General features: G+C 50.7%; 4 protein-coding genes and 5 non-coding genes across 12 annotated transcripts; 4 read left to right on the top strand and 5 right to left on the bottom strand.

The window, feature by feature from the left end:
- Positions 1-1,295: 1,295 nt before the first annotated feature.
- Positions 1,296-5,117, bottom strand: VAMP2 (vesicle associated membrane protein 2). Its single transcript, XM_028125129.2, has 5 exons — positions 5,010-5,117; positions 4,392-4,512; positions 3,765-3,923; positions 3,609-3,660; positions 1,296-3,018 (listed from the first exon to the last, which is right to left on the bottom strand). Coding segments are annotated over exons 1-5 (351 nt in total). The 5' UTR covers positions 5,012-5,117; the 3' UTR covers positions 1,296-3,001.
- A 12,128-nt stretch (positions 5,118-17,245) lies between these two features.
- Positions 17,246-20,078, bottom strand: TMEM107 (transmembrane protein 107). Its single transcript, XM_028125090.2, has 5 exons — positions 19,842-20,078; positions 19,591-19,658; positions 19,385-19,485; positions 18,548-18,644; positions 17,246-18,294 (listed from the first exon to the last, which is right to left on the bottom strand). Exons 1-5 carry the CDS (start codon positions 19,926-19,928, stop codon positions 18,225-18,227), a joined length of 423 nt encoding a protein of 140 aa, XP_027980891.1. The 5' UTR covers positions 19,929-20,078; the 3' UTR covers positions 17,246-18,224.
- On the bottom strand, positions 17,251-17,386 carry LOC114225467 (U8 small nucleolar RNA). The gene has a single exon (XR_003612562.1). It is a non-coding gene; the product is annotated as a U8 small nucleolar RNA (small nucleolar RNA).
- Positions 20,079-27,501: 7,423 nt separating the features above from the next.
- Positions 27,502-27,573, top strand: TRNAW-CCA (transfer RNA tryptophan (anticodon CCA)). The gene has a single exon. It is a non-coding gene; the product is annotated as a tRNA-Trp (tRNA).
- A 404-nt stretch (positions 27,574-27,977) lies between these two features.
- Positions 27,978-28,059, top strand: TRNAS-GCU (transfer RNA serine (anticodon GCU)). Its single transcript has one exon. It is a non-coding gene; the product is annotated as a tRNA-Ser (tRNA).
- A 256-nt stretch (positions 28,060-28,315) lies between these two features.
- Positions 28,316-28,389, top strand: TRNAT-AGU (transfer RNA threonine (anticodon AGU)). The gene has a single exon. It is a non-coding gene; the product is annotated as a tRNA-Thr (tRNA).
- A 380-nt stretch (positions 28,390-28,769) lies between these two features.
- On the top strand, positions 28,770-28,843 carry TRNAI-AAU (transfer RNA isoleucine (anticodon AAU)). The gene has a single exon. It is a non-coding gene; the product is annotated as a tRNA-Ile (tRNA).
- A 702-nt stretch (positions 28,844-29,545) lies between these two features.
- BORCS6 (BLOC-1 related complex subunit 6) lies at positions 29,546-31,388 on the bottom strand. Its single transcript, XM_028124824.2, has one exon. It carries the CDS (start codon positions 31,318-31,320, stop codon positions 30,253-30,255), a length of 1,068 nt encoding a protein of 355 aa, XP_027980625.1. The 5' UTR covers positions 31,321-31,388; the 3' UTR covers positions 29,546-30,252.
- A 9,749-nt stretch (positions 31,389-41,137) lies between these two features.
- On the bottom strand, positions 41,138-46,656 carry AURKB (aurora kinase B). Of its 4 annotated transcripts, none has more exons than XM_028124800.2 (9): positions 46,588-46,656; positions 46,192-46,264; positions 44,497-44,664; positions 44,326-44,380; positions 43,894-44,085; positions 43,467-43,605; positions 43,208-43,356; positions 42,258-42,432; positions 41,138-42,133 (listed from the first exon to the last, which is right to left on the bottom strand). In XM_028124800.2, the coding sequence occupies exons 3-9, from the start codon at positions 44,522-44,524 to the stop codon at positions 41,960-41,962; spliced, it is 912 nt and encodes a 303-aa protein (XP_027980601.1). In that variant the 5' UTR covers positions 44,525-44,664; positions 46,192-46,264; positions 46,588-46,656; the 3' UTR covers positions 41,138-41,959. The 4 variants fall into 4 exon arrangements, with proteins under 4 accessions (XP_027980601.1, XP_027980598.1, XP_027980600.1 ...); XM_028124797.2 differs by having other exon boundaries at positions 44,497-44,599; XM_028124799.2 differs by having other exon boundaries at positions 46,192-46,287; positions 46,588-46,653.
- Between the last annotated feature and the right edge of the window lie 6,751 nt (positions 46,657-53,407).

The following is a 53,407-nucleotide window of genomic DNA, read 5'->3' as shown; positions in this document are numbered from 1 at the left end:
CCGGCGGTCTCACGCGGCAACTTGTTTACCTGGAAGCTGGGGATTTTCCTTGACGACACTCTTACCAGAGACTGCGGAGTCTGCGCAGGCGCAGCGAGTGTGACCTGCACGCAGGCACAGATGTGAGCGGCGGTGGCGTTGGTTGGGGGAGTTTTGTGCCGAGACCCTGGCAAGCTGTCCTGGGCGTGACCAGAGCGCCCCCCGGACTGAGTCTCCGGCCCCGGTCCCTAAAGCCCCGCGAAGCTGGAAGGGGCCGGCATTAACGGCGGAGCGGTCTTCAGATCTCAGCGCCGCGCGAGGACGACGATGATCACGGTGATGATGGCTGCCTCCGGGTGGTTCTCTGTGGACCAAGCCAGGCGCTTCTCCCAAGCCCGGAGGCCGTCTCACTACTGCTCCGCCCCACAGAGGAGACTGGGCTCGAGAGAGGTTACATAATCTTGTCTGGATTAACACTCCAGTCAGTAATGGGGCCAAGATTTAAACCCAGGTCCCTGACACGATGATAAAGAGGGCGGGTCCGAGGGCGTTCGGGAACCTCAGTAGACGAAGCACGAGGCACGTAGTGAGCCCTCGGTAAATGGGGGACATTGTTGAGGACGGCGTACCCTTTTGTAAAAGCACCCTTGACAGTTTGGGAAACACTACGGAGGATTCACCTCATGCCGCAGCCCGGGAAGTCGGGCTTCCAGGGCTCATCCAGCACTCCACTCACGGCTGCAGCACCTGGGGTCGGGGGTGCTAGGGGTGCCACGTCGGGGTCGTCACCGGCCTGGAGGCCAAGGGAGTTCAGCGTGGGGTCGAGAGTCACCAGTCCTACAACAGGGTGCAGGCCTAGCAGGCCAGCCTATGGCCGGGTCTCCCTGAGCCCATCTGCTCTGTATTTATTAACCCCTTCGGGATGCTGGCACTGCGAGAGGAACCCAGGGGAAGAGACGTTTCGCACAAGTCGGCCATCTACTTCAGGCCTAGGAATAAATGACCACCGGAGCGACTGCAGAGCATCTGGGAATTAAATCAAGGGTTGGAGAGGGATCCAACAAAGAGCAGGAGCATGCCTCCAGGCCCAAGCCTCGAGGCTCACCAGGCTGACACAGGGATCAAGAACACTTCCTCTTATCAGCGCCGGGCGCCCACCCGTGGCCACTTTGGGAATCACACTTTGCTCTGCCCAAGGTCAGGCCCTCCGGCAAAGCTCAGTCCATTCCAAATGTACCTTCTCAACTTTCCCGTTTCACCTGCAGATCCTATACCCTTCCCACTGGTTAAGAAAAGGTCTTAGAACACACACCAGCTGGTTACTCATTACACATTTATTGTACATTTTCACAATCTGGATGCGTCACAGAATTGGGGGCATGGGGGGAGGGAAGGGGGGCAGGGGACACTGGGATAATATGGGGGGGTCTAGAACACAGCACCCCCACCCCCAGCATCTCTCCCTACCCTTTCACACCACAGCTTAGATCTCCCTGCTCCCCCTCCACACAGAAACCTTGAGTGTGGGGGGAAGAAAGAGTTCGGGGGGGTCCCCTCCAGCAGGTTAAGGGACTGCACCCTCAGACCCCTAAAATTGTGCCATTTAAAAAGACATTAGACCCTTCCTCTATCACTTCACCTAAGGAGGAGACAACTCTCTGGGCTCAACTGCCCTGGAGAGGGGCGAGAATCCCCATCTTCCAGCAAGTCCCATACACACATTGGCAGTGACTAGTACCCCCGCCCTGAATTCAGGGGGGCAGTCAAAAGGAGCTGGGCAGTGATGGGAGCAACACCCCCCCAAACCGGGAAGGGGAGTTTTAGGTCCAAACCCCAGCAAGGGTGGGGCCAGATTTCAGGCAGGAATTGGGGGGATTCTCTGCCCTGCCCCACTCCTCCCCAAGGCAGTGATGACCCCCCACACACTGGCAGCCATCTCTCCCAAAAGAGTCAGATTGTGGCCAACCCCCAAACTCTCCTGGTGGGAGGAGGAGGAGGAGGCAGATCAGGGGGATGGGAGGGAGGGAGACCCCATGGGAATGTCGGTTGAGTGCCCCACATGAAAACTGGGGAGCAGGAATGTGGGGAGAGACTCCAAGTGGCAAAACTATTGGTCCATCATGACACACTGAACTCCAAGACACTTACACACCAGCTGGGGGGAGGGGGAGGAGGGGGCCAGAGGTTTGGAAAATGGGGGTAGGAAGGCAAACCAGACTAGAGGGGCTAGGAGGGGGTGATTCTGGGGGCCAGAAGAGCCTGGCTCCCCAAAAGCCCAGGCTCCCACCACCTGCAAGTAATGTCATGCAAATGAAAGACTGATACAAGGACCATGGGGACTAACTCCTCAGTAAAAAAGAAACACGGGTTGAAAGAATGAAGAGCGATAGAACAAAAAAGGAGGAAACCAAAAGGGATGTCAGTATGTAAATAAATGCTAATTAACATGCTGGAAGCTCCCAGAAGACCTTGGGATTCTTAGGACCAAGTGGGGCCAGTCTCAGGGCCTCCCAAAGATGCAAAGAAGATGCACCGTGGGAGGCCTGGACAGTTGCTTTTTGTGGTTTTTTTTGTGGGTTTTTTGTTGTGTTTTTTTTTAATAGGGAATGGAGGTACAGGGAAGGCCAGGGTGGGAGGAAGGATCAGCTAAATCCAAGGGAAGGAAGAGAGGAAGAGGGACTATTGCATAGCAGATGCAAATGAAGGGGTTCGGGGCTGATTAGGAAGAGAGGAAAGGGGAAGGAGGGAAAGAGAAAAGAGATGGGAACCTCAGGAAGGGGTGTTAAGGACAACCGGAAAAATCTTCTAGTAATAAAACTACAAACAGACCAAATATATATAATATTATATATGTATAAATAACAGCTGGCTATTTACAGGAGGGCACACACACGGGGACACACACACACGGATCCAGGGGAGGGGGGCTGGAAGATATGGCTGAGAGGTGGAGGAGCGGCTGGGGATTGGGGGGGGAGGTGGGGAGAGGCCCTTCTCTGGGCAGGGCGGGCTCCTCGGGGGTTTAAGAGCTGAAGTAAACTGTAGAGAGGGAAAGAGAAGGACGAAGAGAGAGGGGGGAGAAAGAAAGAGAGAAAGCAGTGTGTCAGGCCTGGCCCTGCTCCCATCCTCCCCACTCCCCAGCCCTCTCAGCCTTAGGTTCTCCATCTGTAAAGCAAGGGGCTGGACTGGTAGGTTCCAAAGTCTCTACAACTCCACGGTATGGCCTTGGGGCCACAGACTCCTAATCCTCTGGGCTCTCTGGGCCCTCAAGTTCTCAAATAGCAGGGTGTTTGGCTTCCTAGCCATGTCTGAAGCCCCTGGGCCTTGCCTGGTCTCCCACTCCCCAATTCCAGGGTTCCCAGAGTAGGTTTAGGCCCAAAAAGGATCCTCAAGGGACCAGTGGGGATCCACCAGCTTTCCTGTTTCCAAAAATCTTAACAAGAGTTGCCCACAACCAGGCAAAGTGCAGGCTAAACAACAGCAAGATTTGGGGCTCCAGATGAATCAGAGCTGCATTGGCAGCCATATATGCTTTTTGCTGACTAGTAAAAACTAGGTTAACGACCTTCAAAACCTAGAAGGGGAAACCTCTCCAGAGAAAGGGCCCTAGCCACTCCTGCCCTACTCACCGATGATGATGATGAGGATGATGGCGCAAATCACTCCCAAGATGATCATCATCTGGGGGCGAGAGGGGGAGGGGGGTCAGTGACACAGACCATGACACTCCCGTTCACCCATCAGTTAGTTCTCACACCAGCCCGCTTGCGTGCCTCCACCCTTACCTTGAGGTTTTTCCACCAGTATTTGCGCTTGAGCTTGGCTGCACTTGTTTCAAACTGGGAGGCCCCTGCCTGGAGTGCATCTGCACGGTCGTCCAGCTCTGACAGCTTCTGGTCCCGCTCCAGGACCTTGTCCACGTTCACCCTCATGATGTCCACCACCTGGGGGAGGGGCCCACGAGGCAGGGGGTGTGCCAAGGCCGCCTCAATGAGGGCACTCCTCAATCATGCACCCACAGAGGGAACATGCACCCCGATGTTGCCAGGCTAACATGCCAAGGACACACAGAGAACATGCCTAACACACCTGGGGACATGCAAGGAGCACACATCAGAGGCATGCTGACCGTCAGACATCTCGGATGTCAGGGCAGCACGCTCTATGTACTGAGCCTCAAGCAGCCTGTCCATCACCCGACCACACCTGCCCGGACTGAACTGCCCCAGGCTATCAAGGCTGACTAACACCCCAGGGCCGTTCCAAACGCAAGCTGAACAGGGAAGGGGCAGGGTATGTCTTTGTCCGCAAACTCACAGACTCATCCCCTCCAACCCACGATGGGCCCCCCCACCGGTTTGCCAACCCTCAGGGTCCTTCCCACTGCCTCGGCCACCCCCCCCCCCACTCACCTCATCCACCTGGGCCTGGGTCTGCTGCAGTCTCCTGTTACTGGTGAGGTTTGGAGGGGGCGCGGGGGGGCCCCCCTCCCCAGCCGGGGCGGCAGGGGGGGCGGTGGCAGCGGTAGCCGACCTGAGGAGCAGGGTCGGATTAAGACCCGAGGCCTGGAGCCACCGGCCCCGCGGCCAGGGCTCCGCCCATCCTCCTGTCCATCCATCCGTCCCTCCCTTTCTCCTTCCCCGGAGGAAGGCCACCCGATGGGAGCCCTGGACTCCGTCCGGCCCCGCCGCCGCTTAGCTGCGTGACCTTGAGTCAGACCCCTCCCCCCTCCGGGCCTCAGTTTCCCCGCCCGTCAAAAAAGGGCGACCTCAAAGACAAGGTCCGGGGTCGACCCGAAATGACAGGCGGCGGCGAGACCAGGGGCGGCCGGACGCGGGGCCCGCTCCCTCCCGCGGCCACCGCCCGCGCGGCCAGCCCGGGGACGCGGCGCTCTCCAGCCGCCCGCGCGCAGTCACGGGCGCCGGCCTGGCCTCGGGGCGCCGACCGAACCCCGGGCGCTCCCCGGACCGGCTCCCAAGGGCGGCGGCCGGTGCAGGCAGGCCCGGTGCGAGCGCGGGCGGCCGACTCACATGGCGGGGGAGGCGGGCGGGCGACTCGGCAGCGGCGGCGGCGGCAACGGCGACGGCGGCGGCGGAGGCTCGCGCTGGCTCCGACTGGCGCTGGCTGCCCGGGACGGGAAGATGGCGGCCGCACGTCACCCACATCCGGGCACTGCGGGCGGGGGCGGGGCGCCGCGGGCGGCGCGGCGCGAGCGGGGCGGTGGGGGCGGGGCGCGGCCGGCCGGGCGCTGGACCTCGGGGGGCCCCGCGCCTGCCGCAGCTCCGTGAGCCCCGAGCCCCGGCGCTGCGGCTCCCCGCACCCTCCGCCGACCCGCCCGGTCGGGCCGCAGCCCTCACAGTCGCCCCACGCCTCTGCTCCTGGCCCTGACGGCGCCCCTGAGCCCCAGGCCACGTCCTCCCGCACCCGCGAAACCCGTAAACCAGTCCGCACCCCACATCCCCCGCCAAGGCCTCGGTCTGCGCGCGGGCCCCAAGGCCGGCGACCAGCTGCAGCGTTTGCAGTGGCCGGGGTGGGCGGGGGGGGGGGGGACACGGGAAGGGGCAAGTGCGGGTCGCCGGGGCAATGCGGGTAGCTGGGACCCAGCTGCCGAAGTGGACAGAGCGGCGGGAGCTGGTGCCCTCGATCCGCCCCGCGGGTGGGCGGCTCAGGGGAGGCCTGGGGCCCCTGGCCGCTGAGGAGCGGGGTGTGAAGGAAAGGAGAAGAGGCAGGCTCTTCCACCTCACCGCAAGCAAGTCACTACAAAGTGTGTAAGCTGCCGCTCCTCACAACTGGGGCTCAGACCAGGGGTGCTTGACTGACATGGGGCAAGGTTAAGGCCCAGGGAGGAGGGCCCGAGGCTGTCCCGTGGGGCTGCTTCCCGTGGTGGCCGCAGACCGGCCAAAACCCAGCTCTGCCCCAGAGTTGGGTCAGCTCCCAGGCAACAGAAGGAGGGCTCAGCCTCTCATCCCAGGCTTCGACGGAAAGGGGCTTTGGGGGCTTTCTGTTTGTTCGTTCTGTTTTTCTTTAGGGGAAAGACAGTAGGCAGGGGCTGCCCCTGCAGTACCCAGGTACAAGGTACTACTATACATGTGGATTAACCTCATAGGTGTGACCTTGGCCAGTTCCTGTCCTATTTCTGGGCCGCACATATATTACATTTGTAGGCACTACATACATGTTAAATGGCTTGATCTGGAACATGGTAGAAAGAGATTACCCACGTCCCCCTCCATCCCCGGCTCGTCTCTCTTAGATCCTCTAAACATCAGCTGCACACACTCAGTCCGCTCATCCCCATTAGGCCTGGCACTTCAGAGACAAGATGGGACCAGATGAGCTGCCTATCTTGTGGGGTGGGTCAAGGCAAGCCTCAAAAGTGAAGGAGGAGGTGTCTTAGGGGAGGGATCATGGTCCTGGGCCAGGGGTGCTCATTGCATCCCTGGAAGGGGAGCAGAGGGAGGCTGGTGGCCTTGGTATCTGAGACAAACAGGAGCCAGCTTCTTCCCTCCCCCACCCAGGCTTCCCAGGGTGTGAGAGCCTCCCCCATGCAGCGCCCCACCCCCTCCCAGCAGAAGCCTGGGGACTGGCTCTGCCACCAGAGGTGTCATTTCCCAGCTGTCTGGGGGAGGTGAGTGAACAGGGAGCATGTGTTGGGTGTGGGGACTCAGCAGATCTAAGATAAGATACTCTCAGCTCCCTCCCTCCTCAGAGGGACAGCCACGTCCCTGGTTCTTGTGCACAGGCACCAAATGTCTGGATGGCTCAGCCTATGTGAAAAGGGAGCTCTCATCTGGGGGCCCAGAAGGCACTGTCCGGTGCTAGCTTTTGCTTGTTGGCCCTGAGACTATTCTATTATCTAGCCAGAGAACAAAGATGCCAAATTCCAGGCTTTTAAGTTCAAAAGCTGCAGTGCCTGGGTCTAAGATGGGGAAGGAGGTACAAACAGGCAGAGCCCCCACGCCCACCGGCCCTGCTACCCCACACTAGCTGGAGAGAAGCTAGTGGAGGACCAGACGAGATGTTAGACATTGTTTTCTGAGTGATCTTCATTTTCCCCAATGGCCAAGTCCAGAGGACTTGGAAGGGACACAACCCAGAATACATTTGGGGAGTCAGGGCCACGGAGCGTGGCTTGGCAAGCTGGTACATGGCTATTGGGTCCTGGGGGCAGCAGCAGGAGGGTAGAAATGAGGGCATGTCTGATCCATGGAGGTGGGGACCCAGGAGGATTTATCTCAGAGAGAGGACTCTCCCTGCCAACCCCCCTATGCCAGGGACTAAGGGACTCCAAATTTAGATCAATGGTGGAGGGACTCCCCAAATTGAGATCAATGGTGGAGGCAAGAGAAGGGGATGGCGTGGGATGACAAGAGTTCACCTGGAAATGGATAAGGGAATGTTTTCTGCAAGCAATAGGATGAAGACGCAAAATAGAAGTTGAACTAAAGAAAAATAGAGTAATATCTTTGCAGACTGAGACGGTGGCTTCTGCATTTGCCTGCTTCGGGGTTCGGCGGCCAAATCTCTGGGCCCCACTGCTAAGGCTCATTCAAAAGATGTGGGAGGGGGCCTGGGTTCATTTCTAACAAGCACCCCTGGTGACTCTGATATAGGAGGCCCAGGAGAAAAACTTTAATAAATGTTTTCTCTTATGTTTTCCTCTTCAAACGACAACGGATTTAGACGTTGGGGTGGAACGGGGCCGGGTCATTCCCACACTGACTTATGAACTCGTTCCATCCATGAGTCAAACCTGACCACATAGTAATTAATTTCAGAAACCTTGTGTGTTCCTCAATGCTCGTAAGGACAAGGCCTTCTAATTAGGAGCAGAAGGGGCACGCCCTCGGGAATGCTGCCTGGAACAGGGACCCAGGGGCTCGCCCCACCTCTATCTCAAACAGCTATCAAGGCCTGTGACCTCTGTGATCTCTGGCTGAGCCCTCCAGTCCTGGAAGGCTTGGGGGCTGCCTGCCCAGCCCTGGGCTCCTGGAGGGACAGGAAACTCCCAGGAGCCTACCTCCTCAGAGCTAGGCGCTTCACCTGGATTTCCACCTGAGCTCCGTTTTTTAATTACACACTAATGTGACTGTATTCTCCTTGCAAAATATTAGAACATTAGACATAAAGCTGAGGTTCCCTTGGCCACCCCCCAACTCATCAGTCTTTTTGTTTTATACCCTGGAAGGTTTTGTGTACTCTCCTTTTGGGGGGGGGGGGAAGGTTTTTGTGATATTTATTTTTTTCATTCCCCAAAATGCAGTTTCTTCTCTCATCTCTCTGACAATAATAATTATATTTTTATTATTCGGTATTAGAGTTTAAACTCGGTAATAGGTAAAACAACCAAAAATCAGAATTCAAAGGTACAAAAGAATGAAAACATAGCCAACCCTCCTTCTGAGCTGATTGTAAATCCTCCAGAATGGTTGGGGGGGGACACAAAAAGAGATAGATGCTTCTTTTTTCTTTTTAAAAACACAAATGCTTGCAGACTATATGCATTAAGCCCCTTCCTTTTTTTTTTTTTTAGCTTTCCTATTATAGGCTATTTTTTTCTTGTGCCCCCTCCACCCTGTATTTATCTCTGTCTCTTACAGTTTGTTTTTATTTTTATTGTTTTTGAGAGAGAGGTGGGGAGAGAGAGAGTGCCTGCGGGGGTGGAGGGAGAGGGTCAGAATCTTATGCAGGCTCTACACCCAGCATGAAACCCAAATCAGGGCTTGATCTCAAGACCCTGAGATCATGACCTGAGTCGAAATCAAGAGTTGGACACTTAACTGACTGAGCCACCCAGGTGACCCCCTTCCAGTTGTCTTTTTTTTTTAATTGCTTTTTTTAAGATTTTATTTATTTATTTGACAGAGAAAGACACAGCGAGAGAGGGAACACAAGCAGGGGGAGTGGGAGAGGGAGAAGCAGGCCTCCCGTGGAACAGGGAGCCCGATGTGGGGCTCGATCCCAGGACCCTGGGACCACGATCTGAGCCGAAGGCAGACGCCTAACAACTGAGCCCCCCCAGGCGCCCCTTTAATTTTTGTTTTTAACATGTGGGAGGATTCTCTTTCTCATTTTGCCGGCCTCCCTCAAACGTCTGCTGGTCCTTGGCTTTAACAGGGAGCCGCCAAGAGGCTGATTGGAAGATGTGTGTGTAGCGGGGAGCATTCATTGACCCTAGGCTTTCCCGTAGGACAGTGGAAGCCTCTTCACGGGGACTCCGAAATGTTGATGGGTGGCAGGCTTTCTCTGGGACCGTTCGGTTTTTATGAGAGATGCCTATCCTCCATTCTCCATCCCCACCCTCACTGCATGTGGAGGGAGCAGAATCTGGAGTAGGGTGGGGGCTCCTGCTTGTAGCCCCAAGCCCCACGTCTCTAATGCTCCTGCTGTCCCCAAGTCCAAAGCCTCCCTGAAAATCGGGATGTGGGGGATGGTGCGTGCGACTCAGGTGTAAGAGGTGAGGGAACGCCAAGGGTCTCAACACTTTGAATCTGGGTTCTCAGCCACCCCCTGGGTTCAGCCAGGCCTTGACCTGGGGATCCAGTGACCTCCAGGACCTCCAGGATCTGCAGATGTCACGTCCTGACTCCCCCTGCCCTTGCTTGCCCACCACCCCCTTTCAGCCACTGTTGAAATCTCCTGTCCACTGCTGTCTCTCGGGTCTCTTGGCCCTTTTTGATGTATCCATCTTTGACTCCCCTCCTGTTATTCACTTCCGTTTCCGAAGAAAGGGAAGACAACACTCGTGGCCAATCTTCCATATTTAGCCAGAAAGCTCACCACAGTTTAGTCCCCGAAGGGACTGGCTTTTAGGTTGTTTCTCATTCTTTTGCTCCTATAACAATGCTCTTAAGAATGCTGTTGTAAATAGTCCCCATGATCAACCAGCTCTCAGGACAATCCTCGGAGGTGGGTACTGTCTTGATTTTACATTTGGGGGAAACTAGGCACAGAGAAATGCCTTGATGGAGTCTTTGTAAGTTGGTTAGTCAATTTTCTTTCACATTTGGAATGTCTCTTTAAAAAGTTTTTTTTAGGAGTACCTGGGTGGTTCAGTTCGTTAAGCTACTGCCTTTGGCTCAGGTCGTGATTCCGGAGTCCCAGGATCGACTCTCACATCGGGCTCCCTGCTCATCAGGGAGTCTGCTTCTCCCTCTGACCCTCCCCCTTCTCGTGTTTTTTCTCTCTCTCTCAAATAAATAAATAAAATCTTTAAAAAAAATAAAAATTAAAAAAATTAAAAAAATAAAAAGTTTTTTTGTATGAAACTTACATATATAAAGTGGTACCATTTTACCCTGTTCTCCCTGCCCAGGTGCCACAACACAGTGCCAGAAACAAGGCTGGCGAATGAATAATGAATGACAGTGGACTAAGGTTTCGGCTAGGAGTGTTGTAAACGCCAATTCAGCAGAGCAGGCAAACGGATTGCTAATGGTGAGTGCCTAGGCACCCGTTTGGGGAGAATGGGTTCGGGCAGGACCTGTGTGCCTACTGTTCCCCGTGAGGACAGCCCTGTCTGGGCTGGTGGGCGTTTGGGACCATGGGTGGTGGGAAAGCCAGGTGCCCGAGCCCGGGTGTGGGTAAGACAGGACACAGGCAGATCACAGTCTTCTGGACCTGGGAGGCCTCCTGGCCCCAAATCCTGACTCTGCAATCCTCTATTCATTAGAGACTCACTGACGTTTACAGGTTCCTCTGTGTGTGTTGGGGGGGAGTGGAGGGGCCTCCAGACTGTGGGGGAAGGGGCCACATCCTTACTTCCCCTCCATCTCACACACCATGTCCAGAGCCTGGCAGGTAGAAGATGCTCAGTGAAGACTTGTTGGCTTTTTTTTTTTTTTTTAAGTAATCTCACACCCAACATGGGGCTCGAACTCACAACCCCAGATCAAGCATTGCAGGCTCTATGGACTGAGGCTGCCAGGCGCCCCTCAATGAAGACTGAGTGAAATGAGTTGGCCTGACAGCCAGGAGACTTGGGTTCTAGCCCCAGCTCTCCGTCTCTGCGTGAAGTTAATGGCCTTCTCCTTCGGCCTCATGTTCCTCATTGGTGGGATGAGGCCTCTTTCATTCCACTGCGCCAGGCACTGTGCGGGCACCGGGAGCTACAATAATACACAAGAAAGATCATCAAAGCACAGTGTGTTTGTCAGTTAGACCTCAATAAAGCTGAAAAAAAAAAAAAGACAATAACCCAAAACATCAAGATCTTTGATGAAAGTAACAATCAAGAGACTTGCCAACACGGCTCAAACAGATTTCAGCCAAGAAGGAGAATCTGAGCGCTCTCCTGTTATGCAACTTCACTGGAAATAGCAGGAAACAGGCACTCATGTGATGTCATCGGGGATCTGCTTCTCCCTTTCTAAGCTTTGCTGGACTCTTGACTTAGCTTCATTTCCAGGCAGAAAACATCAGCGGCTGCGGGCTCACATTCTTTAAAAACGTTATAGTTTTGTCTTCTTAAATAATGTGTGTGCTTCAAGATTCCGCAAGTTCAGAAGAGCTCCTGGAGAAAATCTAACCTCCTGCCCTGTCTCCCTGCCCTCCAGCTTCTGTCCTCAACACCAATCTTCCCAGTTTCCGTGGCCTCCTTCCAGACCTTCCAGACACGTGCAGGGCCCATAGTTTCCTCTTTTTACCCAAATGGAAGCAAACCATAGGAACCATTCCACAAGGTCCTTTTGTCACTTAACATATGGAGATTGGTTTTTTTTTTTTAAGGTTTTTATTTATTTAAATAAACTCCGCACCCCATGTGGGTCTCAAAGTCATGACCCTGAGATCCGGAGTTCCACGCTCCTCCCACTGAGCCGGGGAGGGACAGGACCCCTCTTGGAGGTGGTTTCCTTCCTGGCTGCCTAGTATTACACTGTAACATAATTCCACCAATCTGTTGACAGGCATAGTTTGCCAACTCAAGCAAAGCTGCAAAGAATAATCTGCATGTTCCCAGTTCACCTACGTGCAAATGTGCAGGGCTAATTCCTAGGAGTGAAAATCCTAGGTCAAAAGGGTATGAGTATTCGTGATTTTGATTACTTTTGATTTCTGTGACTATTGCCAAATTGGGCTCTGTGAGTGTGTTACCCATTTTTGCTCCCACCAACAAAGAGGAGAGGCCTGTTTCCTTAAGCCCATACCCTCTTCAACTCTTTTTTTAAGATTTTATTTATTTATTTGAGACAGAGGGAGAGAGAGGGAGCGGGAGGGGGCACATGGGGGGGAGGGTCAGAGGGAGAGGTGGGCTCCCTGCCGAGCGGGGAGCCCGATGTGGGACTCGAACCCGGGACTCCAGGATCATGACCTGAGCCGAAGGCAGTCGCTTAACCAACTGAGCCACCCAGGCGCCCCCCTCTTTACCTCTTAATGAAACTTTTTGGGCATTACAAATTAAGTTAGACACGATTTGCATTTCTCTTATGGTAAATGAGTTTAGGCATCTTTTCATATATTTGAGAGTTCTTTATATTTCCTCTCCTGCGAAATATCCGTATAATTTTTCTGTCCTTTATTATTGAACTATTGGTGTATTTCTTTTTTTTAAAGATTTTATTTATTTGAGAGAGAGAGAGAGAGAGCACAAGAGGGGGGAGAGGCAGAGGGAGAGGGAGAAGCAGACTCCCCGCCGAGCTGGGAGCCCCTGACATGGGGCTCGATCCCAGGACCTGGAGATCATGACCTGAACTGAAGGCAGACGCTGAACCTTCTGAGCCACCCAGGCGCCCTATTGGTATATTATAGATTTGTAGATTTTCATGTTTCAAAATTAGCTCTTTCTCTGCAATATGAATTATATTTTCCCTAGACTGTCATTTATCTGTTAGCTTTTATGATTTTTTACCATGCATACTTTTTACGTTTTTAATCCATATTTAAATGCATCAGGCTTTTCTTTTAGGACTTCTGCGTTTTGTTTTCGTACTCAGAAAAGTCCTCTTCATTCCAAACTATTTACTGCCGTGGTATTCTTGCCAAAGATGCATACCCTCAATCCAAATGGAGGGACATTCGGCAAAACCACTCACCAGGACTCTCCAAATGTGTCAAGATGGTGAAAGGCAGAAAAATAGGAACCGAGGGACCATCTCAGGTTCAAAGCCTAAGAGTGACGAGTAAATGCGATGTGAAATCCTGATTTATTTATTATTTATTTTTTTAAAAGATTTTATTTATTTGACAGAGAGAGAGAGAGAGAGAACATTAGCAGGGGGAGCAGCAGAAGGAGAGGGAGAAGCAGGCTCCCCGCGGAGCAGGGAGCCCCATGCGGGGCTCGATCCCAGCACCCTGGGACCATGACCTGAGCCGAAGGCTGATTTAGAGGCTGAGGCAGAAAAGGGTAATTAGTGGGAAAGTTGGCAAAATTCACATCAGAGCTGTCGATGAGGTCATAGTATGGCCACAACGCTAATTTCCCGGTTTCCATAATCATGGCGCAGCCACGCAAGATGTTAACATCTGGAAGAGCTGGGTGAATGCTATACAGGAGATCTGTACCATTTTGCGACTTTTCAGTAGGTCTGAAATTAGTCAAGATAAAAGGTTTAAAATGTCAAGTTTTCTTTCAGTCCTTCTATGCTTGTATTTTTTCACACTGTCACCTTTGATCTACTGGTAATAGTGGTGTAAGGTATCGATCCATATTTTCCCCCCAGATGGCGACTCAATTTCCTAATAACCTTTATTGACTAATTTTTCTTTCCCCCACTGGCCTTTTATTTTTAAATTTATTTAACTTTTTTTTTCAAAAATTTTATTTATTTGTCAGAGAGAGAGAGAACAAGCAGGGGGAGCAGACAGAGGAAGCAAACTCCCCGCTGAGCAAGGAGCCCGACGCAGGACTTGATCCCAGGACCCTGAGTTCATGACCTGAGCCGACCCTTAACCGAATGAGCCACCCAGATGCCCCAAATCATCTATTTAATTTTTAAACTGTCAGAAATACATAAAATTTACCATCTTGACCATTTTCAAGCATACAATTCAGTACTGTTAAGTACATTCATGCTATTTTACAACCAATCCCCAGAATTCTTTTCATCTTGCAAAACTGAAACTCTCTACCCCGTCAACAATTCCTCACCCCCATCCCCTCAGCCCCTGGCATCCACCATTCTACTTTCTGTCTCTATGACTCTGACTACCCTCGGTACCTCAGAGAAGTAGAATCAAGCAGTATTTGTCTTCTGTGACTGGCTTATCCTGGTTGACGAGCTAACTTCAAAATAAAAATGAAAACCTATTTTTTCTTTTTAAAAAGTTTTTTTTTTTTTTAAAGATTTTATTTATTTATTTGACAGAGAGAGACACAGCGAGAGCAGGAACACAAGCAGGGGGAGTGGGAGAGGGAGAAGCAGGTCTCCTGCTGAGCAGGGAGCCTGATGTGGGACTCGATCCCAGGACCCTAGGATCATGACCTGAGCCGAAGGCAGACGCTTAACGACTGAGCCACCCAGGTGCCCTGAAAACCTATTTCTGATGCTAACTGGCAAAGCCTCTGGGGTGGACTAAGAGACGGAAAGTTGAAATGCTTGTAGTACCTACTTCTGGAGTTTGGGTGAAGGAAGTTAGGCACAGAGAGGTTAAGCGACCTGTTGCCAATCACACAGCCAAGAAGGGGAGGGACACTTTGAACCCTGGATGGGCTCCACAGCTTGCTCCCATGGTCTTTGCCCTGGACTAGGGCTCACATAAGAGAGCCTACACTTGGAAACCAGCAGCGTCTAGATTTGTTTGAGGACAAGAGGTGGGTGAAGCTATCCAAGGAACTGCTGATGAATGTTTAACCAGCTATCCAGGGGCGCCTGGGTGGCTCAGTCGGTTAGGTGGTTAGACCTGCCTTTGGCTCAGGTCATGATCCTGGGGTCCTGGGATTGAGCTCTGAGCCCTCAGCAGGGAGCCTGCTTCTCCCTCTCCCTCTGCCCCTCCCCTGCTTGTGCTCTTGTGCACACACTTTCTCTGACAAATAAAATCTTAAAAACAAAAAACAAAAAACCCACCACCAGTTCTCCAAAAATAGTATGCATTTATAAATGGTTATTATAAATCTTACTGAGTCAAAGGATGTGTAACAGAGGAGTTACAAATAATAATAAAACATACAATATTATTTATTGTAAATTCCACTCTTGCATTCATGACTTCATAGATGGAGTTGTGTCCCAACTCCAGGGGTATCTCCAGTATGAATGTTGGTTGATATTTTTATTTACATTTTTGAGTAAGACAAAAATGAAACATTGAGAATATGTTGAGACTTCACTCATTCCTCAATGACTTGACAAACTTCTTTGCTGAATCTGACAATAGTTTTCAACATCTGGGGGGATATTTCCTCCATTTTGTGTGCTATTCACAATGTAACAGACGTGACATTTTTAAATTTAATCTGCGTTATTAGCATTTTCTCCATCATCTTCTGAAATCTAGACAATCAACAAAGCCTGATATGTAGTGTTTGCCAATTTCTGTGGTATAAATCCTCCTACCAAGGCCAAATTCAAAATACCAACTTGATATCTATAGGAGTTGGGAAGAGAAACACAAGTAGTAGCCAACCCTTATATAGCACTCCCACCATACAAATACAATAAATGTAAATAAGCTCGAGAGCACATAATAGTAAAATGTAGAAAATAGGAACCTGAAACTAATGGAACATGTGTGTCAACTGTACTCAATAAAAATAAAATTCTTACAAACTAAAAAAAGAAGCAGAGGGAGCCTGGGTGGCTCAGTTGGGTAAGCGACTGCCTTCGGCTCAGGTCATGATCCTGGAGTCCGGGGATCGAGTCCTGCATCGGGCTCCCTGCTCAGCAGGGAGTCTGCTTCTCCCTCTGACCCTCTCCCCTCTCGTGCTTCCTATCTCTCATTCTCTCTCTCTCTCAAATAAATAAATACAATCCTTTAAAAAAAAGAAGAAAAAAAATAACCAGGAAGTAATGAGTTTTGAGTCGTACCTTTTTTTTAAATTTTATTTTATTTAAATGAGTATTACCTCTGTTTCTAAATATAATTTGTGAGTTTACATAATTTCTGATAATAGCTGTGGTGCAAGAGCCCACACATGTTTCTGAAAAACAAAAAGTCGGCTTTCCCAAATCATCGAACCACACCAGTGGGTGCGGGTGACAGCCAGATTGCAGTGGGATGTGACCTTCCTGAGCGGCCTGTAAGCCCGGCCGGCCATGTCCACCTTCCTTGGCCTCGGCAATCTGCCCCTCTACCTCTGCTCCAGCCACGCTCTGGGACCTCACTCCCCCACCTTGGGCAAAGTAGTCTCTACTCCCAAGCCTCTGCAATCCTCCCCTGGGGCACTTACCACAATGTGCTAGGCAGTTACTCTGGGAGTAGGGGGCAAGTGTTTGTCTTCGTGAGCCCCAGTAGCTGAGATGGCTGAGGCCGAGCATGGGTCCTCGTCACCACGACTCCCTCCGTACCCATCACAGTGCTCTGCAATAAGTATTTACTGAACACACGCTCAGGATGAAGGGCTGGGGGGACAAGAGTGTCGGGAAAGGCTGTGTGTGTGTGAGACACCACCTTGGATGCCTTCTGCTTGTTTAGGATGGCGTGGGTTCCACTATTCAGGGCTGAAAAATATAGAGAACCTTCCCGATTCGCTAGGAAATAGGACCTTGAAAACACTCATCCTGGGACAGGGCAACCCCTCCGACGACTGGTGCGTCTGCACAACGCCCAACAGTGTATTTCAGAAACTACCCCCCGTGTGCGTACAAACAGAACTGGGGGGTTCCCACCAAACCCCTGATGCCCCCCCAGGTAAGCTGAACCCCGGTTTCTGAGCAGGTGGTCTTTCCTGCCATGGAGAAAAAAAAGTCCGTAACATCAAGCACGAAAAAACACGAACAGGGAGTTGAGTTACATCCGTTCTCCAGAGTTAACTGGGACCGTGGAAGCTCAGGGAGTTGAGACACACGTCTATTCTCCAGAGTTAACTGGGACGGTGGAAGCTCAGAGGTAACACACACCTCATACCGGGCAGTGGTGTACGCTTCCGGAAAGATAAAGACCCCGCGTCCGTGAGCCTGAACCTTCGTAACACGGGCCACTACTAACCAATAACACCGGGACCAAACCCCCCGCGGAAAAACACCTTCCCCATTAAAACCCAAACACAATTAAAGCGGAGAAACCACACGTGGACTCCAAGACACACACAATTATTAACAGACCTTAACAGCAAAAAATACACAAAAAAACTCCCAACTTCTATACACACAAGATAAAAGTGGACCGTCAGACAGAATCAGACAGGAGCGACCGGGGTGTTGCAAGTCCCGGCCACGCAGAGACGCTAATCACGCATCATGCAAGCTCCAATCATCATATTCCGATCTGCCCTCCCGAAGGAGGAACAGGTAAGGATTATCCCACCTGACGATAAAATCGCGATCCTGCGTATTCCTTACTCAGGGCGAACGATGCCGCTTACGGCTAGGGTGAGTAAATATCGCGCTAGCCCCAGCAACTGAAGTTATCGAGGGTCTTCCATTTTATTGCTATATGTATTTACAGATATTAAAAAACATTCCCCCCCACAACTGGCTGCCAAAAAAACCCATAAACTAATCCTTCCCAGAATGCCCCACTCACGAGCTTGGCACCCTAACGGCAGACACCACTTGTATTTACATATCCCCGCCCACTTCCTGCCGCCAGACGCTACCGTAATGACCAAAATAAAAGCGAAACCCAGGATCTTACAGTCTGCAAGGCTGTAAAACAGCCTTCCGTTTCTTTCTTTCTTTCTTTCTTCTTTTTTAAATTATTTATTTATTTATTTGACAGAGAGACACAGCGAGAGAGGGAACACAAGCAGGGGGAGTGGGAGAGGGAGAAGCAGGCCTCCCACGGAGCAGGGAGCTCGATGCGGGCCCGATCCCAGGACTCTGGGATCATGACTTGAGCCGAAGGCAGATTCTTAAAGACTGAGCCACCCAGGCGCCCCAGCCTTCCATTTCTTTAGTAGTTTGTCCACCCCAATTCTCCCCTAAACGTTTTGTAAGTCTTGATCTTACTCTAAAGTATATTTTATTACATAGTACTAAATAAAACGCTGATCATCCCAGACTCGAGTGATAATTACCCTAACAGGAACACTGACATCCTCCACCAAATGCAGGAAGGCGGAGGACTGCAGACGGCCTTTCTTGTTCCGTGAATGGTGAGTGGTCCCTTGATCCTCCAACCTTCAATCCTATGCTCCCGTCATGAAGGTATCAGAAAGGTTTCTTTTTCAGCCCAAAGACGCTGACGAATAATGCCATTTCAGTGATAGCTGGGAGGGCACTGTGGACAGTAGGTGGTGAGTTCAAGGATCCTTCCAAAAAAAAAAAAAAAAAAAGAAACCCAAATCCCCAAACCAGAGACTCCACCCCAAAAGTGTAGGAGAGGGGGACTTCAAGAGACTATGCTGAGAGGCATGCTGAGTGGATCTGCTATATCGCACATGGAGGATATCCTGGATATGCCTTGGATGGGGGGAACCTTCAGATTGAATAAACCTTCCTCCCCCATCCCCAAACATTGGATGCTACCATACCTGCAGAAGACAAAAATGTACCAGTACGTGGTGCACTCCCAACGCTCGAATATGAAAAAGGACAGGGCCACAGATGCACTACAGTGAGCCCCAATGGCTTGGGAATGCACCAGAGTCAAGGAAAGCCTTTGGTTCAATAGGTGGTGATAAGCCAGAAAAGGCCGTTGCTGGGACGGGCGTCTGCACTCAGGTTCACCCCTAGCTCCCTCACCATCCTGCAACGGCAAGAGCCCGCAGCCCTGACTTCTCTGCGTTTTAGGACAGCCATATGAGTAGAGACCAGACAGAGCTGGGCCAGACAGCCAGAGAGCCGGTATCTAGGGGCTAGCCTGGACCCTTCAGATCCAGGAGCAGGCTCCCCTTCTACCCCAGGCACACAAGAAGGCTCGCAGTGACCCGATACACTGCTGGAATCATAGGCAGCGCCCCGGGCCTCCCAGTCTATACAACTCGAGCGTCAAGGGCCTTCCCTGATCCATCTTCCTCATTTCTGTCTTTCTCGTTTATTTATTTATCTTGCTGTCTCTTCTGAGTTTCCATAGTGCTTCTTCATACTTTACATGCTCACACTGAGTTACAGATGTCTGTCTGAGTATCTGCCTCTTCCTCAAGGTGGAAAACTGTGTTTTACTCCCATTTGGGATCTCCAGTGCCTGCTGCATGGCGGGAGCTTCACAAACTACTGAAGATCGTATTAAAACTTCCACATTGCCTAAGAAGATCTATCAACTGGAGAGACCGTTTGCCCCCGCCAGAGCGCACACCGTCGTGCCAGAAAAGCCGAGTTAGGTGGCTGGAGGGAGTCGAAATGGAAACGGGCCGTGCGTCAAAGGATACAGATGAGGCTCTGAGTGCTGTTGAACATGGAAACTCCGGAGAAGAAACCCGCCAGCTCCACAGCAAAGAGGCCCAGGGTGACGGAGAGCGCTACCACCAGCCTGAAGAGAGGAAAGGGGCTGGCTCAGGCCTCCGGGACTTCTTCAAAGACCCCCCCCACTCCCGCTACTGCTGAAGTCTGACCACCCTGCCCCCCAAGTGCTCACTGAATGTCCTGCTTCTCATACTCCTCCTGGGTGAACGTGAGAGGCAGGCAGGCCTGGATGTTGCTGTCCTGGGGAGCAGGGCAGAGAGGAAGAAAGTGAAAGAGGGGCGGGCTGCGGGGCAGCACTGGGGCCAGCGGGGGACGGGAGGGCTCGCCCCCGTGAGGTCGTGGGGAAGGGGCGCGGAGGGGCTGGGAGCACCCCTAAGGTGGGATTGGGGTGGGCGGCGGCAGGGGGGCGGCCGTGGGTCTTACCCGGGACCAGAACAAGGTGATGACGACCACCAGATGCGCCAGGAGCGTCAGGAAGCGAGAGGGCACGAGCCCCGAGATGCGGCCCATGGCCCCCCGGGGGCAGGGGTGCCGACTGCCGCGGAGGCCGCGCTCTGTGGGGCTGCAAGCTCAAGAAGGGCCACTCCTCAAGTCTCGCGGGCTGGCAAGCAAAAATTCGACGGACGCCTCCTTCGCGCTCGCGCCGGCGCCGCCCAGTTGCCTTGGCAACCGCGTCAGCGGGGGGAGCGGCCGGATCTCGGAAAATCTCGCGAGGGCAGTCAATTCCCGAGCGGCGGCGGCCTTGGTGTCTAGGGTGCCGCGCCAGTCGGGGGTCGGCCGCGAGGGGCGTCGTGCAGCCCTCGGTCGCCGCCGCGTGGCCCGGGAGGGCCCTCCGCCCGAGGTGCTCGCCGGAGACCAACGCCCCCGCCACGCCGGTCTTAAGGCGCCGGCGGGCCTGAGGCAGGGACACTCTCTCCCTCCTCCGCCTCCTTGTGGCTCCCCCACTGCCCTGGGCCCGAGCAGACGCGGGAACGAAACGCGGAGACGTGGATGCCCCTGCATTGCACGGCTGTCCCTTATTACATGGTCACGGGGTCCCTGATTATCCGAGGACCCCGGACCGGAACCTTCCTTGATTCTCTGACACCACCTCCCCCGCCCCCCACCGAGTCCCCAGACGACTTTGCTCGGATTGGCGAGGGAATCGCAGAGGGCAGAAAATGGCCAGCTCTCTACGTGGATGAGAGGCGCGTTTGGAGAAGGGAGTGGGTGACCGGGCGGAAGGGCAGGGAGCCCTGCTCCCCTGGGAGGCAAGGAGCGGGCGGCGACGCAGACTCAGCTCTGATTTCCTCTCTCCGAGGTGTGGGCACCCGACTTGGCCCAGCTGCGGTCCAAGAACCTCTATCAGCGTCCTCACTGACCTTGGGGCCTCAGCTGGGATCCTTGCAGAAGGCAAAGTTCTCGCCCGAGCTCCCTGCTCCCGGGTCAGGTCACAGCGTCCCCGGGACCTCCCCGGCCCATTTACCAGATCATCTCTCTTCCTCCTCTCCACCCCAGTGCTTTCAGGCCGGTCTAAGCTAAACACGCACGCCCAGGGGGCACTTCTGATTTCTAAATCCATTCGACAAATACCCGTTGACCAGCTAGCAAGTGCTGAGCTCCTGTTCTTGACAAGACAGAAGGCTCTACCTTCCTGGAGTTTATATTCTAGTCAGGGAGATTGACATGGACAGCAAACATGCGAACAAATAATAAATTCGCAGGGTAAGAGGTGCTATAAACATATTTTTAAAAGGGACACGCTAGAATAACAGATCGAGGAAAGACCCTCCGAAAAATGAGTCATTTAATCTTCAACTTTGTTGTAGTAAATGTCAGATTGAGAGGAAACACATTTCTCTGTTTGAGGACCCCAATATAATAAGCAGATTTCCTTTTTCTAAACCAGTGGGTAAAAAAATTCAGAACTCAAAGAGATAGCAAGGAGGTGTTTGTTCAAGGTCATGAAAGACAAAGACTGAAGAACTCAGGGATGTGACAAATTTGACTAGAGAAATATCATGGATCTTGGACCAGAAAAAAACAAAAAAACCCCACTTTCTTTCACTGCGAAGGAAACCAGTGGAACAATTGGCAAATTGGAATAAGATCTCTAGTTTAGATATCAGTATTATCCATGTTAATCTCCTGATTTTTGATAATTCTACTGCCTTTATGGAAGAGAATGTCCTTGCTAGAAAATACACACTATTTTAGGGGTAAAGGAGCATTATGTCTGCAATTTACTCTCAAATGGTTTGGAAAAATATGTGTCTATAGAGACAGAGAGGCAATGTTAGAGCGAACATGGTCTCGAAGGCACATGGGAATTCTCTGTATTATATATATATATATATTTTAAGATTTATTTATATGAGGGGCACCTGCGTAGCTCAGTCGTTAAGCGTCTATCTTCAGCTCAGGTCATGATCCCAGGGTCCTGGGATTGAGCCCCACATCGAGCCCCACTTTGGGCTCCCTGCTCTGCGGGAAGTCTGCTTCTCCCTCTCCCACTCCCCCGGCTTGTGTTCCCTCTCTCGCTGCGTCTCTCTCTCTGTCAAATAAATAAATAAAATCTTCATTTAAAAAAAAAAGATTTGTTTATTTGAAGGGGTGAGGGCCAGACTGGGAGGAAGAGAGAGAACCTCAAGCCGACTCTCCACTGAGCGTGGAGCCCAACAGGGGCCGGATCTCACAACCCAGAGATCATGACCCATGAGATCATGACGGGAGCTGAAACCAAGAGTCAGACGCTTAACCAACTGAGCCAACCAGGCGCCCCTTATATTTATTTTTTAAGTAAGCTCTACACCCAACCTAGAGCTTGAACTCCCGACCCCTGATCAACAGTCAGGTTTTCTATGGACTGAGCCAGCCAGGTGCCCCTCTCTGTATTATTTTTGCAACTTTTTGGTAAACCAGATTATTTAAAATAAAAAGTTTTAAATGATAACCCTTTTCTAAGGTTTCCTTCTGGGTCTTCTATAATATCATTGAGACATTAAATTGCTTTAAAAAAAGAAGGGATGATTTCTGGATTGGTGGTCCCTACATGTTAAACTCCTATATACTGAAACTATACAGTGACATTTTCCTATAAAACCACCTCTTTAGAGGGCAGTACAGCCTTAATCTCATAATGGAGACAACGTGGTCCCAAAACCCACAAAATAAAAAACGCAATCATTTAGACTTTTCAGAGGAATTACTTGTATAAAGAGTGAGATTCAGCCAAGTCTCTGACTTTTTTTACTCCAAAAATATTGGATGGTAATCAAATATTACCCTCACGGGTTTCTGAGTTCTCAGGTGTGTAGGGAGATTCTCTCTTTAACTGTTGAACCGTTTTAAAGTTCTGAAAATGTTTTCAAACCTCCGCCACCTCAGGAGGACAGGCAAAGTACAGTGGACCCCACTGCTTCTCTCCCTGGAGGTGACCCTCATCAGTATGAGACCCTCAAAACAAGTGACAGTGTTGACATCCTAAATACAATGAGAGGTGGGCTCCATGTGCTCTCCACCATGGAAAGCACAGCATAGCACGTGCGAAAACATTCTGAGCACGCAGATAAGATGCAAGGACTGAAGGGCTCCCCCCTCTGCCTATAACTCCTAAGACTTTGCTCCTGGGAACGGGAAGCCCAGGCTGTCAGAACCAACCTCCCCCAGTGACAGTTGATCAAGTGTGACTATTCACAGATGAAAGAAACACTGTCATCCGTCGGAAGTGAGCAAAACCCAGGACCTGTTTTTGCAAGATTTTCCAAGGTCCCAGAACAAATAGAACGAAGAGAAGGAGTCAGCCAGCCGTGTGAAGATGTGGGGAAAGAACTTTCCAGACAGAGGCACAGCAAGGGCAAAGGTCCTTAGGTGGGAACGAGGCCAGTACGTTCATTTAACAGAAGGGAAGCTAGTATGTCTGAAGGCTAGTAACAGCGGGGGGTAGAAGAGAAGAGGGTGGGGTGGGGTGGGGTGGGGTGGGGTGGGGTGGGGTGGGATGGACAGACACGGTGCATGGCCTTGCAGCCAGGGGGAGGGACCTGGTCAGGTCTGTATTCTAGAAGATGACTTTGGATGCAATGTGGAGCATCGATTTTGAGATGTTAAGTAGCAGGCTTGCGAAGAAGCTGCATAGTGATCCCAGGACAGACAGAATGAGATTGGACCAGGGTGGAATAAAGAAAGTGGAGCAAAGTGTAAGGAATCAAGAGATCATTAAAAGATAAGAAGGTCTAAACTTGGGGCTATGAGTGGATGAGAAAAGGAAGGGGTCAAGGAGGACAGATTGGGCTCCCATAGCTGGAAGTGTGGGGCATTCTGTTTATAATAGGCTTCCTGCCTAGGGAACCTACTAGACAGTAAGAACTGGGTAGTCACTTTTCACACTATGAATTAATGAACAGTGAGCAGGCATTCAGGTCTGTCCTGTCACTCTCTATGATCTTGGTTCCCAGAAGCCTGTCCCACAGAGGTCACACAAAAGTAAGTGTTAGAGCCACCTTGTGGCCACAGAAGGTACTGCTGGTGACCTGGTACGTCCTTCCCTAAGCGGGATCCAAGGGCTCCACGGCTGGAACCCACCTGTCCTAACATTTGATCTGGTCAGAAAAGCTCAGGGAAATGTTTTTTATCATGGAAAAACTCAAACATATGTAAAAATAAAGAAAATAGAAGGATGAACCCCTTCGAAGCCTGCCATTCTGCTCCAAAAATCACCAACACATTGCCAACCTTGTTTCAGCTAGATTCCCAGCTCCCTCCCAGCCCCGCTAGGTTATTGCCAAGCAAATCCCAGGCATCACCAAATAGCTCAGACTGCCCAATATCCATCATATAGACATATGACGAAGTCCACATATTACACTTGGTTGATGTGTCTCTTAAATCTTTTTTTTTTTTTTTTTAATCGTAGGTTCTTCTGCCTTGTTCTCCTTCCTTGCAATTTCTCTGATGAAGACACTGGGCCGTTTGTGGGCAGTGCTCTGGTCCTGTCATTTCACACGTTCCTCTATGTCCTGTGTTTTCTGTAAACTGGTTGCTAGATCTAGTGGTTGATGAATCTCACATTCGATTTTCTGGTAAATAGACATCACGGGAGTTGGCCTGTATTTCTTATTCTATCACATCAGGAGGCGCCTCCTGACTGCTTGTCTCTCTTTTTTCCCATGTTAGATGTGAGCGGTGGATTCAGGTGTAGTCAGACTGAGGCAAGCATTATAAAGTTCCCATCAGTTTTTCACCTACTGGTTTAATTGATCACGGCTGCCTAGCTTCATTATTTCAGGAGGAGTTGCAAAACGGGGATGTCTTAATTGCATTGTTCCTTTCTGCATTTGTCGCCTGCTATTCTTCTATAAATAAGAATGTGCCTTCATCCACCCGTTTACCTTGAGATACAGGTCATACAGGAAAAGCTGGATACATGTGTGATTTCTTTTTCCCCATTCATTTACCGGTTTTCAGAATAATAAGTCGATTCCCTACCATCTTCCAAAAGGGATCAATTAGTTGTTTTTAGGATCATTGTGAACGGGTAGATTTAACATCGTTTGTGGGTTTTGTGGGGCAGCACCTACTCGGCTTCAGGCAATTGTTTTAAGGAGATAGAAATCCAGTGTTGCCAGGTTTCTGGGAGTTTTGTTGTGGTTGTTGTTTTCTGGGGTTTTTTGTTTTGTTTTGTTTTTGTGTTTTTTTTTTTAAGAGAGGCCAGAAATCCAGATTCTTACTCCAGTTATAAATGTTAGTATCCAGCTTAACGGTGAAAAAAATGAAGAGGGAGAAAAATACCCCTGATGACAACAGCATGCAACAGCCTCAAGTCACCAGCTTTCAGCCTCTGGATCAGCACTGTCCGAGAGACCTTTCTATGACAGAAATATTTCATATTGTCTCTGTCCAATGTGGTAGCCAGCTAGCTCCATGGGGCTAATGAACACTTGGAATGCAGCTAGCGGGACTAAGGAACTGAATTTTTAAATTTCAGCTTAATTCGAAAAGCCGCATATTGAATAGCCACCCTAGTGGCTACCATATTGAGCAATGCAGCTCTGGACAGAATAATCTATTGGTTTCTAAAACTTGGAAGCTGGTGGGATAAATGGAGATTTAAACATCCGAGAATACTCTGGATGGTGACCCTGGACTGATAATTCCTCACACCTGCTACAGAACGTTTCTGAGCCTAGAACTCAAGTCCACAGTCCCTGGTACCATATTCGCTGACCCAACTTCCCCTTCTAGCAAAAATTTCCACCTCACCCCATGCTCTTCAGCTACTCAGACACGTCTCCTTCCTCTATAAAGCAGGCTCTTGCCCACCTAGTGCTTTTGCCAAATCTATCCGTCCTTAATTTCACAAATGTTTATTGAATACACATGATACTCCAGGTATTGTATGGGGTGCTAGGAATACATATTTCCTTCTCCTGAGTAACTTAGAGTGTGGTGAGGGAAACAGTTAAAAATAGTGCTTTAAAGTGTTATCCTGGAGGAGACACATCACAGGCCTCCTCCCCCAGATGGGGGGAGAAGTAGGGAGCAGGGAGCTTTTGAATTGAGTCTTGAAGGGTATGTTAAGGGTCATCCAGATGAAGGACAGTGGCACAGAGACACGGGGCACAAAAATGAGTTTAAGGAACTATAAATGAGTCACCGTAGCTGTCTCCTGGGAGGTGAGGTGGCAGTGGTTGAAGAGTCAGGCAAGGACCACATATTAATAACAACCATAATAACTGATTTATGACCAGTGAGGTTCTGAGCACTTTATCTTGGCAAATAAACTACTAGTGATCCATCACAGTCTTTACCATTTTCCGGATGGGGACATGGACACGCAAGGAGGTTCAACAACGAGCTCAAATCACACGACCAGTAAGTAGGAAAGCCTTTATGTGAATATTGGCAACCCCCTTCCAGGGCCCACTTAATAAGTTTGTGGCCTTGGGGACCCAGCCAATAAGTTAAGACCTAATCTCGAAGGGGATGGGGCACTGGTTTTATGTTCGCATTTTAAAAAGATGATCCTCTTTGGCTGTTCTGGAGGTAGAGACATCAGAGAGGAGTCTATTACAATAATCCAGCAAGAGAAGGTGGGGAATGAGAGCCGGCGGGAGAATTATGAAGGAAAATGGAATTGACAAGACTTGAGGACTGGGAATGGGGAGGGAGAGGGAGGAGTCAAGAGGAGACAGGCTGGGAGTGTAGAGGGAGTGGGAAGGAAGGATGCCCGAGTCAATGAAAGTCACGTCGGAGAGACGTTGTGTGTGTGGGGGGGGTGTGTGTCATCTCTGTGGTCTCTGAGGACTTTGGGAGGCACTGTACCGAATGCACAGACATTTGACTTGGAAGGGAAGGAGGGAGACACAGCATATGACCTCTTTCCTCGTGTTGGCCTGTTGAACGGCTCGAGAGGCAAATGGGGGTCTCTGCTAGCTTCCAGTACCCCTTTCTGAAAGCTGCCAGCTTCATCTCACCTGGGGAGCTCTAAAACATGCTGACATCTGTCGTGATCGAAATCAGAACAGTGGTTGCCTCTGGGAGGGGGCAGGGAGGAACTTTCTGGGGGGTGCAGGAAATGTCCTATACCTTGAATGCGTTGTGGGTTGCTTTTGTAAAAATTTACCAAAACACACACGTCAGGTCTGTGTATGTCACTGCATGTAAATGATTCCCCAGAACCGTAACGAGCGACGAAATTACCCGCTGGCCTTTGAAATCAGTCTCCGAGCCGGGGGCGGGTGCCGGGGCAGGCAGGCCCCGCGGACGCCGGGAACGCGCAGCCGGGAGGAGACGCGTGGCTGCAGGAGCTGGGCTCGCGCCCCGCAGGTGCCGGGGGCTCCGGCAGCGCTCCCACACGCTCCCTCCGCCCGTCCCCGCCGGGCTGTGCGCTCCGGGGACCCCGGGGGACAGCCCGGGGCCAGGTGCTCGGGGGCAGGATTCCGGGGGCGGGGCCCCGCGGGACGCACGAGGCGGGAGGGACCGCGCACCCCTCACGCCGCGGGAGCTTAGGAACTCCGGAAGGCCCTCGGCTCTCAGCCTCGGTCGCCGGGACCCCGGCCGGCCGCCAAGTGGCCATGGGGAGACCTGTCCAGCCCTCCGGCCGGCCGACCTCGTGGCGCAACGGTAGCGCGTCTGACTCCAGATCAGAAGGTTGCGTGTTCAAATCACGTCGGGGTCAGCTCTGCTTTTTCCCGCTAGGGCTTCCGTCACTTTTATTTATTCCCCTCCCCGGCGTGTCCACCTACCCTCGAGCGCCGGCGCCCAGGTCGGAGCCGCGCCTCGCAGGGCCGGGACGGCGAGCGCCCCTGGCGCCACGTCCCGAGCCGCCCCGTCGGGGGAGCCCAGATCTCGCCGGCTGGTGCGCGCGGATCCAGGTCCCGCAAGCGCGGGCTGGGGGCAGGGCTCCGGAGGACTGACGCGCGCGGCGGGTCGCTGGGTCCGGAGGGGAGAGGGTGGAGCGCGCGCGGGCGGGAAGGTCGCTCGGCGACGGAGACGAGCGCGCGGTCCGCCACGTGGGCGGGTCCGGCGGGCGGGAGGACGAGTTCAGGCCCCAGAGAGAAGAGCGGAAGCCGCTTCTCGGCGGACGAGGTGGCCGAGTGGTTAAGGCGATGGACTGCTAATCCATTGTGCTCTGCACGCGTGGGTTCGAATCCCATCCTCGTCGGCGTGCGATTGTCGCAGCCGGGGTTCAGTTTTGTCATCCCAAAGCAAGAATTTCTCTTGTTACCTCCCACCTGCCCCGGTTCCATTTCCGCGTCACCCCAGTACTCCGCGGTACCTCACCAACCGTGGTTTTCGTCCCTTCTACTCCGTTTTCCAGGACGGCCAAAGCTTGGTTACCAGGGGGCACCTGGGCATCCACTCACCTGCAGGAGAGCTAACCTGGCCAGGGAAAGAGGGCACGTAAGTCCCCAACGGTGGGTGCCGTGGCTTAGTTGGTTAAAGCGCCTGTCTAGTAAACAGGAGATCCTGGGTTCGAATCCCAGCGGTGCCTCCGCGTTCTACTGCTTTTGCGAAGAGCCTGTGGGCATCCACAGATCCATCACCGTCCCTCCCGGCATCTACCAGGAGCCTTTGGGTGGCGCTTTCCATTCCTGGCGTTTTGTGGTTGCGTGAGCGGAAGCCGCGTGCTTGTTGCCAAGCTGGGGATCCCTATTTGCGCCCTGCTGACCCATGCCGCCGAGCACCAGAGTAGCATCTGTGCTTGCCCGGATGTTGCCTTGCTGTTACTTTCCCAGACGCTCAGTGATTCCGCCTGCATGTCTTTTTTGCGTCTCTCAGAACGGTCCTGTCCATTTCCAATTTTTTCTGAAGACAAGACCGATCAGTAATATAAATTCTATATAGCTCCAGAGGGAAAACCAGACGATAACTGGCCGGTTAGCTCAGTTGGTTAGAGCGTGGTGCTAATAACGCCAAGGTCGCGGGTTCGATCCCCGTACGGGCCAGAAACATGTGACGTGTTCTTTTTGTTTTGTTTTTTTTTTTTTTTTAACTTTTCACCGCTATAGTTTGTTACCGGGGAAGGTTTGTGGAGCAACATTTCCAATTCCAGAACTTTTCACACCCAAAATAGAATCATGTTGAAATTCAGTCCAAGATGGCACTGCCTTGGGGGAGGAGGAGGAAGGTTTAATAAAACTAGAGTTCCTTCTGTGATCTCTATTTATAACGCTCCCGGCCATAACGTGGAGCTCCTGGAACTTACTATGTGGACAGGAAGCTTGGAGACGATTGGAATGAACATGACACTGATCGGCGGAGGGTGGGAAATGTGGTCAGGAATGGCGGTAACAAGCGTTTCCAGTCTTCCTCCTGAGTCAAGATGTCCAGTTCACCCAGCCCCTGCCTGTCCCCTTCCAGATCTGAGAAGACAGCCCCTTCCCTTTCGGTACCGGAACACCCTGCTTGTGTTTCTGCTTTTACTGGATCCCGGAGCCCAGATCCGTGTCTCTCACGTGCCCCACCTCCCGCGTCTGCCCCCCTCCCCCATCACAGTGCTGCCTGACAGCAGGAACCATATACCCTTGCCCATGTACTCCCGCCCGGCACCCAGCATCGGTCAAGAGAGCTCCACGAAAGAGACCGACCCTCATCCCCGCTCCTTCAGCTCATCAATCCCTGGAACCCCACACAGACACACCTCAGCCTTAGCAGCAGCACTTTAATTCCACAAAAACTCAGAAAGCCAAAACTGATTAGAACACTCCACAACAGGTGGGCTTCAAAACCAGCAACAATTCTGCCTGAACCCTGAGAGCAGTGAGACCCCTCCCACCTCACCCCCTCTACCATGCAATGCATTCCTTCTAGTTCCACCCCAGTTCTGGCTGGGGAAGGGGGGATGGTAGGGGGCCAGAGGGCAAGAAGCAGGGAGTTATCCATCTGCAGGTGTGCATCCTTCTCTGCATGGCCTGTGGCCAAGGACCACTCAAGCTCCCACAGCCCCTGGCACCTGAGATGTGGCCAATGGAGTCAGGGTGGCCACAGTCGGGGCTGGAGCCTCTTCTGTTCTCCTTTCTTGACCGCATATGGCAGTCATGTCTCCCAAGCCGAGACCTAAAGCCCTGGGTTCCCAGAGATGGTGCTCTCGCTGGAGAAGAGAGTTGAGAACAAGGTCGCTACAGATGGCCAACTTAATAGAAGCAGAGCATCATCCCCTCCCACCAGGAGAGGCTTCAGAACTTCCCCCATATACACCTGAATAAGGCCCAGCGAGTGGTCGCAGACCTGCTAAATGCGTCTGGAAGAGCCTCCAATACATAGGCCTCCCCTCAGCGGGCAGTTCCCACCAGGGCTCCTTGAAGAGTCCTTAGGATCCTGCTGGGCCCTGGCTTGGCCACTCCTGCCCTCCCGGTCACTTGCACAAGGCCTCCAACACCTCCAGGGTGCGTCGGATATCCCGGACTTGGCGCGCCAGCCCCTGAACTGGCTGCAGAGCCCGCTCCAGCTCTTCACAGCGCGCCAGCAGGGTGTACATGCCCTTGATGCTCATGTCCACCGCTTCGCCTAGGGAGTCCACGGCGTCGCGGTAGGTCTGGATGCAGCCCACGCTCAGCGCGGTCAGCTCCTGCACCGCGCCACCCAGCCCGCGCAGCAGACGGTCCACCCTGCCGCCCAGCTCCCGACTCAGCCGCTCCAGGTCCCGCAGCACGTCGGGATCGATGGGGGGGATGGCCGGAGTGGGCGCGGGCTTTGCACAGGGCCGCGCCGGGGCAGGGGGCGGGGGTTGAGGGGCGCCGCTCAGACGAATCTTGAGTTGCAGGTTGTTGGCCACGAAGTGGGTGAGGTCGCCATGGCGGCTCACCGTGCCCTCGAGCTCCAGGGGGCTGGAGATGGTGGCGCGGCGCCCGCCGCCCGCGCCAGGCTCGGCACCCCCTGCCGACCCGGCGCCGCCGCACGCCCCACTCAGCCCGTCCAGGCTGCGGCTGTCCTGAAGGCGGCTGGAGAACGAGCGGCCAGCCCTGCCGGCCGCCGCCGCCTCCTCCTCCTCGTCTTCCTCCCGCGGCTCAGCCTCCATCCCGCTGCCTCCCGGGCTCCCTCGACGGCAGCCCCTCTCGGATGCAGGCTCGTCCTCCGGCGGCTCAGGGTCCTGGCACCCAGAGGACCCGTGCGGGTCGGGCTCCGGACCCGGCGCCCCCCGGCGGCTCCCTGGCGCGGACGGCGTCCCTCCGCGGCCCGGCTCGTAGTCCCGAGCCTCCCGCTCGGCCCGGTGGACGGCGCCGCGGCTCGAAGTCTTCGGGGACGCCGCGGGGTGGTGACTCGCGCCCCCAACGTTCTCGGCCTCTTCCTGCCCGGACACCGGGAGGCCTGAGGGCGGCGCAGAGGGTGCTCGGCCCAGCCCGCCGCCGAAGATCGCGGCTTGCTGTTCCCCCAGAGCCAGAAGGTCCGCCTCGGGCCCAGGCCGCCCCCGGGACGACTCCATGCCGCAGTTCGGGGCAGGAACCGAGGAACTGATTCGCCCCGACTCGGGCGGCGTTGGCGGCGCCTTTAAGGGGCGTTGGTAGAGGCGCGCGATTGGCAGCCGGCTGACAATGGTCAGGACAGGAAGAACACTCTGATTGGTCGCTGTGACCAGGAAGTCTCGGAAGAAGAGCTGTTATTAGGCAGCCGAACACACGTGAGAGCCGGCGGTGCGGTGCGAAGGAGGTGACAGCTGCCCTCGTTGCTCTGCCCCCTCAGGATGAGGCGGGGCAAGTCTTAAAGATCAAGGTCCTGAAATACCCGAGTCCTCCGGGGCGGGGCTCAGACTCCTTCCACCCACAATTGTCACGCCCACAGTTGTTGCTTAGCCAACACACCCAGTGGGCACCAGAGTTGCGGCTCCTAGAGAGTTTGTGGGGATGAAAAGAATCTTTCCTGCTTGGACCATCGGGATTGAACCAATTTAGTCCATCGGGAGGGATGCAACCGGAATCCCCAGCAGAGCACGAATGGTTGGGTCCACCATCCTCGGCTCACCGACCTGCAGAAGAACTGCCCTGAGCGACTCACGATGGTCAGTCAAGTCGGCTTAAGGGCTTTCCTGTGCTTTTGCCACTCTGTCCTCTGTCTCCGGCCCCCTCCACGTTGGAGGATCTCTCCGCTTGGAGGATGGTGTGTGATTTTGCCACGAGATAAAATATTCAATAAACGAATGGCTCTGCACGGAGATCGGAGCCCTGGTACCATTCTTCTGATCCCAACTCTTCCTTCTCTTCCCTTCGTTGGTCTCGCTGGAGCCACACTGCCGGCCCCCTCGCTGTTCTTCTGCCTCAGGGATTTACCCTTGCTCTTCCTTTTTTTTTTTTTTTTTTTAAGTCTGAGTCTACCAAGGAAAATTTCAACTTCAGTTCCTTATTTATTCAAATATCACCTTTTCAGTGCGGCCTCCCCTGATAACCTGTTTAAAATTGCAGCCGCTTTCCCCAGCAATCCCCGCTTTCCCTTCCCTTCCTTTTGTGCGTGGCATATACTATATACTTGCTTACTTGCTCATGTAAGCTCCTTGAGGGTAATGGTTTTCTGTAGGGCTTTTTTTTTGGTCTGTTTTGATCCGTATCCGCAGTGTTTAGGGTGCGTAGCATATAGTAGGCGCTGCGTAAATATGTATTAAATGACCACAAACCATTGATTTCCTCTTTGTGACTTGAACACATTCAAGATGTGTTTCTGTCACTTGTACCCAGAGTCCTGACTAATAAACCATGAGGTCCCCCCTCTCTGGGGCTGGCCCCCCAACCCCGTCTTCCCTTTACCCCTCAGCAGGCAGACATTCTTTATTCAGCAAGTGATAGAAAACACAAGTTGGACCAACACTAACGTTAAAACAAGGAGACTGCATTGTGTCATGCGATAATGGTCTCAAGACGAGAGAGAGTGTGCTCAGAGAAGCTTGGGTCCAGTGCCCTAGGACTGTCACAAAGGAACTGGCTTCTGTCTGCGGGGGCAGCCTTATCCCAAGTGGCTTCCTCATGGTGGCAAGATGGCCGCTCTTTGTCATTCTTCGGGGGTTGTATTGGTCTCCTTGGGCTGCTATGACAAAACACCATAAACTGGGTGTCTTAAACAACAGACATTTATGTCTCACACTTCTAGAGTCTGGGAAGCCCAAGATGCCAGCTGATGTGGTCCCTGGTGAGACCCCTCTTCCTGTCTTCTCCATGTGCCCTCACATGGCGAAGAGAGAAAGCTAGCTCTCAGCCTCTTCTTAGAAGGGACTAAATCCTATTGTAAGGACCCCACCCTCATGACCTTGTCTAAACCTAATTATGTCCAAAGGCCTCACCTCCAAATACCATCACACTGGAGACTAACACGTCAAGAGACGACTTTCGGAAGGACAAGCACCTTCAGTCCATAACGGGGGTCACTTGTCATCCTTTTTGGTCTCTTGAGATCTGACTCAATGTTTAAGGACACTCCCACATCATCAGGAAGCTGAAATATCAAGCAGCCCCTCTCCTAGTTTCCCAGGCACATGGCTCTGGCTCCACCATGGAGCGCTTCTGCAGTGGAATTTTCCCTGGCTGGGCGGACTCCACGCCTGGTCCTTCTAGAGATTCCTGGTGCTCCTCCAGAGGCTGTGAATCACCCAGGATGCTCATAATAAAGTCCACTTATGCTTCAATGAGCCCAAATTATTCTGTTTCATGCAACCAGGACCCCTGAATGATATGCTCCCACACCTTCCAGAAGGGGAGAAAGGAATCGCTTCCACCAAAGGCCCAGTTAATTTCCCTTTACATCTTATTGGCCTAAACTGGTTCAATGTACAATTTAGTCACAAGGTACAATTTAGTCACATTGGCGGGGTTAATACCATGTCTGACTGACTTAGGACTGAGTATCCAGGGATGACTGGGTCGCTCAGGTAAGCGTCTGCCTTTGGCTCAGGTCATGATCCCAGGGTCCTGGGTCATGATCTCAGGGTCCTGGGATCTCCGGCGTGGGCGGGGCTCCCTGCTTGGTGGGTAGTCTGCTTCTCACTCTGCCTCTGCCCCTCCCCCACTTGTGCCCACTCACTCACTCTCTCTCTCAAATAAATAAATAAAATCTTAAAAGAAAAAAAAAAGGACTGAGTATCCAGAAGTAATCACTCTGGCAAGGTGACGAGAATCAACTTATTAGGTTAAAACAATTATGCTCCTTCTGGAGCTACGGGTGGGTCAGTCCCCTCCAAACCCCAGTAGCTGCAACTCAGTGGGGGAGAGGGGCAGGGGCTGTCGGGGAGCAACCACAGTGTGTCCTATGTTAGGGGTCAGCCAAGTATGGCCCATGGACCAGATTCAGCTCACTACCGCTTTTATTTTTTATTTATTTATTTTTAAAGATTTTATTTACTCATTTGAGACACAGAGATACAGAGAGAGAAAGCATGAGCAGGGAGAGAGGCAGAGGGAGAAGCAGGCTCCTCGCTGAGCCAGGAGCCCGATGTGGGGCTCTATCCCATGACCCCGGGATCATGACCTGAGCTGAAGGCAAACGCCCAACCATCTGGGCCACCTAGGCGCCCCTCACTACTGCTTTTTGTACGGCTTGTGAGCTGAGAATGGTTTTTACAGATTTAAATGGTTGAAAAAGAAAGGATATGAAAATTCATATAATTATATGAAATTTAAATTTCAGTGTCCATAAGTATTTTTGGAATACGGCCATGTCCATGCATCGATGAACTGTCTCTGGTCGCTTTCGTGCTGCAATGGCAAAGCTGAATAGTTTCAATAGAAGCCAGATGGCCTGTAGAGATTTCAGGATTTACCTCCCGGATTTTCCCGGATAGTTCCCTATGTCTTTCACTCCAAGCTGCTGGAAGTGGGAACCCACCCCAGGACGGGCTCATTACTCCTGTTTGCCTATCGCTGTCAGCGGCCATGGGTAACTGCTGGTGGTCTGACATGACTCATATTTTCATGCACATGCACACTCTGTTCATGAGACTTTGCAATACTCTTTTTAGAACTTTATAAGAGCAGATTTGGGTCAAAGAGGCTTGTACTACCCAGTAGTAGGGAGATAGAGAAGGATGAGTTTTGCTGCAAGCGGGCAAATATCTTTTTATATTTATTTATTTAAACACATGTGTTTATATTTTTTTTATTTATTTTTTTAGAGAGAGAGAGTGCAAGCAGGGGTTTGGGGAGTAGGGGCAGAGGGAGAGAGAGGACCCCAAGCAGTCTCCATGCCCAGCAAGGAGCCTGACGTGGGGCTCGATCTCCCAACCCTGAGATCATGACCTGAGCCAAAATCAAGTCAGTCACCTGTCCAACTGAGTCAACCAGGTGCCCATAGGCAAATTGTTTTTAAAGGCCCATGTTTTCCCCACTGCTCCGTGAATACACATATTTTTTTTGTTCCAAATTATGCAATGCCTGTATATGGAAATTTGGTATATGAAGAAGATGGTGGTATTTGGAGTCAATTTATATAAATGGGGCAATTATAAGAGATCAGCGAGTTGGACCAAAACAAAAATGAAAAAAAAAGATTTCAACCCTTACGTTAAAAAAAATAATTTTGATCACATTTTTATTTTTTATTATTTTTTAAGATTTTATTTATTTATTTGACAGAGAGAGAGCAAGAGAGGGAACACAAGCAGGGGGAGTGGGAGAGGGAGAAGCAGGCTTTCCGTTGAGCAGGGAGCCCAATGCGGGCCTTGATTCCAGGACCCTGAGATCATTACCTGAGCTGAAGGCAGACCCTTAACCGAGTGAACCACCCAGGCGCCCCTTGATCACATTTTTAAATGAAAAACAGACAGTTGGGTGCCTGGGTGGCTCAGTTGGTTAAGCGACTGCCTTTGGCCCAGGTCATGATCCTGGAGTCCCAGGATCGAGTTCCACATCGGACTCCCTGCTCAGCAGGGAGTCGGCTTCTCCCTCGGACCCTCTTCCCTCTTGTGCTCTCTATCTCTCATTCTCTCTCTCTCAAATAAATAAAATCTTAAAAAAAAAGAAAAACAGTTATGAAAGAAAACAGAAGTGCATGTTTTGTTGGTTTGTTTGTTTTATAAGCTTGGGGTGACAAAGGCTTCTTAAAGTAAAACCAAAAATCTGATAAAACTATGTTAAAAGACAAATTGCAGAGAGGGAAAGAAAATATTGGCCCAGTATATGACAAACCATCAATATCCCTTGATCTTACTCGTAAATCTGCCGAAGATGGCCAAGGACTCCAGGGTTGGTAAATTCACTAGCTCAACAAAATCACCAAGGACCCTGGTTCTTTCCATCTTTACGCTCTACCAATTACCCTCAGTCTGCCAATCTGTCTTTAAAAAAAAAAAATTTAATCATGTAAAAAAAATAATGAAATCATGTGTATGTAGTTCTATTCATTAAGATAAGCACACTAATCAAAAGCTATACCACATTTACAGCAACTGCAAATACAAAGATAGTGCTCTGAATTCTGTGTTTCTTTTTTTTAAATTTTTAAATAGATTTTTATTTACTTATTCGACAGAGAGAGACACAGCGAGAGAGGGAACACAAGCAGGGGGAGTGGGAGAGGGAGAAGCAGGCTCCGCGCGGAGCAGGGCTCAATCCCAGGACTCTGGGATCATGACCTGAGCCAAAGGCAGACACTAAATGACTGAACCACCCAGGCGCCCTGAATTCTGTGTTTCACCGAGCATCAAAAGCCACCCATCTTTTCTTTAAAAGATTTATTTATTTATTATTTTACAGAGCGAGAGAGCACGAGTGCATGAGCAGGGCAAGGGGCAGAGGAAGAAGGAGAGAGAATCTTCAGCCGACTCCCCTCGGAGCACAGAGCCCCCCACACAGGGCTCCATCCCAGGACCCTGAGATCATGACTCAAGCCGAAATCAAAAGTCTGATGCTGAACCAACTGAGCCACCCAGGCGACCCGAGCCACCGATCTTTTTGTCCTTCTCTCGTACTTTATTCTGTATCCACATCCTCTGCCTCTGATTGGATCCCTGGATTTTATTCCATTTTTCTGTGTGACGTTCTCTGCAGATATATATCATTGGCGGCTGCTTTGGGGGCTGAACATCCTTTTGGGGGTCCACTGAAAATCCCTCCAAATCCCAACCAGCCAATTCCCTACCCAGGTAGCCCAGAGAAAACTTCTCACTCTGCGCTTTGAAACAGTTTACTGACAATCTGTCTTGACCTCAGCTGTCCCCGTGGGCACAGAATGTCTGCCACACATCCAGCCATCTCAGGAACCAGCTTCATGTGGCATTAGCGGTCAGTAGGTCGGTCAGTGAGATCAATACCACCCCGTTGTGTTTCAAGTCATGAGGAGACAGTGTGTGAAACTAGCAGGGCTCTTCTATTAGACTCGTTCATTCCCATGATCAGCTGGGCGCACAAAATATAAATCTAGTAAGAAAGAATCTTGCCACAGACCAGACCAGAGAGGGTTTGTAAGGCTGCAAAGCTTGGTAGGTATAGGGACCGTGGTGGGAATGTAGCTTCCTTTAGGGTGCTACTCCACCCTCTCTCCTTTCAACCTATTTCACATTTAGAAAGCGACTTCCTCGAGATTGCAGCCCGTGTGTGGGAATTTGTCTCCTGGTTGGGAATTCCATTTTCTATTCCTTTGGAAAACCCACAGTCAAGCTCCTAGGTCCTGTCTGTCTTCCTTCTTTTAGACGTTTTAGTAAGTGTGTGCTAATGTCTCAGCATGGTTTTAATTTGCGTTCCCTAATAACTAACAATGTTGAGTATCTTTTCACGTGCTTATTTGCCATCTATATATGTTCTTTGAGGAATGCATCCCCACTTTTCTATTTTGTTTTACATAGCTTGTAAACTACTTTAAATCCTTTCTAGGATAAGACTATTTATAGTTATTTATAAATATTCATTTAAAATATATATATTTATTATATATACGTATATATACCACATCTTCTTTATCCGTTCATCCATCGATGGACACTTGGTTGCTTCCACATCTTGGCTCTTGTAAATAATGCTGCAACAAATATAGAGATGCATATATATTTTCAAGTTAGTGTTTTTGTTTTCTTTGGATAAATACCCAGAAATGGGATCGCTGGATCCTATGGTAGTTCTACCTTTCAGTTTTTGGGGTACTCTCCATGCTGCTTTCCATAGTGGCTGCACCAACATACATTCCCACCAACAGTGCACCAGGGTTCCTTCCTCTTACTCCACATCCTCGCCAATGCTTTTTATTTCTTCTCTCTCTCCTTTTTTTTTTAAAGATTTTATTTATTTATTTGACAGAGAGATAGAGAGAGAGCACAAGTAGGCAGAGTGGCAGGCAGAGGGAGAGGGAGAAGCAGGCTCTCTGCTGAGCAGGGAGCCGGACGTGGGGCTCGATCCTAGGACCCCAGGATCATGACCTGAGCCGAAGGCAGACGCTTAACCGACTGAGCCACCCAGGCGCCTGAGACTACATTTTTTTTTTAAGATTTTATTTATTTATTTGAGAGAGAGAGAGAGAGAATGAGAGACAGAGAGCACAAGAGGGAAGAGGGTCAGAGGGAGAAGCAGACTCCCTGCCGAGCAGGGAGCCCGATGTGGGACTCGATCCAGGGACTCCAGGATCATGACCTGAGCCGAAGGCAGTCGTTTAACCAACTGAGCCACCCAGGCGCCCTGAGACTACATTTTTTAATGCTATTTATACCATGCACATTACTGCACTTGAGAACAGACTGTGTTATAGGGCAAGATAGGATTGTTATTTCCATCTTAAAGGGCTCATAAAGATTAAACCACTTGGCCAAGGTCACATGGCTAATGAACATTGGAGAAAGGACTAGAACTCAGGGGTGCCAGCCAGAAGCTAAAGCTCGTTCCTCCGCAGAGCCCCCCCCCCCCGCCACCAATCAGGTCACAATGAGGGCAGCAGACCACCTCTTGCGTCTTACCAGTGCCCACACCACCCACAGAAATGCAGACAGGCTTTCGAGAGCAAAATATCGGCCAACCTACCAGGAGGACACAACCAGACGCCCAAGGAAGAAGAGAAGTGGCTTTTCGTTTCTTTTTCCTGTCATCGTCTGTTCAGTGGGAAGGTAAGGTGACCATCAAGCCCCCAGAGTGAACAAACATTCCAAGTCAGCTGGACTCAGCGTAATGGTATCTTTACTTAAAAAAAATGTCAACCAGGGGCACCTGGGTGGCTCAGTCATTAAGCATCTACCTTCGGCTCAGGTCATGATCCCAGGGTCCTGGGATCAAGCACCGCATTGGGGTCCCTGCTCGGCTGGGAGCCTGCTTCTCCCTCTCCTACTCCCCTGCTTGTGTTCCCTCTCTCGCTGTCTCTCTCTCTCTCTGTCAAATAAATAAATAAAATCTTAAAAAAAAAAATGTCAACCAGGCTAGCCTTTCCCCCACAACCCAGGACACAAGCCCTTCTGTTCTCTGTAGGATTTGTCAAGTAGGATATTTGTTGTGTGGGTTGTGGGGTGGAATGTAGGGTTTATGTGGGATATGGAATTATGTCATATCGTCACATTATTTAATTAAGGGGGTGGCTCTTGCTAGAATATGTGGAATTTTCATGAGCAAGGAGATGATGCCCCTTAGAAAAGTCTCTGAGGGGTCAAGCACAGGTCACTGACCAAAGATCATGATACAGACCGCGGATTCTTCCCATGACTCAAAGGAGGCTGCAGGTGCCATTCTAGACAGAAAGAAGAGCAAGTGCAAAGGGCCGGAGGTAGAAACAAATTTGGCAATGTTCAAGCAACAGCAAGGAGGCCAGTGCTTTAGTGATGGAAGGGGTTAGAGCAGCTGGGAGCTGATCTCCAAGTAGGGAGGAGCAGAATCTCTTCGGGCAGGGACTTTTAACTCAGATGGATGCCTGGGTCTCAGCCTAGGCTGATTAAATCTGAATTTCTCAGGCTGATAGTCCAAGAGTTCTGTTTTCTCCATAAGCCCTCCAGGTGATTATGATGTGCAGCCAGGGTTGAAAACGGGTAGAGGACCTTGCCACAGAATGAGTTTGGATTTTATTCCAAGAACTCTAACTTCCCATGTGGAGGACAGGCCAGGAATAGGAACAGGGAGAACAGTTAAGAGGCTGGTGGCTTGAATCAGGGTGAGAGCAGTGCAGTTTGTGAGTAAGGGAGGTGGGGCTGAGACCCTGTGGATTTCATTGGCAGAAGGAAGGAGGGGGTTGGCAGAGAAAAGGGAGAGAAACCAGGGTTTAAAAAAAAAAACCTTGAGGCGCTTGGGTGGCTCAGTTGTTTAAGTGTCTGCTTTCGGCTCAGGTCACGATCCCAGAATCCTGGGATCAAGTCCCGCATCGGGCTCCCCGCTCAGCGGGGAGTCTGCTTCTCCCTTTCCCACTCCCCCCTGCTTGTGTTCCCTCTCTCGCTGTCTCTCTCTCTGTCAAATAAATAAAATCTTAAAAAAAATTCTTTATAACATCATTCAATTGTTTTACCCCATGGGTAAAAGAGTCTTTTTACCCCATCTGGAAAAGAGTCTTTACAGATGTAATTTAGGATCTTTTTTTTTTTAAAGATTTTATTTATTTTATTTGAGAGAGAGAATGAGAGAGAGAGAGAGCACATGAGAGGGGGGAGGGTCAGAGGGAGAGGCAGACTCCCTGCTCAGCGGGGAGCCCCATGCGGGACTCAATCCCAGAACTCCAGGATCATGACCCGAGCAGAAGGCAGTCGCTCAACCAACTGAGCCACCCAGGCGCCCTGTAATTTAGGATCTTAGGGCAAGATCATCCCGGATTATCTGGGTGGGCCCTAAATGAAAATGACTAGAGTTCTTATAAGTCACAGAAGAGAGAGGAGAGGGAAAGAGCATGAAAAAGCAGAGCTGGGAATAGGGAAGCCTCACACCCAGAAATGCGTGGAGCCACCCGAAGCTGGAAGAGGGGAGGGAGGATTCCCCCCCACCGCCCCCCCAGAGCCCTTGATGGGGGTGGGGCACTGTGGCCAATCTGATTTTGGACCAATTTTCTGTTTTAAACCACCTCCTTGGTGGTCATTTGTTACGGCAGCTCTAGGAATGGCTGGTGGCGCATCAGTTAACAAAGATCAAATAAAAATAGAACTTTTTTTTAAAGACTTTATTTATTTATTTATTTATTTGACAGAGAGTGAGCACAAGTGGGGGGAGCGGGCAGAGGGAGAGGGAGAAGCAGGCTCCTTGCTGAGCGGGGAGCCCGATGCGGGGCTCGATCCCAGGACTGTGGGATCATGACCTGAGCCAAAGGCAGACCCTTAACGACTGAGCCACCAGGCGTCCCCCAAAATAAGAACGTTTATAAAAAAGAATAACAAAACTGCATGAAGTCTAAAAAAGAAAATTTATTCCCCTACCTCACATGATTGTGATTAAAAGAGTGATTAAAAGAGTAAGTAACCAGCAGACGAAGAGAAAGCCTTTGATGAAAGTCAACATCTAGTCAGGACACCAAAAACCAAACCCTTTCTTAATCTGGTAAGGCACCTTTTTTTCCTGGACTACACAGTAACGGTAAAAACTGCAATTCCTGTTCCAGGTCTGTGATCCATAGGCACATAAAATAAATGTGGGTGCTGCCCAAAAGTAATCAATACACCATCCTAGCACAGCATTAAGGAATATGGACTTTAAAACTGGGCTCTCCCCACTTACTAGCTCTGTGACTTTTGGTGGACTCTGCAACCTCTCTGTGTCCTGTGCTAGATCCTGAGCAGAGCAGTAAAACAAAGACAGCTTCTAGGGGAAGGCCATGTTCAGTGGCCCCTAGGTTAGCAGGGGCTGAACCAGAAAGAAAGACTAGAGGTGCAGCTGGGGTTCAGCAGCAGCCAAGGGGAGCCGAGGCTCCAGCAGCCAGAGCAGGGGAAGAAACAACGGGAGACAGGGGTGGGGAGAGCAGGAAGCAGACCAGGGCAAGGGTGGGTGTGGCCAGGGAGAGCTGAGCAGGGGCAATCCTCACCCACCAGCGCCCCCACCCCTCAGCAGTCTCCACCTGTCTGTAAAGCACCTAAATTCATCCGTATAAAAAGCTTCAGACTTTATTAAATAAAAAGGAGGTAGAAGACAAGTAAAGGAAACAGGCCAGTTACTCCTCCTTCCAACCCCACATACACGGGCATACAAACAGACACAACTGACAGGGACAAGTCAGGGGACAGACTGAAGGGCGGAGGGAGGCAGCACCCTCCGGGAGTGGGCCTGGACCCAAGGGTGCGCAGAGACCTGGGCCAGGGGCAGCCGTTCTGAGGGGTTATGCTTGAGCAGCTTGGAGATGAGGTCCTGGGCTCCCATGGGCACAGAGGCGGGGAACTTCAGGTCCACCTGCAGAAGTCAAGGAAGGACAAGGGCCCCCTTAGTTTTATCCTTAACCACCCCCATTCCATCTGGAGAATTCCACAGGGCCCGCCTGGCCTCTGCGGCCAGGCACCAAGGCCCGCGCTCCCACCTTGACGATGCGCCGATACGTCTCATTGTGGGAAGCGCTCTCGAAGGGCGGATTTCCCACCAGCAGCTCATAGCAGAGGACTCCGATGCACCACAGATCCACCTTCTCGTTGTGCGTGCGCCCTTCAATCATTTCTGGGGGCAGGTAGTCCAAGGTACCACACATCGTCTTCCTCCTGGGTGGGATGGCGGGGGAAAGGGCAGGGATCCCAGGTAAAGACCACCTGTCTTTTCCCTGCTGCCCGACAGGGAGCTGAGCAACCCCAGGATGAGCCAGGGGAGTATTTCAACCAGGCTCTGACAGGGCCCTTTGGGGCAGGAGTTGGGTAAAGATAGAGCCCAAAGCCCCGGGGGTAGAATCACACACTGCCCCAGCCTTTCCACCCGGAGGGATGTATCTTAAAATAATCAGATCTAAGGGCAATGCTCATCTTAGAATTAACGGGAAAACTGGGGCCCTCTCAAAAGTCCATCCGGCAGGTCCCACTGAAATGGATCAGGTTGGGCGCCTGTGTTGGCTCAGTCGGTTGAGCATCTGCCTTCGGCTCAGGTCATGATCTCAGGGTCCTGGGTCGAGTCCCGTATTGGGCTCCCTGCTCAGTGGGGAGTCTGCTTCTCCCTTTCCCTCTGCCCTTCCCATCTGCTCATCTCTCTCTCACATAAATAAAATCTTGGGGAAAAAAATGGATCAGGTTCTATCTATGTACAATACTATGAAGCCATTACAAATGAGGTGGGAGTATTCTCAGTGATGCGATGAGTGGGTCCCAGTATATTCGGTAGGAAATCTGGGCAAGAGAATTGGGGGTCTCCTATTTTTGTAAAGAGATTGCCGTGTCTATAGGCACTTGAGGACAAACCCACACGTGTCCGGGGACCAAGATCTGGAGTCCTGTTACCCTGAACGTGCCTGCCATTCACACCCAGGCCCGGCCCCCTGGCCCACCGTACCTCAGGGATGGGGCATGCACAGACCAGCCAAAGTCAGCGATCTTCAGCTCTCCCTGGAGCCCCAAGAGCAGATTCTCCGGCTTGATGTCTCTGTGAATCACCTTCTTCCCATGGCAGTACATCAGAGCATCTGCCAGTTCTTCCATGATCTGGGAGGGCCAACGACAGTGGGTCAGGCAAGGCTGGACCTCCAGCTCCAAGCGGCAGACCCCCAGCCTCGGGCCCCTGCTGGTGCCCCAAAGCGCCCATCCGCCCGGACCGTGGCTGTTCGCTGCTCGTCAAAAGTGCGGCTCTTCTGCAGTTCCTTGTAGAGCTCCCCGCGGGGGGCGTACTCCAGAATCAAGTAGATCCTTCGCCGGTCATAGAAATAGTTGTAGAGACGCAGGATGTTGGGATGTCTGGAGGGGACAGGGGAGGACTCAGGTTGCATCCTGGCCGAAGGAAAAGGGAAGGATGACAGTGCCAGGTGGGGCAAAGTGGGGTCACATTTGGACCAGGCCGGGGACAGTGGGGCTGGCAGTGGTGAAGGGGAACTGGGGGCGGCCCTCTGGATTCAAGGTTCTGGCCGGGGCTGGGAGCTCAGTGGGCCAAGGGACCGCAGCAGGGCAGTCTGGATGGGCAGGGGGTAAAAGAGGAGCCGGGGAAGGAGCAGAGGGGCTGGGGTGAGCGGAGGGCAGGACTCATACTGCAGATGGGCCTGGATTTCGATCTCCCTGCGCAGCTGGTGCTCCACGCCCTCCTTTTCTATCTGAGACTTGAAGAGGACCTTGAGAGCAACAATGAAATGGCTTTTCTTCTCCCGAGCCAAGTACACGTTTCCAAACTTGCCTTTGCCCAGAGGACGCCCGATCTCAAAGTCGTCAATGGTGAAGGAGCGCCTGAGGAGAGGTGGGGGGCAGGCAGGCGAGCGCCAGCCTGTGGGTCATCCCAGGGGGCCGCATTCCCCCCTCTCCCTCAGCCCTGCCGGCCCTCAGCCCTGCTTCTCCCCCAGGGGAGTTGAGGACGGATCAGGCTTTCTTGCCTGCACCGCTGCTCCTGCCCTGAGTGGCCGCCTCCCCCGTGTCCTCCGTGTTTGCTCTCCCCCACCCTCTTGCCACCCCAAGGCTTGGGGTGCTCACGTTGAGAAGTTGGGTGTCCTGCTGCTGTTCTCCACCACCTTCTGGCCAGGGGCAGCTGAGGAAACAACATGGGAACTGAGCCCCCCACCCCCAACTCTGACATTTTCATCCTGGCACCCTCGCCATAGACGCTAGGCCCCTCAGCTCAATCCCCTCCCGTGTCCCAGTTACCTGTGGGCTGGGCATTGGAGCGGCTCATGAGGACAAGCGCCGATGGGGTGGCGGGGTCCTTCCGGAGGACTCTCTGGGGCAGGGTGTTCAGGCCAGGCTGAGTCTGAGAAGGAGCAGCAGTGGGGAGCTCTGAGGGTGCCTTTGTCCCAGGGAGCGAGTTGGAATGTGCTGCAAGCAGCATTTCAATACTTGCTGTCAGCCCACCCAGCCAGCCAGCCACCCACCCCCTGTTCAAAGAGGAACACTGAGACCACAGTTTTGCTACTCAGCCCAAGGCTCCGCTCCTTGCTCCATATTAAAATGGGTTCTTCATAAGCGACCTAGGTTGGCCTAAGATAAGGAGCAAAGGACTCACCCCAACACCGAACATTTCACCTCCTTGGCCATGGCCCACATCACATTTTCAGGCACATAACTGTCTAACCTCTATGGTACCGTCCACAACCCCACACTCATTCACTCTGCCCTCCCTCACCCCAGTGGGGAGTAGAGCGCCAGGTTAAAAAGGGAAAAAAAAAATGCCCACAATTCAAGGGGTTTTAGCAGAAACATTCTCACAGTGCCCTAAAAACTTAGTCTAGGGGCACCTGGCTGGCTCAGTCAGTAGAACACGCAACTCTTGAACTCAGGGCTGTGAGTTCGAGCCCCGTGTTGGGTGTAGAGATTACTTTAAAATCTTCGAAAAAAAAATTTTTGAAAAAATTAGAAAAAAAATTAAAAACTCAGTCTATTAAGGTTTAGATAAGGTCCCGGAGGTCTTGAATGTTGCAACAAATTCCAGTGTTCACCCCTTTGCAACAAGAGGCTTTGGAGACACCGAGGGCTACTCTGATGGGCCCGGACCATTTCTCTCTTGCAGCTTCTCAGAGCAATATACACAACTTCCTTTCAGGAGTGACCACAATGGTTTCTCTTTCAGCCTCTGTTCTTGCCAGCCTCACTAAGTGCTCCGTGAGGGCAGGAGCTGGTGGACAAGGGGACAGATGGACACTTCAGGATACCCAAGTCCCACCAACAGGGAGCAAAGCCTGTGAGAGCCCCTTCCTTCTTCTTAGCCTAGAGAAGAAAGCCTCATGCCCTAAAAACCCAGTCCCAAGCAGTGATATCACTACAGAATTTATAAGCAAGCAAGTTGGACAAAATAAGAGTCCAGAAATAGACGCACATAGAGGTGGGCATTTTATATAATAAAGGTGGCATTTCAAATCAGAGAGTAGACTGTCCACTAAAAGGTCTTAGGACAACTGGAAAATAAATCTATTTAGATCTTGATCACACACCAGTCACTAAAACAAATTCCAAATTACAAATTTAACATGTCCTGAATCTTTTAAACTTATAAAAACCCTGTTCAGAGTCTCTCTCTACTTCCTGTCTAGCCTGTTTGTTCAGGACAAGGGTTGGGAATCATGGCCCAAAGGGCAAACCTGCCTGCTCAGTCCCAGGTATCATTTGTATATGTGACAAGTAGGCTCAACCCTGCAGGGGTCCTCATAGGCTGATCAGATTCAACTTGGCAGCACCTGATAGGATGTATTTGCAAATGCCCAGACCGGGTGCCGCCAGCAAACTCTTGGGACCCATTCGTTGGAGCAAAGCAGGGCAGACTCGGAGGGTCGCCCTCCGCACGACCTTAAATCCCCAGGTAAGAATTCTCCATGCGGGTGGGGGGAGGGGAAGTGGGAAAGCCCTTACCGTCTGCCGGCCGTAGGGCCAGGGGTAGGCGTTCTCCTTCTGGGCCATCCTTAGAGGGAAAGGGGGAGGAGAGCTGGGCACACAAGGGAAACAGGGCTGTAAGAAGCAGGAAAAAAGGAGAGAGCGAGAGAGGAGAAGGTCGGACCGATCGAGCCGGAAGCACGGATCTGGGGCTGCTGAAAGGGGGCTGATCAAGTCGCTGGCTCATCGGGGCGCACCCGGGCGCTCGTGTCGCCGCCCCCGCCCTACTCTTGCACACCCCCCTTTCAGGACCCTCCCTCTACCCTTGAGCTCCCAGTAGCCCGGGGGGTGCGCGCGGGCCGCCCAACGGACCCCCGACCTGCCTGATCACCTGCCCTCTCCCAGCGCAAGACCCGCGAAAGGAAGCCAGCTCACCTGGAGCCCGTGGCACAGCCACCCCCCGGGCCGCGGGCAAACGACTGAACCTGCCGGGCCGGCCCCCCTCTGAGGCCCTTTCAAATCTCCCGCCCTGGCCCCATTGGCTGAGCGCGCTGTCCATGCCCAGTCCTCATTGGCTGGACTCCCCGTGACGTAGCCCGTGGGACCCAATGCCGGAGGCGGAATGCCAGACACCGCCCACTGGAGATTCGGGGTTAGGAAAGTTTCGGGCATCCCCGAGTCCAATGTTCTCACATCTTCTTTTATTAATTTAAAATTTCCATCTATCAGGAATTTATCCTTCTGTGTGTATGCACCAGGGTTTTGTTCTCGACGGATGGAGAGTTCATTATGCCAGCACCGTTCGTTAAACACACCACCTAGTTCCCAGCGGAATTTAAATGCTACCCTTACCCAAAGCAATCCACAGATTCCACGCAATCTCTATCAAAATTCCAACGGCAGTTTTTACAGAGATAGAAAAAAACAATAGCAAATTTGTATGGAGTCACAAAAGGACGCAAATAGCCAAAGCAATCTTGAGAAAGAACAAAGCCACGGGTATCACCCACCCTGGTTTCAAACCACATTACAAAGCTGTAGTAATTAAAACAGCCCGGTGTTGACATAAAAACTGCCACATAGATCAATGGAGCTGAATAGAGAGCCCAGAAATAAATCCACACATATATGGTCAACCAATTTATGGAAAAGGAGCCAAAAACACGCAAGGGCGAGAGGGTAGTCTCTTCAAAAAATGGTGCTAGGAGAACTGGACAGCCACACCTGCAAAAGAATGAATCTGGACCACTATCTTACACTATACACAAAAATTAACTCAAAATGGATTAAAGACTTGAACGTAAGACCTGAAACCATAAAACTCCTAGAAGAAAACACAGGCTGTAGATTCCTTGACATAGGTCTTCACAATATTTTTAAAAACCTGACACCAAAAGCAAAAGCAAGACCAAAAATAAACAAGTGGGTTACATCAAACTAAAAACTTTTTTTAAATTTTTATTTATTCATTTGAGGCAGAGAGATACACACAGAGAGAGAGCATAAGCTGGGGAAGAGGCAAAGGGAGAAGTAGGCTCCCCACTGAGCCAGGAGCACGGTGGGGTTGGGGGGGCCTGCTTGGCGTGGGGCTTGGCGTGGGGCTCAGCATCGGGCTCGATCCCAGAATCCTGGGATCATGACCTGAGCCGAAGACAGACCCATCTGAGCCACCCAGGCACCCCCAAACTAAAAGCTTCTACACAGCAAAGAAAACCATCAACAAAATGAAAAGGCAACCTAGTGAATGGAAGAAATATTTGCAAATCATATACCTGATAAGGGGCTAATATCCAAAATATCTGATGAACTCCTACAACTTAATGGCAAAAAACAATCTGATTTAAAAATGGGCTGAAGATTGGAATAGACATGTTTCCAAAGAAGACCTACAGATGGCCAACATGTACATGAAAGATGCTTACCATCATCAGTCATCAGGGAAATGCAAATTGAAACCAGAATGAGATTTAGCCTCACACCTGTTAGAATGGTTGTCACCAAAAAGACAAGAAATAACAAGTTTGGGTCAGGAGATAGAGAAAAGGGAGCCCTCGTGCACTGTGGTGGGAATGCAAATTGGTGCAGCCACCATGGCAAACAGTATGGAGGGCCAACAAAAACTTAAAGACAGGGTGCCTGGGTGGCTCTATCTGTTAAGTGTCTGCCTTCGGCTCAGGTCATGATCCCGGAGTCCTAGGATCGAGTCCCACATCAGGCTCCTGGCTCAGCAGGGAGTCTGCTTCTGCCTCTGACCCTCTCCCCTCTCATGCTGTTTCTCTCTCGCTCGCTCTCTAATAGATAAATAAAATCTTAAAAAAAAAAAAAAAAACTTAAGGACAGAACTACCAAAGGATCCAGCAATTTCACTTCTGAGTATTTATCCAAAGGAAAGGAAAGCAAGATTCAAAAAGGTATCTGCATCCCCATGTTCACTGCAGCATTATTTACAACAGCCAGGATATAGAAACAACCAAGTGTCTACAGATGGATGAAAGGATAAAGAAAATGAGGTGTGTGTGTGTGTGTGTGTGTGTGTGTGTGTGTGTGTGTGTACTGGAATATTATATTATTCTGCTATGAAAAAGAATGAAATCTTGTCATTTGTGACAACATAGATGGACCGGGAGGGTATTATGCTAAGTGAAGTAAGTCAGACAGAGAAAGACAAATACTGTATGATTTTTCTTATATGTGGAATCTAAAAACAACAAAGAAAAACTCATGGATACAGAGAACAGATTAGGGGTTGCCAGAGGTGGTGGGGGTGGGGATGGAAGAAATGAGTGAAAGGGGGTCAAAATGTTAAAAAAAAAAAAAGAAAGAAATGCAACATTATGATACAGATGTAAATGTTAGTTGATTACAATTATATTGCTGAAAAATGTAAGCTGAAACATGTGTGTGGCATTATTTCTTCTAATATATTAGCAGGGAAAAAATGGAGGAAAAAAACTACTCTTGGGGCACCTGAGTGGCCCAGTCAGTTGAGCATATGACTCATGACTTCCGCTCGGGTCAGGATCTTAAGTGGTGGGATCAAGACCCGCGTCGGGCTCTGCACTCAGTGGGGAGTCTGCTTGGGATTCTCTCTCTCCCTCTGCCCCTCCCCCCCTCATCCTCTGTCTCTCTCTCTCTGTCAAATAAATAAATAAAATCTTAAAAAAAACAACAAACAAGGGGAGGGGGTGGGGGGATGGGTTAGCCAGGTGATGGGTATTAAGGAGGGCACATACTGCATGAAGCACCGGGTATTATACGAAAACAATGAATCGTGGATCACTACATGAAAAGCTAATGATGTATGGTGACGAACATAACAGCATAAAATCAAATTAAATTAAAAAAACTACTCTTGATATATTGTCAGAGTAGATACTTGGATCTCCATATTTCTGGACTCTTTATTCCATTGTCTGCGTGTGTTTATTTTTGTGTCATTACTATTTTATTCTTTAAAGTCTTGCACTCACATCCGTAGCAGGAATTTTCCACCAGTGGACCTTTCTCTGCAGATCTCCCGACGGTGGCTGCATTGTTTGGACTGACCCTAACTCTTCTCCTTCCTGCCACGCTCCCTTCTCTGCTCTTTCCAAACACACATGTCATAATTGGGTTAATAAATACATTTGGGGGCCTTCTATGGAGTAAGTAGTGGGTATCTGTAAGTATCACCTGCCTAGCACCCTTCCTCTTTCTTCAAACAACACCCCAACTTTGCTTTAGGGAACCACCTGCACCGCCCCCCCTTCTGGGTAGTCAGTTTCCATTGTAGTCTGTTTCTGTTTCTGCAGGCACCTAGAATTTTCTGGGTCTGAGAGGGAAGCTGACCCCATCTCAGGTCCAGGATTGGATGCTAACTGATCGACACCAGACAACACTTTTTATTACGGGATCGTGGTTGTGGTTCAGGGATTAGCATGTGACCCAAGTGACCCCATGAATGGGAATTTTAGGGTTCTTGTCAAGAATGCTGGGCAGAAACTCCTTTTCTCCACAAAGCCCACCTTGCTGCTGCTGGTGGTGCTCCGGAAGGGAGCAGCCTGAGAACGAGCCTAGCTTTGTAGAAGGTCTGGGAAGAACCCAAGACCTTGATGGTGTTGTTCAGCCTCTCAACGCCTATTTTGCACTTTGCTTATAGGGACCGGTAGGTCTCTTCCCTAATGCATTGACTCAAGAGTTTAGTTATTCGCTGTCAAAAGCATACTAACTGACACACATCTACAGACCTAGAGGGTTCTTAGCCATAGAGTGTGAGTGAATGATGCAAAACTGCTGAGAGTCAATCACTTGATCTACAAAAATACCATTTTCATATGATTCAGCCAAATGTAGATCCAAGAAGTCCTTATGGGTTTCTCCGTCGCTTCGTAACACCTTTGGCTGCAAGTTACAGAAAACCCAGTCAGCAGTGGCACGAACAATAGGGATCTGTTTTCTCTTAGCAAGAAGTCAGCAGGTAGGCCGTTGTTTTGTTAGAGATGTGGATTGGCCTTGCTGTGATTCTCTTGAGGTGTCCCTTAGGATTGCAAGATGGCCACCAATGGTCTCTGCCCCCTTTATTAGGATGAGTAGAAACCTTTCTAGAAGTACCCAATAGATTTCTCATTGGCCAGAAATGTGTCCCATGACTACTGCAAAGGAGACTGGTAAAGTGTCTTAGGGTGAGCCCAACCCCGCTTCCCAAGATCAGGGAGCCCATCACAACTGCAGCGCCTTCATCAACGTACTTGGCATGGAGAGACCAGCTAATGAAAAGCTTTGTAAAAATTCTATCACCTGCCGAGTACTTTATTCCTCATGACCTAGTGAAGGGAGATTTTTCTGGAATCTGTCAGGGGACACAGTGCATGGGTGGGATATGCCCTGATAGATCCAATACAGTGTCCCTGTCCCCCACAGTCTTTAAATTCCCACTTGCCTGTTATGCCAGAAGATATTTGGCCTTTCAGGAATATTTGATGGGCTAGCATAGGATCGGGATTTGCATTATTCATAAACAACAAAACAAAACAAAACAAAACAAAACAAAAGCTGTCTGTTCTATCGGCTAGGCAACCATCAGCTGCCTGTTGAAGTTCGGGAACAAAATCTCTGTTGTTTACCCCAGTGACTCTCGAGGTGTCATGAGGGGGGCATTGTCACTGTTCTTGCTACGGCGGAATTTTCCCAAGACTAGGAAGGGTTAGAATTGGATTGTGATCTGAAGGTCAGGGCAGGATGGTAGGATATTATAATGTTCGGGAGGAACAGATGTTAGTCCCTTTAATTTCTGATCATGGGATATCCCCCAAAGAAGTTTCAAGACATGAATTCTCATCATCAGCCAATAAGCCTCTTTCAGGAATGGGGAGGGTCTGGAAGTGGCTGGTTGGGGGGCAGGGAGGCCTGGCCAATACCCCCAAGGATTGGGGTTGGGGAGAGTGGGAAGTGACTGCCAGTGGTCACAGGGTTTTCAGAGTGATGAAAATGTTCTGGAATCAGATCGTGGTGATTGATGCACAACTGTGTGAATATAGTACAGACCCCCGCATTGTATACATTAAAATGATTAATGGTAAATTGTATGTTAAGTGTATCTTACCACAAAAACATGATGAAATATTTCAAATATCAAGAATAATTTTTAAAAGCACTTGTGTAACTACTATTCAATTATTTAAATCTTAACAAACTTGGCCCTATTTGCTTCTGATTTTTTTTTTTCTTTTTTAGTGAAATAAAAGGCAAACAGGTGAAGCTCCAGGGTAAAATTTTAAGAATTAAGTCTATGTGTACAGTTTCTGTACCATTTTCTACTGTCTTTTTTAAAAAAATTCCTCTTTGAGGTAATCAGAGCTTCTAATTCTCTCCTTCACATCATTTAGCTTCCTTTTTCATGCTTTAATTAATTAATTTTATTATTTTTAAAAGATTTTATTTATTTATTTCAGAGAGAGAGAGAGAGAGCACGAGCAGGGGGAGCGAGAAGCAGGCTCCCCATGAGCAGGGAGCCCGATGCAGGACTCAATCCCAGGACCCCTAGATCATGACCTGAGCCGAAGGCAGACGCTTCATCGACTGAGCCACCCAGGCGCCCCTTGTTTATTTATTTTAAAGATTTTATTTTTAAGTGATCTCTACACCCAAGGTGGGGCTGGAACTCACAAACCTGAGATCAAGAGTCACATGCTCCAGTGACTGAGCCAGGCGTCCCTCTTTTCTGTGCTTTTAAAATTTCTTGTCCCTCTGTTCTGTGTCTTGGGTAAATTCCTCAGTTCTCTTTTTAAAATAGCGAACTCTATCTCCTGTTGTGCCCAGTTTGGAATGTAAGACAGACTTATTTGGTTACATCTGTCATTCATGTGTAAGATTTCTAATTGGTCAATTGCATATCCATATGCTTTTATTGAATTTTTGTCTTTTTGTCTCATGATTTGATTTTGTTACTTATCTTTTTTATTGAATTTTTGTCTTTTTGTCTCATGATTTGATTTTGTTACTTATAATCATACTTACGTAAAATTCTTTGTCAGACCACTCCATAGACTTCTTTTCCTTTATGTTCCCATGATTGTCTCTGTTCCAGTTATGCTCTCACCGTGAAATTTCTTCATCTGTTTTGGGATTTGGGTTTGTAACTTCATCTTGGCTGTTTCTGCCAAAAAATCCAGGCTTTTTTCGAAGACCAGGTTTTCTGGATGGACCCTAAGTTGGTGTATGAAGGAGCTCAGCTTCAGTGGCAGGGAGCGTGGCAAATGGGGAGTGCATGTCTGAAAGAGGCAAGACTCAGTTCTAGCGGCTTGTTACTGTGTGAAAGTGTAGCCCAGGTATGGACAGATCTTTCCATTTTTTTTTTAGAGAAGCTAGAAATCTAGATTTACGAAATTTACTGAAATTTACTGAGCCATAAATGTCAGCAAATAATTAGTCACCAAACATGTCTGTGGACTGGATTTGGTCTATAGACTAGAAATATCCCATCCGTAATACCAGGGCTCTTCCAGACCAGAAACCGCACTTTGCAAGCATCCTTCTCTCCCCGGGGCCACCAAGCTTACTTGGTCACCCCTCAGGTGGGCTTTTAGGGAACACCAGGCAGCAGAAAGCTCCTGCACTTGGGTGTTGCGGGTGCACGTCTGAGCCTACCCCTTGCAATCTGTATTACTTGGCAATCGGTTCAATCTTTCTGAGTATCAGCTCTAAAATGAGAATAGCACTCAGCACGAGGCCTGGTACACAGCAAGCCCCCCATGTTAGCTATCACCATGACTACCAC

This window comes from Eumetopias jubatus, unplaced genomic scaffold (genome assembly GCF_037043125.1).
Source record: "Eumetopias jubatus isolate StellerSeaLion01/CBP00866 unplaced genomic scaffold, mEumJub1_p1.0 scaffold_10, whole genome shotgun sequence".
Taxonomy (NCBI): domain Eukaryota; kingdom Metazoa; phylum Chordata; class Mammalia; order Carnivora; family Otariidae; genus Eumetopias; species Eumetopias jubatus.
This window is presented reverse-complemented; position numbering and strand designations above follow the sequence as displayed.

Bases quoted from the DNA above. Each gene is read 5' to 3' on its own strand.
- VAMP2 (XM_028125129.2), bottom strand. The intron at 3,924-4,391 runs GTGAGTGGGGGG...CCCCTCCCCCAG, and splicing joins CCCAGGCCCAGGTGGATGAG to GTGGTGGACATCATGAGGGT. The intron at 3,661-3,764 runs GTAAGGGTGGAG...TCTCGCCCCCAG, and splicing joins ACTGGTGGAAAAACCTCAAG to ATGATGATCATCTTGGGAGT.
- TMEM107 (XM_028125090.2), bottom strand. From the start codon at position 19,928: ATGGGCCGCATCTCGGGGCTCGTGCCCTCTCGCTTCCTGACGCTCCTG. The intron at 19,486-19,590 runs GTGAGCACTTGG...TCCTCTCTTCAG, and splicing joins TATGAGAAGCAGGACATTCA to GCTGGTGGTAGCGCTCTCCG. The intron at 18,295-18,547 runs GTATGGTAGCAT...TACTGTCCACAG, and splicing joins TACATTTTTGTCTTCTGCAG to TGCCCTCCCAGCTATCACTG.
- BORCS6 (XM_028124824.2), bottom strand. From the start codon at position 31,320: ATGGAGTCGTCCCGGGGGCGGCCTGGGCCCGAGGCGGACCTTCTGGCT.
- AURKB (XM_028124797.2), bottom strand. From the start codon at position 46,239: ATGGCCCAGAAGGAGAACGCCTACCCCTGGCCCTACGGCCGGCAGACG. The intron at 44,086-44,325 runs GTGAGCACCCCA...ACCTCTCCTCAG, and splicing joins AGGACACCCAACTTCTCAAC to GCGCTCCTTCACCATTGACG. The intron at 42,433-43,207 runs GTACGGTGGGCC...CATCCCACCCAG, and splicing joins GTGCATGCCCCATCCCTGAG to GAGGAAGACGATGTGTGGTA.